Source organism: Hydra viridissima, unplaced genomic scaffold, assembly GCF_058129835.1.
Source record: "Hydra viridissima isolate aposymbiotic clone 2 unplaced genomic scaffold, HvirCarnegie_v1 scaffold_9, whole genome shotgun sequence".
Taxonomy (NCBI): domain Eukaryota; kingdom Metazoa; phylum Cnidaria; class Hydrozoa; order Anthoathecata; family Hydridae; genus Hydra; species Hydra viridissima.
In genome coordinates, this window is record NW_028324308.1 from 12,217,762 (window position 1) to 12,289,850 (window position 72,089).

Consider the following 72,089-nt stretch of genomic DNA (forward strand, 5'->3'; position numbering starts at 1 on the left):
AAACATCAAAAAAAAAAACATTCGGTGTTATTTCAAATCAACAACGACAACAACAACAACTCCAGCAATAAAGATTATAACAAGCCGCTAAAATTAGCTCAAAGATTGCTGACGCCCAAAATCCGGAAAAATTGACTTGTAATATTCGTTTTTTGTTTATCATTTGTTTATTTACTTAGCGAAAGAAATATGTGGATAAATAAACTTTACGAGCAGCACTTTTTTTACGAAACACGTAAAAAAACAACTATGCTAAATCTTAAAAGATGTAAGATCTTTCATAGCAGTATACTGCTACTGTTATCTTTGACAAAAAACGAAAATTAGGGATTGATAAATTGACCGTCAACCGATAAAACAACTGTTTTGTTTGGAACTATTAAACAAAACACGAGAGTTTATCAAAACAAATAAATAAACGAATAAATACGATTGCTTGCACATTTCATGTAGCTGGCAAACAAGTCTATTAGTCTTCTTATTATAGGAAGTGTATATTTAAAGAAAAAACCATGTAAATATGTCATATATGTTTTAATTTCTCCAAAGTCAATCTTTATTTTGCATTGTGTATAAATTTGTCTGCCAGAGTTTATTTCGCTTAAAACTCATTTGCTCAAGTAGTCATTAAAAGTTACAGTGTTGGATTCATTAAAAGTTACAGTTTCTGTGGGTTAAGGCTTAAGAATAATGCTGGAATAATGCTAAGGTATTCTAAGGTATTTAAGGTATGAGCATTTTGTAGCTGCTGAAAGTTTATTGTTGCGCATTTATGATGATGATGTTCAAATACATTTTTCATTTTTGCGTTAAAAATCTTTTAAGAAACTTTTTTAACCGTTTCCTAATAAAAAAAAAAAAAAAAAAGTTCTACAAAATCTTTCTTTTCAACCCATATCCATCTATTTATAAACTTTTTAGGTACAAAATCAGTTTATTATAAAAAATTATTTGGACACGGTAAGGTTTAACAAGCTTTTTGGAACCGGAATTGTTTTTTCAAATGTATACGCTGCATTTCGATCATAAAAGTGACAAAAAGTGCTGTTACCCTACTCCACATCAAAGCCAGTAAAAAGAAAAAAATTAAGAGTAGAGGTATTAAAAATTGACTTTGAAAGACTAATATTTTAACACTAAAGTCATCAAACTATTGCGGTTTAAGGATGACAAGCTCAGACGTATCTGTATCCGGTTTTGCCGGATTGTGCGCTGCCGCAAAAAAAATTTTTTGGGGCTCTTGTGAACCACTTGAGAAAGGAAATTCAAATAAGTCTTGCGATCAGTTACTGGAATGATAACAAACTTCATTTAAATTCAAACGAATAAAATTATATGCAAAACACTTTAAGTGAACGAGTGTGCGAGTAAGTGCGAGTCTCGCTGCCTAAATACGCTTACATTAAACTTCGATATCCTTTTTATTTTCAAACAGAATTTAAAACAATAGCGAGCAACCGAACAACAAGAAAATTACTTTTCATTAGTTGAAGTCAACATTTCTTTTGTGGGGGAAATATTGAATTTTTTATATTAAAATACTTTTATTAAAGGTATGGGCAAATATGTACCGGAGACATTTGAACTTATAAAGAAATATGAAAAAACACGTTTCTATGTGCATTTATTGTGCTAACAATGACAGATGCCATATATATTTTAAAAATAGAACAAGAGTTTTTTCATCTCATATCTAAGTCAATACAGCAGTATCAGTTGAGCTAATATCCGAAAATGAAATATCGTTCTTTCTTTTCTTTGTTATGTTGCTTTATGTCGTATAGATTCTTTTTCAAGCTGCGAAGTTTTTAAGCGTTTACTCATTTCGCAACCTAAGCATATAATTAAAATTTGCCACATCCTCCTTGCTTGAACATTTCAATAACATTATGTTTTATAGTATTTATTTATATACCTATAAATATATACTATGTCTATATACATATATATATATATATATATATATATATATATATATATATATATATATATATATATATATATATATATATATATAAGTATATACTATTTATATATTAGTATATATTCAAATGTATATATTTATCAACACATGAATATATAATATGCATATATTACAAACATATAAAAATATTACAAACATATAAATATAAAAAGTATTTTTTAGTACTCTAAGCTTACCAGTTAGCGTCAAAGTTCAAAATATTTATCGAAAGATGATTTTGTTGTTGTTAAGGTTACAAGTTGATTTTCACAAAAGAAATTAAAACTGAAAATCCTACGACTATTTTTTTCTTATTTTAATATTTTGTAAAACATTATTTTAATATTTATTTATTAAAACAATATTTCAATACAAATATGTTATTTACATGAGAGAGTAAAAGTATTTTTCTTTTAAAAAAAAAAAAGCGTAAGGAACGAAAATTGCTCTTTGATGATGACAAACGGCTCTCTGTAAAGTTAAGCGAGCGTCAATACGGATCATTGTTAAGCTCTTGGATTGTACAGGGTGACTTCTAATCCAAACATCATCATCATTTAGAGATTCAACTTTTTAAGAGGAGACAAAAGTTTAATGGTTTGTTTTGTGTTTTGTTTGCTTTCAAAACTTTAATCTTTTTGAACAAATATCGAAACGTCACTTAGTATTTGTTTTTAGTTTTTAAAAATCTGCATATTTTTATTTGTTTTGCCTAAAAAATTGACGATATGGCATTAAATCCCAAAACCCCCCTCCCCGCTAAAGCAAAAAGCTAAAAAGGTATTCGTAACAACAAAGAAAAAGTTTAAAAACTAGAAATAATTAGACATGATTTGTTTAACCATAACACGTAAGCTCTATAGTTGGAAAAATATTTGCTATTTGACGCCATGAGTCTTTAACCTAGATTTGCTGTTTTTGTAGTTATATATTTCACAAGATTTCAATCAAAAACAAGCGCGGCAATTTCACTTTCTGAGCGATTTTTTATTGACTTTATTAGTTTACTTATACTTGCCACTTATAAAATGTGTATCGGTTCCCTTGGAAACAATCATATTTGTTCAGACGGCAATATATCTTCTTATATACATATATGTGTAAATTTTTCTAAACGCTTATGATAGCAGTAAGGATATATTCACGTGACTCTTAAAAGACGGATGGGACATTTTTAGTACCTTAGAAGGCTTTACATTTACATGCCACGGACTCAAATTGTATCAATTGGATCTGCAACATTAGAATATCATTTTAAAAATGCTCTAATGCTGCAGATAAAATTAATGTAATATGAGTCTATAGCATTTAAAAGTAAAGCCTTCTTGGGTGTTAAAATACTTTATAATGCATCTATAAAGCATACATGTATATGTATATGCAAACTTATACAATCATATATATATTTAGTTGTACAAATATTTTGCTTTTTTGCGTGAAAAAACGTTATTAGTCTATTTTTTTAAAATTAGCACCAGGTAAATGTTGACCCAGAAAATCATAGCAAATCTCTGAATGTAACCTAACGTTATTTAAATAGCGGGAAAGTTAAATTTGAAGTCACGTGACTGTCGTTTCCATGTACATTAAAAACACGTAGTAAACACACTTGATTTTCTTTTCTGAAACTTTTCTCAGTTAGCAAATATTTTTCCCTCTTTTTACAGATCGAATTTCATCAAAATAAAAACAAAATAATTAAATGTTTCTACTTCGTTTTTTGCTTCAATAATTTTTTGGTTAAATTAAACAAAAAAAATCTCAAGAAAAAAATATATATATATATTTTTTTACAAAAAATAGAGAAATCTTGATCGCATTTCTTTTGAATCGTAATTCGCAAATTTACAAATTGTCTTCAATAAGGTCAAAAAAACTAGCGTTCAAAAATAATAATACTTTGATCGAAGCGTGAGAATGAACGCTTCCAGACTTTACTTGATCGATGCTCGAGAAAAACAAACATCAGAAAATAAATCTATGTAATAATTAAACTCTGAAGTTCTCTTTTCGTCCCTTACAGATTCCAGAGGTTCTTATTCAATATCCCTTACACAATCCAAGAGATTTTTTAATCAATTTTTAAAAAACTTTGATAACGCGATAAATCATATAACTGAAGAGTTTTTGCATTTTAACACCACATCACCAATAAAAATACGTAATCTTTTTTTCAAGCAAACAGTAATATTATCATGGTGTATATAATAGTGACCACTTTCTGAAGCCTTTGTAAATGAATTGTTCTATTGAAGTAGGATGCATATAATAGTGACCACTTTCTGAAGCTTTTGTAAATGAATTGTTCTATTGAAGTAGGAAGCAGCTAGTTAAATATACAAAACGTAAATTAAAAAGCCTTTGAATTGGTAAAGGGTGGCGCTATAATGTGGATCCCAATCGGCCTAAATGCTCTACTAAGCCATGTTTTGCCCGCCATTATACAAAGTTGAGAATTATATTCTTGTTATAGAATCCTTTTATCGTTCTTTAAAACTTCACTAAATGTCAAATGTAAATATATGTTTAACTGTTCTGCTGAAAAACATAAGGATGGTTGATTTTAGATTTAATAAAATACAATAGATCTAGAGACAAACGTTATTAAAAGCGAATAATAGTTCAGTTAATGGAAGATTTAGTGAGCCTTTGGTTATTTGAGTTGTCGAAAGAGTGATAAAAACGTCATGAGCGAGCGCACTGCGTTTCAGACAATTTCTTCCTCTTCGCCTGAAGTCTATATTTACTAGGCTAATAACTAAGAAAAAATAGTCAGTTTGAAGAAAAGCGAGTTTAGGTGTAGATTTTTTCTTTTCTTTCATTTTTTCCTTTCAAATACTTTTACAATGTGTTTGCGACATGCTTTCAACAATTTCCGAAATTCTCAAAACCTTTAAACAATTTTTTTGATAATTTTTTTGACTTTTGATCATTTTTCTCTCTGTAAAGAAAAACTACAATTTCGTGATATCAATCGTGATAAGATGGTCATTCGTTTCTAACTCTCAAAAAATGTTAGCGCTGTATCAAACTCTTGAGTGAAGTAAATAGAAGAAGTAGTAGAAGAACAAGAAGAAGAAGAAGAGGAAGAAAGAAGAAGAAGAAAAAAGAAGAAGAAGAAAAGAAAAAGAAAAGAATATTCGGACCCCTGCAATTTGAATTCACTGGGAATAGGCGCCTCAATGTCACTCTATATCTTGACATTTATGTAGCAAAAAAAATCGACACGACTTTATTCCTACCATTTTAAGCTGTTGATACTTGTTGGTCATTGTAAACAAATCATGTGTGCAATCCGTAGGATTTGCGTATCCTTTGATAACCCGCTTATGTTGGTAAAAGAGGAACAATATACAAGATAACACTTTAAGCATGTCACTTTAAATATGGCTACTACTTCAAGCAAGTCGCTTGAACAACGATTAGTTTCTTGCGAAACGGTCTTATGACTCTAAAACTTTTTTGGCAAAAATATATTTTTTCCATTACCAAAAAAAAAAGAGCAATTGAAGTTTGAAAAAATTTTTATGATCAGATACTATATTTGTAGTAAAACAGCGCATTGAAGCAGAAAAAATGATCTGTTGATTAAAAGTATTAGGTCAGCGTCCTGAGAACTTGCAGCGGTTTTAAAATAGCTCGACCAGCGGTTATGTGCAAAGGCCGTAGTTGTCTACTTTAAATGGCTATTATCTCTATTATCTCTGACACTTTTAAGGTTTTAAAAACAATAGCGTAATAAGATTACTAGTAGAATTAATGGAGTGAAAGAAAAATAATATAAGGCTTTGTTCATACTCACTTCAGACGTAAAATAGCGTTCAACTCTCTGGAGATCAGCAGCTAAACAATAGGTGTAAATGAATGGGTCTTTAAAAAGCAAATTGAAACGGAATTAAATTGAGATAAACTACCGCTGATTTTCGTTACTAGCTCAAGGAATACTTAAAAATTACCGCAGCAAAAAAAAGTGAAGCAATTATCTACCGCTGTTTATATATTCGATGCGCATCGGTGTTTTTAAATTCAAGTTTTATTCTTCTTTAATCGAATTGAATCGGCAAAATAACAAAGCGCTGGTTTTAACATTCCATTAGAGACCGCCGTTATATAGTTATATTTTGATTAAAAAAAACAAAAAACTCCAGTCTTATTACCTACATTTCTTATGTAAAATATCAAGTACAGCTTTTTCAACTCAAAAATCTCAACTAACTTTTAAATTGAAAGCAAAAATAAACGCACACCGATACCTCGACAAAATATGCTATGACAAAATAGCTCGGACAAAATAGAAATACTCACGACAAAATAGCTCGGACAAAATAGAAATACGACAAAATAGCTCGGAAAAAAACCTGTAACCAATTGCTAGTGTTTTTCAAAAACTTCTTAAATTGAAAGTTACTTTGAAAAGATCAGTCAGAATGCTGTTACATAGGTCTTTCCACTGGTGGAGCTAAAGCGTTATCTCTCATTATAGAAATGTTTATAAAAAAAGTTAATAGTCTTCAAAATATTCGAGTTGTACATAATAATGCTCCTCACCTGAAGTTTTGTACCCACTACGTACGTCGCGATTGAATTTAAAATGTTAACAGAGTTGTTGTGTAAAGACAACATTTGCGACAAAGAGGAAAGTGTATATCAAAACCTCTGTACAACATTTGATATGGTTAGTTATCGCTTTATCTACGGTCTTCATAGCAACAATTCCGTGGAACATGGTTGTCATCCGTTTTCAAACATTCTCCAGTTTCAAAAGGAACGAAATAGAATCGAAATCGACATTGCACGTTTTTGAAGGTGAAATACGTACAACCAAATTGGCTTCTTGGAACTCTTTCAATGAACAATATAAGCAAGCGCAAGTTTTTAATTTAAATTTTATTGAACCTAATTTGTCTTACGTCAAATATCTTCTTAAAATGTATAATAATCTCAATAGAGCATTTTTAAAGTAAATAATAAACTTGGAAAAAAGGAATATTTACAAAATCAATTTTCAGTTGTTAACAAGAAAAAATGTTTTTGCAGACAGTCTAGGGATATTTTGACCACTCGCAACGCTTATCACATGGTTTTCTTTTTCCCTTTTGATTGGATTCCAATCTCTCTCTGTCTCTCTCTCTAACACGCTTCTAATGAGATATAAGGTAGACCAAATCAAACAAAGAATATTTCAGCTTGAAATTTAAGCGCTGAAATTTTTCCATAAATTATAGATAACTATATAGATATTTATTAACTATTATCATTTTTTTCAGTTAAATAATAAAGGAGGAAACAAAAAAAAATCTTATTTTTATGATTGGAATTTTAGATGACGTAATCTTGAGTACTCTAAAGAACGTACCATAAGCATCATTCAAAACAACTACAAGCAAACATGGGAGATACGATTTTATGAAAGAATAAGAAGTACAAGCCTTCCGATGCAAATGGAAAAAACAGTACAGTAATTTATTATAATAAAGAACAGAGTGGGGAAGTTTTGATAAATACAGCATAGATATTCCGCTGAAAAATTAACGACTTGATCTTGATGTCATTTCTTCCTACCGTCGTAAAACAAAATCATACGCCATGATTTCGTTGATAAAACAACAGTTAACAAAAGAGTGAAAATGTTTTAGCACATTTTTACTGAGATGATAAAAAAAAAGTCAACCTCTCGCGTACACATAACTAATTTTCTGCAAAGCAAACTTTAGAGCTAAAAGTTGTCGTATCAGGTCTTAGACATAATTTTATAGTTAAACATCTTGTATTTAAGAATTTTGAAAATGAAATTTTTGCTAACTGTGCAGTACACAATCAAGGTATCATAATCAAAAAGTCAAACTATTAAATTTCGTTTTTGTGAGAAGATATTAATTACTAACTTTAGTTGCACGTCACGAAAGAAAGTCTGAATGTTTTTGACTGTCATAAAGATAGAGAAAAGTAAATAATTTGTCGCGGATTTTTTTGATCTTTGAAGTCAGACTTTTAAAAAAACAGCCGGTTGAATTAGGGCGTTCGGATTCATGCTAAGCTAGAGACTAGTTCTTGTCACTCTCAGAACTTTATGTTTTTTGACATAATAAGTTTTTAATGCTTTTCTAGTATTTCGCAGTTAAGCGCATTAAGCCGTAGTTTTGTTAAATTTTAGGTTTTTTAACGAAAGTTTAATGAATAAAAAAAAAACACGTCATTATGAAATGTGAGTCTTTAGTTGTATATTAAACTTAAGATCATGAATTTTCGTGTCAGCTTTTTCGGTGAAAGAATGCTGTTCTAAAGTTTCTCTAAACGAAAAATTTGCCTTTAGTAATAAAACAAGGAAAATTATTTCTAATCTTGTTTCAGAATAATTTATGCCATCTTTTCATGTAGTGATGTTAAGGTGTTACTCGATGCGTTCATAATTTTTTTATACTGAACCATTAAAACTTTCGTTGAAGAGGTGCAACAATTTGAAAATACTCACGATATCCAACGTAAACAACAATTGAAATTGCGATAATTTTATTGGTTCTTTTTTAGTTAATTAACCAAGTTAAAAGTTATTGACACAAGTGTGGAATAAAGTCACACCATTTCTTTGCTACACCAGTGCTAAAATCACACTGTCCATTTCTTTGCTACACCAGTGCTAAATTCTGGGTAGCGAGTATCTTTTTCAATGCCAACATATCTAAGAGAATCCGTGGGGCCGTACCTAGAATATAAAAAAAAAAGTATTCAATAACAGAAACGTTTTAGATAAAATTCATTTGCTATTTAGCCACTTACCTGTAATCGAAGAAAAGCTCCTCGCCAGTTACGATATTTCTTTTAGCAAATATACCAATACGATGATCACCATTTACCATCATTACTAGTTTTAAAAAAACAAAAATATTTATAAAAATATTTTTCGTATTTATAAAACTTATTAAACTGTTTTAGTTCATAATTTTAAAATCAAGAATTTATTCAGACTCTCAATAGATGTGAAACAAGTAGGTGATGAAAAGAATTTCACGAGTGTGAGAGGTTATAATGTAATTATAGAGGATAACAATATAAGATGTTCGCAGTTGTCGCTTTGCTTCAATAAGAAGATCAACCTTCCTGTCATACAGAAGCTGGGATCCAAAAGAAACCAACGCAAGACTATTGTGAGGAGGGAGAGCTAGAATAAAAAAGACGATCGATAAAAAAAAAAACAAAAAACGTACACAAGATGATTCACCAACTCTTCGCATAAGTGATTAAGCGTTAGAAGAAAGGTTAAATACAACTGGGAAAAGACGTAAACGCGAAGACCTGCCGCATAAATAAAAGATCAATAGGTTTCGTAACCGAAAAACAATCAAAACTATAAAAACTTGAAAAAATAAAGGAGAGACGGAATAGAGAGGGATTAGAGGGACTGATGAGTACGGTCGTCTCTTTAGAAGGAAAGAAGAAAAGAAGACGAAGTTTTTAAAGAGAAAGTTTTAAGAAGAATTTTAAAAAGAGAGAGAATTTTGTGATAAGAAAAGTACTTTGATGAATAAGCAGTTTTATAATAAGCAGTTGAATAAAAGAAGAAAAGAAGAAGATTTTAACATTTGTTAAAGAAGAATAATCAGAGGATTCAATTAAAGAAGAGATATTTGTAATAAAAAGAAGATATAAAAAAAGAAAAGTAATTGATATAAACATTGAACATTGCAAGAAGCGTAAGCGAATATTATTTCTATTATATAAAAGTTATAAATATAAGAGTGCTAACCATTACACACTAATAGAAGATTTGTTTAGTTTTTTTATTTTATAGAATATACTGAGGACGGCGAATATTAGTTTAGCCCTTTTAGATTAAACCTTGCCCATTCCTAACCAATGTATCCCAAAAACTCACTTTTTCCTGACCAAGTACTCCCCACACCACTAGCCTCGAACTCAACCTCCATATACCTTTTACACTCTACAACCCAAACCTCCCCTTACCCTTACTTTCACAAACATTAAATTAAATAACTTGAAAAATTAAAAACGCCACCTTCATAGATGAAACATTACCACAGGTTCTTACGAATAGATCTATCGAAAAAAAGAAGAGGGGAACTTCTCGTGCATTATAAAGTAGAAACAAACAATCAAGCTGATTAGGGAGAAAAACTTGTCGGAATCAAGTTTGTTCCCAGCGCAAACTAGCCAATGATAACAATTTGTCAAAAACTACAATTCACCACATTATTAAACATGATCTAGATGTCAGCATTCAAATGTCAGAAGAATAAGCTTTATGCAGAAGATAGTAGTCAAGAAGGACTCCGACGGGCAAAAATCCTAACCGCTCAGTAAGCGAAAGTCAATCCAAAGAATGTCGTTTTTAGTACCGAGAAGATTTTCATGATTGAGCAAAAATTCAACTCTTAAAATTGTGATCTGAGATTTGTGAATACAGGTGTAAAAATTAATCAACATTCTTTGTGATTGTCCTGCTGTAGATTAAAGAAATATTTAAAGACAAACAATATCTCGTCCAGCAAGATGGTGCAACCAATCACACGGCAAGGAGCAGCCAGACTATCTGCAGGCAGAGTTTCCATTATTTTCTTCCTCAGAAAGAATGACCAGCTGTATGTCCAGACATTAATCCCTGCAATTTTTTCTATGGGGCTGGTTTCAGACTGCTATAATCCGGGCATGGCAATACCTTGATCAAGATGTCATCGTATCGGCGTATGTTGACTCATTTTCAAGGAGACAGAATTTATTGATTAAAGAGAAATTTGGGTTGATGGAACACTTGCTATAATTTATTAATGCATTATGTTGTCCTTGTATTTTAAACAAAGGCTTGTTACTCCTAGTAATTCTCCTATAGCATATCGTTAGCTGTGTTATCATATGGTTAGCTGGTATAAACTGAATCATCCTATAAATATTCTTTTAACCGGAAAATATTATGTACTTTTAATTAAGAAAACTCTTAATTCAAATGCAAGCTTTCTTTATATAAATGTAAAGAGCTGCTAAATAGTAGTTACAAAGAGAAAAAAAAAAAAATACCTTTAGCATAACAGTTTGGATTAATAGAATGGTTAGCAAATCGAATCTTGTTGCCTTTTCTCGTTGCATCAACAACAAATTCTTAAAATCGTTTAGTTTCAGGAATTCAAAAATGCGATAGAATCTTTTTATAAATTTCAAAAAAAAAAAAAATTAATAGAAAACATTTTTTTTTATTTACTGTGTATACACACCATGGTTCAGATTAAACAAAAAGCTGCACATGGTTTTGTCATAAACTTTCCCTCTGCGTTCTGCTTCGTCTTGCGAAATTAGCTAAAATAAATTTTAATCTTAAAATCTTGTTAAATCACAATTAATTTAAAAATCTTTTTGAACTTCAAAAAAATAATTAATACCTCCCCACAATATTCACTTATTAACGAGTTTTTTGCAACGTCATTTTTTAAGTATATGCCCCAACCAGCTATGTCAGAAGGAGCCAACAATAAATTCTAAAAAAAACATTTTAGCAAGATTAATCATTCAACTTAAAATAATAACTGAAAATATTATAACAGAAAAATGATATAAAATATAAATATAACTTAAAATGTTTTAATAGAGAACTATTTTCATCAAGATCGAGAAAAAAACAATCGAACATTTGTTACCATCCTCCAGCTTCTTTGTAAACCCACATTCTTACAAGAAGATTCATAACTCTCAACTTCAAAATTGTCTAAATAACATGAAAAACAGGAGCTTTGACGCTAAATTGACACTAAGTTTTATAAAATTACAAGTATACTTTGAGGTTATATGCCTATTTTGAGGTTATTATAAATCAAAGATATAAAATACAAAGTTATGCTAAATGTTTACATTTATATTTAAATGCTTATATTGTAAATTAGTTAGCTATTTCTAAGTTGTTATTTTAATCAATAGTTAATCTATTACATTTGCATTTTTTAACTCAGTAAAATGGGATAAAAAAAAAAAAAATCTTAGTCTTTACCTGCACCACAAGTTTTGCATATATCAGGGTCACACTCTCTAACAGCCAAATAACATGGACAAGCTTTAGTACAACACTGTGCTTTACACCGACAACCAGGAAAACGATTTTGACCTGAAAAACCAAGATAGAAACTTGTCAAAAGATAAAATATAAGCATAAACATTTATTCATTTAGAAATAAATTTACCATTTTAAAAAGCAAGCTTTAAGGAGTTGTAAGAGAATTAGCTATAGGAGAATTTTTAAAGCAAACATATACAATGTACTCACAGTCCAAACTACACTGGCAATACTTTTCACAAAAATTATGATTAAAGATACAAGGACAAGAATCATTGCACGGCTGTCCAGGATGCTCACATGGGTAATAACCAATTAGCATAGAAGTAGAGTTTTCTAATTTAAAAAAAAATTCAACAAAAAACCTTAAGTTGAATTAAAATTCATAAATTTTAATTTCTTTTAAAATAGTAAAGAATGACCCCCCCAAAAAAAAAAATTGAAAACCTTTTTTCATTTGAACTTTTTTACAATGGTTTGCCCAAGATCTAATTAAACAATTTAAAAAAATAAATATGATCCAATTATTATCAATTAATCCAATTAATTATAAAATAAATATTTATTGTTATCTAAGAAAAATATGTAAAATTGGTTCTTGAGTTCAGAGTACTAAGTAAGGTGATTGTATATTTTACCTGATGGTTTGCTTTTTTTTCTTTCTTGGAGGAGTAATATCATTTGAAGGATTTTCATCTTTAGGCTCTAACATAGCATGATGATATACCTGTAAGAAAAAAATATTCAGTTTGCCTTTGTTACCTGTTTACAAAGCAGAAAAACAAGCCAGAAAAGCAACTACAGATTTGAAATTGAATTCACAGAAAATGCAATTTAAGCAAATAAAAACAGAGATTAAAAAACATTTTTTACCTGTTTGCATGTATGTGAATAACTTAATAGTTTAGCAATTGTACAGAAATTATTGGGAAAATTCTTGATGAGCACACGAAACATAGACAAATCAGATGAGGTCCATGGTTCATCTTTTGTATCTTCAATTGAATAGGTGGACATGACAGGCTGAAAAACAAAACTCACTTAGTAAAACAAGACAATTTAAAATAACAAGTAAAAATAATTATTTAAATTAAGAAAATTAATTGCTAATGCAATTATCAAAATACTAAATTTACTCATTTTACATATTTTACTATTTGTAATGGGGAAGTGTAATGGGGGAGTGTTGCAAGTAGCAGTGTAGTAATATCTATTAAACTATAATATTTTCTTGAGACTAGCTGAATTCAATACATTTCTGTATTTGTCAAACTAAGCTTTACATCTGTAAGTAATTTGATAAAAAAAGTATTTTAGTGTATTTAAGTTAAGTTGTTTGTAGGCCATTAAAGTTTAAAATTTATATTTAACATAATTAAATTTTGAACTTTTTAAGTAGGTAGGCATTTAAATTGTGTTTACATTAAAGGTGGCCAGCCACTTTGTTTATTCAAATTCCCTGACTTTTCCCTGACTTCTCCCTGACTTATTATATTTTTCCCTGAGTTACTTGAACTTTTTTTCCAGTTTAATATCATAGATTATTACAATAAAGGAAATAACTTATAAGCTACAAGTCAGAGTTTTTCTGTAGAGAAACCATTTATGTTATACGATCGCATTATATGCTTCAGCCTTAAAATTTGTAATAAACTTATAAAAAAACAATAACTACAAATCTAATAATAAAACATCACTAGTCTATATTGTCTTCAAATCAACTTTTTGAAAAATTTGAGTTGTTGATTGTTTTATATACCTTTTTCTACTGTATTAAAACTTAAGGTACTATACTGGGTCTGCTATCAATATATATAATAGATTTGCATATTACCAATTAGGGTTCAGAAAATTTTATAGAAACCTTTAAAAGAATTATCTTAAACTTTCAAAAGAATTAACACACACATACAAAAATGTTAAAAGTAAAGATTTTTAATATAAAAAAATGTTTTTTTTTTGTTTTTCAAAAATGATTTATTTTCAGGTTAAAAAATCATTTTTAAATTTAAGGAAGTAAAAATAGTTCAAATCTATAAAATCAAAAAAATGTAAATCTGTTCATTCCATTTTGTGTGAAAGCATTTTTATTTCAACTTCAATCTTGCGTATATCTTCCTGATGATGTTGGTTTAGCTTTGGTTTTTTAGCATTTAATTCCTTGATTTTCTGCACAGCTACTCTTTTGTCAATACTTTCTTTTTCTTCTTGCATCTGTTCTTCTCTCTTTCGTTTCAATAAATCTTTGTAATGTGAATGAGACATATTTACACTTTTAATCATTGATTTGGTTATTTCAACATTATTCAACACTCCACCAACATGGTGAATTCCATCATATACCTGTCTTTGGGCAACTACAGAGCTCTCATGTAAATTTTCTACAAGAACATCTGAATTGATAGAAAACTCACTTTCAACTTGTGCATTTCCATGTGAAAAAGTGAAGACAATTTTGGATACTTTAAATAAGGAACTAAAATTCTGGCTTATAAAAGGAATTAAAAAAAACATCCAACCTATCTTTTTAAACATTATAATTTGTAAACTGTAATCTGTGGATGCCTTTGGCAAGATCACATAAATCTTGATACTGAATATTGACCTTATCAGCTAATGTGGCATTAATCCATTTAGATTCATGAAGGATTGTGAGTAAATTAGTCATTCTGCTTTTTCCTATCTCAGAATTAGAGCAAAAAGTAATGGGGTTTAAAGTGGATATAGCTCTTGTAAGTTTATATTTTAAAGGACTTCTCTACCTCAGTTTATCAACCACTCTGATATAAAACTGAATACAATCACTTCGAAATTGTAACTTTTGATTTTCACTTACTTTTATTTTACAAAGAAGTAAAGAAGTTGCAATACCAAATTTTACTTCTTTTTCGTGACACTTATGCATGGTTAGGTCTATTTTCATTAGCTTAATAGATTTTGCCCCATCCAATACATCTTTTTTAATAAAGTTCTGCATGACAGATCTCATTAGTTTTTCTAGTTCTTGGTAAAGGAAAGGTGCTAATGGAGAATCTGACTGAAAAAGTCTTAAGAAAGGCTCTGCAATTGATACCAAATACTGAAAAAATGAAATTTTAGCAGGCATCAAAAGATCATTGACAACATCAGTAAAAATTTTTACAGTATAATTGTTTGGTAGTTTAGACTGTTTAACATACAACTTCACATTATGGTAAATATCTAAAGCTCTCTGACATACAGATACATTTTCAACCCATCTTGTTGAACAAAATTTGTTAGGAAACTTATCACTTCCACAAATTGATTGATAATCTGCCCTACGTGCAGGACTATCATGAAAAAGTTTATAAAAACTCCTGAGTACTCCATTAACATTCCAATTCACTTTTTTATGACCTGCTTGAAATGCACCATGTACAACATGTAGGCCACATGACCCCATTTCAAGAATAGATGTTTCAAATTTTTTACCGAGTTCATCATTGAGTATATAAACTTCCAATTTACATTTGGTCCATCCATAGATATTTGTAAAATTTTAGCTTGGAGATTTTCATTTAGGACATTTGTAAAACCTTTGTACAAATCATAAGCAGTTGCATCGCCAATAAAACACAGACGAAAAGTATCTTATAGTCACTTTGTTACGCATCACATCCCAATATCGAATGCAAATATCCATTTGGCCTTTTTGAACAACTTCATTTAAAGATTCATCAAAACATACAACAATGTGGGTAGAGTTAAAGAAAGCTTTTAAAACTAGATCATGAAAATACGGGGCAAGTCCGTGTGTAATGTTATAGGCCACTTTAGCTTTCCCAATAGTCATTTTTTTAGCAATATAACTGTCAGAAAACATACACTGAAACAGAAGTCCAATTTTGGAACATGATCTGTATGAAAAATGTTGCTGAGTTACGTATTGCGCCCAAAGTATTTCATTTTATTGTAAATAGAGAGAAAGGTGGTACTACTGTGCTGGAAGAAGTTGTTGAAATGATTGATACTAGTTGAGAAGATTTTAGAAATGAATCAGTAACTAATGAAGTTGATGAAGCAGATGCTTTTGATGCTGTATTTTTCTGTGACATATTACTGTTAAAATAATCTAGTACTTTTGGTTGACTTTTTAAAGATGTTTTTTAAATGCTTGCCACTTTCTTCATGGCTTCTAACTGCCATTATACCCATATTACTTAAAGGAAATGTTTTTCCACATACACTATACAAAGCCTTTGTTTTATCATCAGTTCTCTTTATCCAACCCCATAACGGATGGAGTTAATGATTGATCCAGTCATTGTCATAATAAGTTAGTTTAGACATTATCGTTACTATTTTTTAACTATTTACCTAGAAAAAATCTACACTACATAAACATACAGTTATAAAATATATTATATAGATATAATATATATATAATTCATATAGAAGCACACAGTTAAATAAATTGAATACAAAAATAATTTATTTTAAAAATAAGTTTCAAACTTTAGATAATAATATAATAGCAATCATATTTACTATTTTTATCAGAATTTAAGAGGGTTCTAACTACAATAACAAAAAAAATATTGAAATAAAATTAATTTTTCTTTCTTTCTATTATTCACCTCCCCAAGACCAAGGGGGCCATTTCAGTCAAGGAGGCTACTTATTTTTTTTAAATTTAATTTTCCCTGACTTTTGGCAGAAAAAAGTGAAAACCCCTGACTTTTCCCTGATTTCACTGACTAAAATGCTTTTCCCTGACTTTTCCCTGATTGCCCTGACTTTCAGTTGGCTGGCCACCCTACATTATGAGGCAAAAAAAAAGATCTAAATGAAATGTTTAATAAACACAACTATTGCATACTTGTATCTTACAATAATTAAACTTAATAATAATGTTAAAACCAAAAATTGAGATAGAGGTAGAATAGATGCTACTTTTCTGATCACTATGAATGTTAATACATGACCTTTTTATGCCATGAATTCCTCTTTGTTACAGCAGGCAACTTTATAAATTAATAAAAAAATAATATTTCATTTATCTTTTCTACAACCAAATAATTTTGCTCTTTATTTTCCTTATTGTATAATTTCTGTTTGTGTATATCTTGTGTACTTTCTGTTTTTTCTGCATCTGTTACAAAAATATTTTTTTTTAGACTAATACTCTATCAATGCGTGCACCTGTGTAAAAAAAAAGTTTTTGAAAAAATTGATCAGAACTAAAATTTTAAATTGTAGAAGCTTTTCTTCATAAATTATATTCTCTGCAAGTTTTCAAAACTTTTTTACAACTTCAGTTAATAAATTTGACTGGATTTTCTAGGTTTGTATATGTTTTCTTTTTTATTACAAATTAATTTTATGCTTTTTTTCATGAATATATAAAAAGTATTAAGAGTAAAAATAATTTACTAGCGCAACTTCTACTGGCATTTCTATTTTAACAACATTTTTCTTTCTCTTGAACTTCTTAGCTTTTGAATCATCATTTCGATCAGTTTCAGTATTACTTCCTTTTGGTTCTTTTGCAACTTCAATCTTTTCCTAAAAATAAGATGACAAGCAACTAATCAGTAAAATTCACCATGTGTATGAATAAAATAACTTCTAATTTTACAACTACCTTCAGCACAATTCAAATTTAATAAATCTCTCTGATTCTACTTTTATTAAAAAAATGAAGTCAGTAATTTATCCAAATCTTTAATTTTAAACACGGCATTTGGATGATCATTTTATAGGCAGGAAAGTAACATTTAAACAATGTTATTTAAAATGACTTGGGAGGCTGTGGTAAAATGATGAGCAGGGAGGCTGTCATAAAAATTAAAATTGATCACTTATCAAATTTACCAATTAAGATGTGTGTACCAAATACTATTTTTAACTTTTTTTTTGTGAAGTTTCAGTTAACAATGAAAAAGAAGAAAAATTATTGAAGAAAAACTTTAAAAAAAGCAGTCTCCACAGTTTTGCATGCCACTGTTAGGACTCTCAGGCCATGTTGATCATAAACAAGCATTGTTGGATATGCTCTGATCACTTTGAAAGTTTATCAAGTAGAAGGCCTAATACAATCAAACTCATTTTGAATTATTACTCATAACATCATTAAGTAAATTTGACTTTATTAGAGTTTCTTGTGACTTTTTTTCATTACTCCAAAAGTGGTAGGAAAACAAATGTCTAACTTATCAGATTTACTTAAAAACCAAAACTAGCTTCTACTTAATGATAGCAACATTATTGGTGAATATGTAGCCAAGTTATTGGAACAGTTTCAGAAAACATACATTTTGCAGTAAACAGGCTTCTCATAGTAAATATCTAATAGGCTTGATCAAATTTCTTTCACATAAAGACAATTGATATTGAAAGGAAAATATTGGTATAAACAAACTGTGACACAGTAATTGAACTGTAATAACAAAGTAGCCAACAGTAAGCCAGGCTACTACTGTTTATATAGTTCAATCATTTAGGCTATTAACACAGCTTTAATATGGTCTTCTTTGTACTTGGCCCTGTATAAATTTTTTAAAAACATTTATTTTCTTTACTTGAATTGTTTCTGAGTTAAATTTGATATTCCAGAATTTGTTTAAATATCATCAGTGCTGAGCCTTGTGCTTGTAAATCAGATATATTTTTCCAAGCTTTTGTTTTTACTGGTATATTTTTACTGTTTCTAGCTTTTTGCCAAATGCTCACAGGTGACTTAATAAGTTTTGTTGGCTGATTTGAAAATAACAACCTTTGTGAATAGTGTCAATTGTTTAGCTTTTTTTTTTTATCTGAAGTAAAGAATAGTATTAAATTGTAAGAAGTTATATTAAGGTCTTTATATATGCCATGAGATAGAAGGTTCTAGAAATTATCCTGAAACTTTTTACATAACCCAATAAAAATAAATTTGATGCATTTTTAGCTGTGTATTAGCATTTATTAATTATTAATTGGAACTTAACTCTCATTTATCATTAGATTAGTATTTATACTGTTAGTATTAAAAGAGATTTTCATACACAGAGAATACATTGAATAATTATCATGTCATTTACAGATATCTTAAATTTTAGAAGGGAGCACTTAACATCAACAGATAAAACTATGCATTTAATAAATTTTAAAAAAGCACTTTTACTAGTTAACCTTGAAATCATTTTATCTCCCTAAAATAAGTACTTAGAATTTTTACCAAATGCATAAAACAACTTTCACTGCAAGGTTCAACATCTTGAATGTCCATTAATTGCTAAACAGAAACAAAAAAGCTCAAAAATTTATGAAGAGCACACAATAATTTTTTTTTTAAAAAAATCTACGGAAAATGATTGTTACATTGATTGCTATGAAATCTGTATTTGCTATTTAAATATTTGTGAAAAATGTTAAAGTGCAATAAATAAATAAACTACCTTTCTTTGAACTTTAACTGGACCAGGACGCACTGCTGAAATGTACAATACAGATGTAAATTCATTAAAATTTTATATATTCAGTTAGTCTAATGATAAAATAATAATATTTTGAACAACATTTAATCTAAAACTAAATCCTTTTAGTAGTAAAAATACTTCAGTTTTAAATAATAAATATAAGAACATGTTTTTTACAAACATGTTTTGGATGATAAACTATTTTCCAGAATTGAAAAAGTATGATCAAAAACTTTTTAAAAAACATTGAATTTAGGTAAAAAGACTTATTTAGATCATGAAGACCTGCAAAATTGTAATGTGGTAAACAAATCTAAAAAAAACTTCATGTAACACAGATAATACATTCGTGTATAAAAACTACTTATTGAACATAAAAAATGATTAGATTCATTAAATGCTATTTACTAGTTAATATTGTATGTTGAAAGCTTAAATGCTGACAGAGCAAGTATAAATATGAGCAAGTTTACAGGTTTTAACATATACATAAAAGGTATACATACCTTATTAAGATATGTTTAATTTTTTGTCTACCTTAATAAAATTAATAAAAAATATACACTGACATGATAAAAGAAGCAACAAAACATAGCAGGCTTAAAAATCTGTTTGAGGCACTGTTTTCTGTACTAATTGATTCAAAGATTGTCTTATTGGTTACTACAGAAGATAATGAAATAACAAATTAAAACAAGCACCAAAAAGAAATATTAAAAAAAAGAAAAAAAAAAAAGAGAACAAGGTTATTTCTTTTTAAATTGAATTCATCTAAAAAATTTTAACAAGTAAATATTCTTTATATTTATAAGACAATAATAACAACTTTCTGAAAATAAACCAGACATAGTTAGAATTTATTAGAGAAATAGTGATGTAATAATATTGCTCAGTGAGATGAAAAATATATACAAGAAAATAAGAATATATGCTAAGAATATCATGAGAATATCAATATAGTAGAATTTTGAGTATCAAAGATTTAATCTAGATACAACATTCAACAGAATAATCTGAAGACATATTTCTTATTCTGAAACCTGTAGTTTGTATTTTTGTGGATTTCTATCTGATCTCATGTTAATTTTTTCATAATTAAATTTGATTGGATAAATTAGCTTGCAATGACCAGTAATTTCATGACAAATGAATTCTAATGGTTCATTAGTAATATTCAAAGCACTAAAAAGATGCTTACCATGAAGAAAACAGTCATACTTATAGCATCTGCGACAGAACAATGTATGAAAGGAGTGCATTGTTCTCTCCCTTGTTGTAGAGATAACATCTGGACTAAATTGAAAAGATGAAAGAGAAAATTAACCACAACTTTATAACTATTAATTTAAAATTAATATAACAAAATTTTTTAGTATAAAACTTAGTATTTTATTGGAGCAATACTTTTTACATTTAACTTGATATAATTAACAATCTTCCTTTAATCTTTGAAATTTCTTCTTCTGAACAATAACATTAATAAAAAAAAACAAATATTTTTCTGGTGCTTTTGTTTTGTTTTTTGCTAGGAATATCTTTTTGGTATTGCAATTGTTGGTGTTAAAACCTTTTTCCTTTAAAACATAAAAAGCTTCTATCTTGCATTTATTTTGAAAGATTATTTCTTAACAATAACACTTGAATTAATTTTCCTCAAAATTATATTTTATCAGAATGATAACATAATAAATTAAGAAAAACACCAATAATATAATTATTGTAGTTTTTCCTCATTTCTTATGATACCATTCTGATAAAATTATGATTATCTAATAAAAAGATAAAAACCAAAACATTTACTGAAATAGTTTACATTTGCTTAATATGCAATACTTTTGTTGTAACAATCAAAACTTGTGCTGTGTAAAAGTTTGAATGCTTACCCATCAATATTTGGAGTACATTCAGCAGGTGGCTCACAACTTTCTTTTTCTTTTAGAAGCATATATCTTAACATTTTGAAAATTGAGAAATTTTATATTCAAATTTTGATTAAAAAAAAACATGCAAGGATGTTATGAAAAATATTTCATTAATGACAAACCTTTGTTTGACTTCTTTTGCAGTCACACCTTGCTCTGCAAAGTAAAGTGCTATTGTATCAAACAGTAACTCACTAGGCTCTGTTGAAGAAAAGTTTAAGTTGTTTGATGGTTTTCCAGCAGTAGAAGAATTTGCTGCAAGATCTAAAACAAAAAGCTAAAGTTATATAAATTTCCTAAATAAACATCTTAAATACAAAATATCTTAGATAACAAGTATCTTAAATAACTGTGTTAAAAACTGTGTTAACCTTACCATCAGAAAACCTTTCTGTACAATTAGAAAGCTCATCACTTTTATATTCATCTTGATAAGAAACACCAGCATTTATTAGTTCCAAAAACAGCTCATCATCCATAATGCTATCTGAAAATATAATGAGGCCTTACTTTATTTTTGAAAGCCAGAAGAAAAAAAATTAAATAAAATTTAAAACCTTAAAGTTTTTTATTTCACACATAACTGTTTTTGTTAACTCATTAACAGTATTGCTGTTGACAGGGAGGAGGCAGATTTCAACAAAGATACCTTTCAACAAGCTCTTTTTATGGAAAATCAAATAATTTTTAAAATCAAAATATATTTAAAATTGTGACATTGAGAGTTAAAACTCATATATCTGCTCATTTTTATTTGTCAGTTTTATAAGTTCAAGTTGGTTTTTATGGTGAGTGCAAATGATTGTTGAAGACAATCATATTTAGGTAAATCTGCTAAAATTTATATTATTTTATTCATGATTTTTGTCAATTTTAATTGAATGCAAAATACTCTTGAGCTTGAGCTTGATTTAACAAAATGTTTTAGAATTTCAAAAACAATTTGAAGGATTTTTAAAATTGAAAATAACAGAATCACCACAGTTGTCTGAGCACAGCGATTGCACTATTGGGAGAAAAATAGGTAGCAGCCAGTTTCTACTAAAGAAAGTTAGTTAATCAGCATTTGCAGAAAAATAAATGCAGCCATTCCATTTTTGTTTATATCTCCACAGACTAATTCTATATTTTACAATCAAATTCTATTTGTAGCACCTACTATCTTTGGACTATCAAACTAAATTGTTATCTTAGGACTAGCAAACTAAATTGTCTGAGTAGCAGTGAAACATCTGCCACATTATTTGTGAATTGTTTAGAACACAATAAAAACTACATGAAATGCTACTCAAAGGATCCAACTTTACTATTAATAGATCATGACAGGTCTCATTTACTTTTGATCTAATTTAACTTAGACCAAATTAACCATTTAACCAAAATTTTTTAATTCACTATATGACAAAAACTTTGAAACTTATGTTCATCATGCTATTCTTATTCCCAAGTTTAGCCAACACACGCAAAAAATTATTTTATATGCGCCATAAAGTTTATTGTGTATAAAACTATATTCATTTTATTCATAAATTAAATTTAACAGACCTAAACTCGAAGAAGTGTGAACTTTGCCATCATAGTTCTTAATCAGCTCTTCAATAAACTGTCCATCTTGATCAATAACATCTTCTCCCATGTAAGGAATATTATGTAGAACTGTTTCATCATCAACCTGAATTAAAAGTTTTTAATGATACACAATCAGCATTTCGTTAAATTTTAATGATTTTAGAATGATTTTTTATAAACTGTTAAAATAAAATTTATATATATATATATATATATATATATATATATATATATATATATATATATATATATATATATATATATATATAAATTTTATATGGCTCACTAATTTTACTAAATAGACTTGGGTTGCTTCTTAGAATTATTTGTGAAAAAATCTTACAATAAAGTTTTGCTGAAGAGGAGCCCATGAAATCATAGTTGGCAAAGCTGGTGGTGAGTAAAGCGTTTGTAATGTAACATTTTGAGATGGGTAATTAAAACCACTTTGGACAGTAGCCTAAAATAGTTTTAACATAATAAAGTAAAATAATTAACTTCAACTATTATTTTTTATCATACCTATATTATTTATCATACCTACATTAAGATCAAGAGTTACCTTTCTAAACTTAATTGTTAAACCTTATGGTATTTACAACTATCATACTTCAGGTTTGTAACCCTACTATTGAATTTTGGGGTCAACTTACTACAGCTTTACATTATTAAAAAGATTGCTACAACTTTATCTAGAATTTCTTAGGAGAGATTTATACACCTTTGATTGGGGCCAAGTTAACTTATACTGCAATAAGAAACAGGAAGTGATTTTAATTTCAATTTCAAACTTTATTACTGTTTTTAAAACTGATAAAACTTTGTTTACAAAAAATTTAACTAGAAAAAATTTAACTAGAAACAATTTACCTTCCTTGTTGTAGCTTCTGTAACAACAGCAAGAGGAATAGAAGCCAAGGGTTGTCTTTTCTTATCTATAAGCTTTAATCGTTTTTCCAAAAGGCTCAGTAAATCTTTTCGACTGCTTTTGTAGATAGACTTTTAAAAGACCGATACCTTTACAGTAACTAATACTACCACAAACTTTACATTTCAAAATTAATATATATATAACCACAAAATTATCAGATTTAGAATAAATTTAGATTAAAAGTATAATTGCATGTTTTGTATGTGTGCAAGTGTGTGACTGTATATACACATTAAAATTTTAAATTCTTTTAAATCCTGGTTATGAAAACGATCTTAGTTAAAATGTTTTTAACAAAATCATCCCACATTAATCCATTTCAATTTTTAATATATACTCTTAACAGTTAAAATGTGTATATACATATAAAAATGTCTTTGAAGTGTTAACATATCAACAGTTTACTGAAGAACAGAAGAACTTATTTCTCTAAGGAAAAGTTTAAGTTTCCAATTTCAACAAAGGAAAAAAATAATTTCTAAAGCATTTAAGCTGATGTAAGAGGTGGCATAAAAATAGAAAGCCAAAAAAAGTTCATTGTAAGTTGAAATAGAGAACCTATTTGACATAACCAAATCAGGCAGAAAGTGGTTGTGTCAAGAAGACTAAAAAATCTAGAGGTAAAATCTGTTATGTAACCAACTGCTTTTAAATCCTCAATCTAAAAGCTAAACACTTTACAAGCTACAAACTAAAACTGCTTTAAAATCCTCAATCTAAAAGCTAAACACTTTACAAGCTAGACTAAATGCAGCTTTATTCAAATTTGGTATATTAAAATGTAAAAGCAGATCATCAAAAAATATTTTCAATAAACTAGAAAGCTTGTTAAATGAATTTGATGCATTGAAAAATTTGAAAATGATCACATTACACAATAGCAGTGAATTGATGTTTTTGTGAAACTACAAAACACAAAAATCAGCAGAGGATAAATCATAAAACATTTCTGATAGAATCATTAAGACTTTTTGATTGGACTTTTTGAACCCAACTACATCAAGAACTCCCACTCTCAAGTATAAATTTATAGATAACATGGTAAAATGTATTAGAACTTACTAAAATCAAATGGAAATTGTTTTAAACTTTTAAATTGTGCAGAGTATTCAATTTCTTTAAAGAAAATATCAATACCCACTTATTAAACAGTATACGTTATACAGCTCTTAATTCTTACTTTCTCATTTCTAAATTGAGAATGGCACTAGATCTACCATGCTGTTTCATCTCAAATGGATGGAAAACCAGGTAAGAGGCCTGGTTTTCAAACAAAATGTTTAAAAAAATCTCATCTTTGACATTTAGTTTAAAAAACAAATACCAAAGTTATTCAATGCAATTTCTAACAAATCCATTATAGATATTTCACATACTAATATTTGTACCAAAAGAGAAAAAATGAAAAAATATCTAACCCTTTATTTTATTTTAACTAATGCATTTTGATTTTTCTTTATAACTTAATTGTTAATAAAAAAATGTTTTTAGAAATTTTGGAAATTAAACCTTTGTGCAGGTCACTTTTAAAATTACATAAAATGTAAGTTTATTTAAATTATATATATTTATACATACATACATACATACATACATACATACATACATACATACATACATACATACATACATACATACATACATACATACATACACTTAAGTTATGGTAACTAATAACAAAATATTTAAATAAATAAAACCTTTGCTTCTTCAGTTTTATTTTGTTTTCGTCTCCTGCATATACGAATGTATTCAAATTGAATTACTTTCTTAAAATGATTAATCTTCTCAATGTAACCAGGTGTTAAATGCCTTTTTTTAACATCAATATCGTCTTGCATCATACTAAGCTTAGGTAAGCAATAACAACTATTTTATTACCACACATATTGAAATATTGTTAATATTTCCAAAAGAAGTAACTATTTGTAGCCACTATTTGTAGCTATATATTATGAATAATTACTTCTTTGAAGATCCTACATATATCATATGCATGATTAAATATACTTAATTATGTATGTTTATATATTGTTAATGTAAGTATAAATGATAAGTGATCACGATAATATTTGATGTACTTTAATACACTTGATGTGTGTGTGTCTGTGTGCATATATACTATCAATAATAATTATGTAAAATACTTCATGTGTGTATATTGATAATACTAATATATAGATATATAACAAACAAATGTGTATGGATTTGTTAATAATACTTAAGCAACTTGAAATGCTAAAATAGCTTTATTGAGCATATTATAAGGATGCAGCAAATGTGAAGTACAGTGTTAAAAAAAATACCCTAATATTTATGTTTTACATATTCTTTCATTCTATTGAAAATCTTAATAAATCTTAAAATAATTTAATGAACAACAACATCCAATAAATTGTTTGATTATATTTTGTAATTCTCTTTTGTTATACAGCTGATAATAAAAGCAAATCAAAAATTAATACTACTAAGCAAAAATTATATTTTAAAGAACTTATAGAATCATTTTTTTACTAGCTTTTTACCAAACACTTCAAAAATGATTAAATTAGATAATTATTGAAAAAAAACTTAAATCACTAATATGTAATACATGGGCTGATAATAAATATTATTACAATATTTAATATTCAAATACCTAGAAGTCTAACTTTAACATTATGTGGTATAAACACAAACAAATTAACAAAATCTATATAGATATATTTACATTTGAAAGATCTAATGACATACACAAACTATCACTCATTTCAATAGTTGATGATTCAAGCATTTCTATTAATGGAGTTGCATTATTTGAAGCACAACTTAAATCAATTGATGAAGAAGAAAGCCTTGACTCAGATATATCACTGAAAACAACTTTTTCATCAAGCAGCAAATGGTCTTTAGAATGTGATAGACAATCAAGAGCTTGTTCAAGGAGTTGTAGTGTTACTGTATCATGCTTTTTTAATGCTAATGATTTATGACAACTTTCTACAGCACTCTTAAAATTTCTCTTTAAAAAATAACATAAAGCAATAGATGCATAAGTACTTGAACATTTTGGATTTAACAACAGAGATTTCTGATAAAACATAATTCCTTCATCAAATTTTTTTAATTTACGTGAGACATGACCAAGATTATTAAAAAGGGGTTCTATTATGTCTGATGCATTACAATCGATTTTCTCAATTTTTTCTAAAGAGGTTAACAAATATATCTCAGCTTGCTTATACTCTCCATTTTCATATCCTAGCACTCCTAGCTCAATTCTAATATGTAAATCATCAGGTGATATTGCAAGTGCTTCTTTATAAAATTTGCTAGCAAAGATAAAGTTATTTGAAAGAGAATATTCCAAGCCCAAGTACAAGTATGGCAGATGAGATCCTGGCATTAATTTGGATGCACTAAAATAAGCAGAAATAGCTTGATCACGCTCTCCTTCACTGGCATAACTATGCGCAAATCCCAGCCATGCTGGACCGAAATTCATATCTAATGTAGTAGCCTTACTGAAATACTTTCTAGCAGGTTCATTTTTTTTAACTAGTAAGTAATATGATCCTACAGCAAACCATGACACTGCTTTACTGGGATAACTATTAACTAGTTTATTTGCAATATGATAAAGCTCATTCTTCATCTTAAACTCAACTAAGCATGAAATGTATAAAGGCAAACATGATTCATGCAAAGGATCAGCTTTATAAACAAAAGACGCTAACTGAAAAGCCTCTTTGTAATGATAGCTGTTAAAATACTTTTCAGCATTGCATACAATGTAATCTAAATTATCTTTGAGTAACTCCAAATGTAATGGAAGCTGTTCATTAACTCTCAATGAAAACTTATTAATTTTGCACCCATAAACAACTTTGAGCAATTTTTCTTCTTCAGCACTACATTGTTGAGAAAAAGGAAGAGTTTGAAGGAACAAGCATTCTTCTGAAGTATTCATGATATTGTGGGAAACAAGATAGTTAAATGCTTCAAAACAATAGACATCATGTTGAAGTGCATCTTTATAGCATTTAATGGCAAGTACCTTATTTTCAAAACTTTCATGTATCATTCCTTTGAGAAGGGCTATCGAACTTTCAAGTTTTCTATTACTACCATGAATAGAAAAAACTGATGAGTTCCCACTACTACTATTGTTTCTCTCAACAGATGAGTTACAAGTACCCCCATTCAGACTTTTGTAATCTAACTTATCATTCGTTTCCGACTCCAATGTTTCTAGGGCTGATTTAAAGTCTTTTTCTTCATATAGACACCGAGCTGCTAAGTATTTAGCTGTTGAATTCTTTAAAATAAGACCATTTGTTTTAAGGAGATGGACGGCTCTAGAAAACTGTTTTGTTAAAAAAAACGCATGAGCAAGCCAGAGACAATCTTGAGGCTCTTTTTTTGATAATGTATATACCTTATCAGCCCAAAACAAGGCTGTATTGTACATATGCTGATCAATATATTGACGAACAAGATTTCTCAACTGCGACAGATCAAAAATCGCGCCATCTTCTTCCGACATTATTTTTTGAATTTCCTGCGAAACCTAAATGTCGAGACCGAAAGTTTCGAAATGCATGTTACGAACTCTGACTTTTTTTTCAAGGTCTGTGACTTAACTATACGTTCTTGAATTTCTAACATACAAATACTATTTTATGGTGTCATTCTCTCTTTTTGTTTTTTTATCCATGTAGTATGTGGAGGTCATCTCTGAGTAATTATATCTATATAATAATATCATGTTTTACACACACACACACGCGTGTGTATGTAAATAAAGCAAGGTGTGTATAAACACACAAAAGATACTTAATTAACAAAAAAGCAACAATAATTAAGCAGTCATTAATTTTCTTGAAAAGTAGTAAATCTAATGGAAAATTCGGAACAAGTGCATATAACTATCAACAAAGAAATAAGTTATTTGATAAAAAAAAGTGCAGCTCTTTTCTCTGTCTCTCTCTTACTCTCTCTCTCACACTCTCTCTCACTCTCTCTCACTCTCTGTCTTTCTCTCTCTCTCTCTCACTCTCTCTCTCTCTCTCTGTCTTCCTCTGTCTCTCTGTCTCTCTGTCTCTCTCTCTCTCTCTGTCTCTCCCTGAAAAAATAATAGCAGTAATTTAAAATCAAAAAATTAATACCAGTATAAATAAAAAATTGTTTAACAATAAATTTCATATATCAGGCGTTACCATCAACAACGTATGATATTTGTATTATAAAAACAATTTTGTTTTTAGGAATCTGTCCAATAGAATCCACTGTGTCTAGGTAAATCGCGAGGATCTGATATTTTAGAAAAAATGCAAAAGTTTTTTTGAAGTTGATTACTAATTTCCGTAGTATCAGACAACACTGTACTAACTTCGATCTTTCTTCAGGACCAATGCCTACCAACTCGGCTAAAAATCCATATATTTAAGTGTAATTGTCTGTGTATTGAATCATGGGATGTCTTGCGGGACCATATTCTAAACATAATATTATGATATATATATAAAAACAATAATAATAATAATAATAATAATAATAATAATAATAATAATAATAATAATAATAATAATAATAATAATAATAATAATAATAATAATAATAATAATAATAATAATAATAATAATAATAATAATAATAATAGTAATAATAATAATAATGATAATAATAATAATAATAATGATAATAATAATAATAATAATAATAATAATAATAATAATAATAATAATAATAATAATAATAATAATAATAATAATAATAATAATAATAATAATAATAATAATAATAATAATAATAATAATAATAATAATTTTATATATACACTTACAATATTAAATAAGCCAATCTTTTGTTCAGCCATCAACTGTGTAAACAAGCATCGAAAGAATGATGGAAATAGTACCTTTTTTAGTTTTCCAAAGAACCAAAATAAGTAAGTGATTAACAATCAGATCAAATTTGTTAAGAAACTAGTATATCCAAATTTTAAAGAGACTTATAAAACACTGTCTAACTTATATTTTAAAATGTTAAATATAAATACATAACATGATGCAGATAATCCTACCAAATCAATTACGTTTAATCTATATTTTTTAAATTATATTTAGATGCAAACATTGGGTTCGTAAATGTCGTTGATCTCGATAGAAAATCTTTCGAAGAACTTAATCTTAATTATTTCATTTGCTGTGAACAAATATTTTTTTATAATTTGATTCTTCCCAATACTATCTTGCCAATAATAATTGTGGTAAAAGCGCACTGTTAATTGCTGTAACAACAATTTTTAATTTTCCTAATCAACCATCTTTCTTAAATTTAAAGAGAAAACAACCAAGAATCAGACTCCATTTACAAGATAAAATTAACAATAAAGTTGAATTTATTGGAAGCAATGAAGTTGAAACTATTAGTACAAGTAATGTAACAGCTGTCAAAACCTCTTTTAGTTATAAGCATTTGTTATCTCAAATAAAGATTTGTCGACTCAAAAGTTAGAGAACCTAAAGTTAAAGCAAATACTCTTAATAAAGTGTGATGATTCAATAGAACATATCATCAATTTATCTAAAAGGTTTTTAACAAACACACACCTGCAATTTTTTGAAAATCAATTACGTATAAATAACCGTGTTAAAAAAAGGAAAACGTTGTTCTGTTAAAGATAAACTTTTAGCTTTGAGGATTATTTATCGCAGTCTACAAGATTTCAAAAGCTAAGAAGAGTTTTTTCATTACCTGCTAGAAGCAAAATCTTTTGGGAGCCTAGAACCTGGATTTTCCAATAAGGTTATGGCTTTACTAAAAGTTTACTTCAAGTCGACTTGTATTATCCATTTAATGTTAATTTTATTTTTTAAGTATTTAAAAAAAAAAAACAACAGATTTCTTAAAAAAAGTTTTTTTTTCTCAGTATCATCAGCTACTTATTTAGTATCTAAATAGGGAATATATATTTAAACTAATAAGAAACGAATAAAGTGATATGTGATTAAAAAAAATTAATGCAAAAGCTGTGTTACAATTACATCCATATCATTACAAAAGTATATTAAAGAATGATTAATGCAAAAGTTAATATATTTCATTAAGTTGCGTTTTATTAAGATTATTTGGTCCCGCAAGACATCCCCAATGCTATGAGCCTAAAATTACACTATTTTATTGGGAGTTGGCAGGCATTGCTAAGGACCACTGACGCACAGCTGTGTTAAAAAAACAGTAATACACTGTTATCATGAAATCCGATATTGCCAACCTAGCTGACCCGAGAATGCCACTTATATGGGGTGATAATTTTGAAATCTTTTAGGTCTGCGGGATAAAAATGACTTTGAAGTTACAAAAATGGAAACAAATTTACTTTATTTTTTGACGTAGCAAAACTGCTATAAAATCCATACCATTAATCATAGACCAATAAAATTTGGTGGCATTGAAGCCTATGCCACCAAATTTTATTGGTCTATGATTAATGGTATGGATTTTATAGCAGTTTTTTGGTTTCGGGAGTCAAAACTGTTATTCTTAATTGAACACTACTTACAGCATATGCACCTTTTTCTATATAAAACCTTATATGACAGTGCTATTAGTGCCTCAAAAGTATTCTTTTAACTAAACCACTACCTTTGAAGTTAGTAGAGAAATTTTCACAGATTTTTTGATGAAAATTCTAAAAAATCTTGTCGTTTTTTACTCTAGTATATTTGTGCTTATTCTACACATAAATTTTGCCCTGAGGATTTGTGAGCAAAGTAAAGAAATGTTTTGAAAACCTTTTGCATGTGATCTTTAACTGGTCAACATGTATTATGTGCTGAAAAACCCATTTCATACATAAAAACAGCTAAAAATGCCAAGAATTTCCTTAGTGCTTTGTTTTCAAAATCATTATCAAATGTACAAATTGTAAAGTTCAATAAATTTACAGTAACAGTGAATTACTTTCTAAAATTTATTCAATTCTTTTTTATTCTTGTAATATCTTTACACTCTTTAACTTATTTGACATGAAATTTAAAGCGCCCCATATAAGTGGCATTCTCGGGTCAGCTAGGTTGGCAATATCGGATTTCATGATAACAGTGAATAACTAAAAAAACAGACTTAATTTATTAACTGGAATTGCTCAAGAAATTAGTAAAAGAAATATTTGTGAAAACTAATTTATTTGTTTCTATGAGAGATTCCACAGAGCGATTTTACAAAGCGATTCCATAGAGTGGTTCCACAAAACGTCCATAAACCGAAAATTCTTTAGACGTTATTTTAAGTGTTCAAAAAAAATAAGTAAATAAAAAAAAGAGTAGTATCTGTATGAGTTGCTTTTAGTAATAAAAAATGATAACTATGTGTGTTTAAATATTTATTTATACCGTTTATTTTCTATTTATGTAAATAAGAACTTTACTGCTAGAGTGGGCTGTGAAAAGTATTACAACTTATAAAGATATAAATGATATTGTTGATTATTCACCTACCATGGTTACAAATGCTCTGAAGTTTGAAACAAAAACGTAAAACAAGGGCACTGGGACATTTTAGCATAGATCTTGTTATACATAAGGGCCTCTAAATCCTCAAAGCATAAAAACTTTAGACATTATACTAGCTTATGCATCAGTACTATGATTCAGTAGTATATTAATATTATTGTTATCATAATAGTCAATATTGTTTATGTAAAAATAAGCTATTTATTACCTAATTCTTTACTATTATAATGACGAATGTTCATAAACCTAATATTAATTTATGTTTAATTGATACTAATTATTCAAACTTAATCTAATGAGAAATAATTATTTTGATACAATTTTACAGTTATATCTATTAATTAGAAGCATATTTCTTACTTTATCTGTGTAAATAAAGCTGAACACACTTTCAGTGCGTTGAAGAAGGTAAAAAATTTTCACCGTTCACTACGTTACAAGAGTATTTAAATGGGCTGGCAATTCTCAATATAAACTCTTGCGTGCAGACTAGGTTTTTCATCAGCCATTACCACAATTGCTGCGACAAATGTCAGAAAAGCATTTCTGTAATTGAAGTTGTCTGAACATTTATTGCGATAAATGTAAGAAAGCCATTTCTGGAATAAAATTTGATGTTTATTGGAGTCATTGTTTTTATTTTTTCTCATTAACGATGTAGGTGGGAAGTTGTAACTACGCGACATACAAAAGGCCTCAAAATACTAAAGCGGCTCGGATCTCACCCAGCCTCTGTAAGGGTCTGCTAAATACTAATCTGTCTTTTTACTGCAAACTCCGTTTTTGAATTTTGAATGTACCTAAGAAATATTTAATGACTGTTTACTTTTGAACAATAAATACTTATGAGTTTGAGAAGTTTATTATTTTAGAAGCTGAAAATGTTTTACTAAACTTAAAATGAATTAAAATAAATTATTATTTTAAAATAAATTATTTTTTTAAGGCTTTAACAATATGACTAAAAGGAAAGATTTTTCTTTTGCAAAAATAAGATAATACACTTTATTTCTAAATACTTATAAATTAATTTTACTGAACACAGCTGTATGTTGACAGCTGTACATATTTTACTGAACACAGCTGTATGTTGACAGCTGTACATATTTTACTGAACACAGCTGTATGTTGACAGCTGTACATATTTTACTGAACACAGCTGTATGTTGTATGTTGACAGCTGTACATATTTATGCCACTTGCGATTAAAATTGACTAGATACTCAATAACTATGTTTATCTCAAGTGATATTTTGACAAATAAAAGTATGTATTTAATAAAAGAATTTTATTTCGTATAAAGCGACACTTTATATAAGAAACAGAAACAGAAAAGTGACAGCCATTATGGAAACTTATATACAAGATATAAATATGAAAAATCTATCAAAACTTAAGAAAAATATTTACAATAACGATAATAGGGTGCTACAGAATGAGCTTACAGAAAATGATTAAAGAACTTTTTTTTTAAAGAAAATCTTTGAAATTTAACAAGAAATAAAATAGGCTTATTTACAAGAATACAAAAGTAAATAAACAGAACTGAACTAAATCAGAAAATGGTTAGATTTCTCAAAATAAAATAAGGAAATATATAGTTTAAAAACGAAGTGTACAAAAATGCATATAAATACTTTAAACACTAACTTCACATTCTAGTACAGGGGAGACAGTAGTAAAACTAGGTCATAAAACTTCAAATGAAAGCTTTTTTAACGAAATTTAAACCATACGAAAAAAAAAATTAAGCCGAAAATATCGAAAACGTTTTTACTCACTCAAGCACTTTAACAACGTTAAAATAAAACTGCCGTATAAAAAAATATGCACAAATCTGAAAGCCCTTGCGTGTAATCGCAATACTTAGAGGACTTTAGGATGCAGCTCAGTTGTAAATTTAACCCGATATTTGAATAAATTAAATATTTTTAACACAGAAATGCTGTTTACTTAAAATATGATTTTAATGAACGTTTTTATTTGCTTGTTTTTTTATTGTTAAAAAAAGAGAAATTATTTTTTTGTCTATAGTTCTAAGAAAACCCTCATCAAATTACTTTTATAGCTATGTATTCTTTAGCAACCTTTTTATGCTTAAGCAGCATCATTGATCTTTACAAGAAAGAGTAAGATCTTCACACAAAAAGTGCCCTAGAGCTGAGTAATAATAAAAAGTTGAGCGCTAAACAACGTTTTTTGTGTGTGTGTGTTTAAAACTAAAAGAGAGAAAACGCGGAATACAAAAACTTTTAGGCGTTTTATTCAAGATGCGTGGTTGTGCAACACTACATCGTTGCATTTCTGGTTGACAGGACAGCGCACTTTGTATTACTACATCGGAGTGCATATTTTTTGGAGAGCTGTTGAAATGTTAAGCTCAATTAGTGACCTTGTATCTACCTTTCCAAAACGATACTTTTCCTTTGCTGGCCCTCGATTTACCTTTGTTAAAAGAATCACGTGTGCTACGCAGTTCTTTTAATTTCTTCTTGATTTCATTGCGATGCTCGCTGTTTAAAACACCCAGCTCCTAAAAAAAAGTAACGAAAATTGTAAAATGTATTCATTGTATTTCCACAAACTTTAATTGGCTTTTTAGAACCCTTTGACACTTGCAACAGAACTACTAGGAAGGGCCGATTCTGGCTCATTAACCATATGTGAACCATTATTTTTTTATTTGGTGCAGGAAACCAGCACGCCATATCATATCATTTAATTTTTTTTTTTTTTCTTCATATATAATTCGTGACGTAATGAATAGAAAAAGTGAAATTTTAAATATTTTTAAATTTTTCATGTTGTGACGTCAATTTTCTTTTCATGTATTTTTTTGTAATTTTTTTAAGTTTGATTCAATTTTTTTCAAGTTATCGTGAATTTTTATTATGCGTACGTGCGCTTAGTTTATGCGTAAAAATAGACCTGACCAAGCAGAAAATAAAAGCTTCCAGATTGACCCACTTGGGCGTCCCCAGAGTTTAATGTAACGACTAGCCTCCTCCCAGTAGAAACACTAGGCATAGAGTCAGCTTCTCCCAAATTTCTATAAAACGAGATGGTGGTTGTTGAAGCAATTGAAGCATTGGATTGGTATAATAATCCTGACGAATTGTTGTTGAACGAGCTTATTTTAGAACCATTCCACGAGGATAAGTAAAAATCTTCCAATCCAGATGATGAAAAAATGCACTTGCTGTCGTTATCATACCCAACAAAGTGAGTGTAGTTGCTTGCATTATAGGGTGTCCAAGGACTGATTACAGTACCATTTCCAGGAGGTTAATTTCCATCGTAAATTTTTAATCTGGATTCCCACCAGTTTCTAGATGCTCCAATGATGTGTGCTTTATTATATTTTAAATAAACACCATTACCCTTACCTGCAGAGTTTAGAAGCACATACTCGTTTCCGTAAGTTGTGCTTAAATATCTAAATGTTCTTGAGTACAATACCTCCCGCTTGCAATGCGCTATCAACAGAAGAGATGATTCTAACAGCTCGATGATACTTTTTACTCAGCATCAATCTTTTCTCCTTCTTAAAATCAATCTCTTTTTGTATCTTGGATATTTTTTGAAGACAGTAATTATGTCCTTCATCCACAGGAGCGCATTGAAGAACTGGGTATAGATTTTTTTTTTATTAATGTCGCACGAATTATATTTCATTTTATAAAAATAAAGAAATTTTATTTCATTTTAGAAATTTGATAAAGCAAAGACTCTCCCTTTTTTTACAATGACATCATCTTTGCTATTGTTGTGAATTTCCATGACAATATTATTCTTAGACTCTGCAATGATCATATCATGATTAAAATAATCCAGCTTTGCTTTTATTCCCTCCCTTAACGTAACTAATGCTGCTCCACTATAAATATTTATCCCTATGATTGGATAAATCTTTCAGTGCTCAAGTTTGTTTAGTTTTATATCTTTTTTAGAGAAAATCTCAAACACTCCTTTTGAAAAAACAGGATGGAACTCTAAATTATCATACCTTAAAGAGTTTTTTTTTAGAATCTCTAAAAAGTTAATATGATTTTGAAAAGCATGACTGTTCTGTCTAAACATCTTTCGATGATTCATATCAATTCCCTTTCCCCTTGAAAATTTATGAAGTGCTGAATTATTTCTTAACATTTTATAATGTAAAGAAATTTTTAACTCAAAGAATTAAATTCAAAAAAGGAATGCTAGAAAAAGGAGAATTGGGTCCTAGCAATAAACCAGATCCAACCGATTCATAACCTCTTCAGCTTCTAATAAACAATCCATCTCCACCTACAGAATCACTCTTCACCCAAGGTTTCAAAAACAAACCTGATCCTGCTGCCGCCATTTTCATTCATCTTTCATTCTTTTTCACATACACTACTCCTCTACCTGCAATTTTATCAACCATAGCAGAACCAGCAGACAAACTGATTCCTGCCAACAATCCAGTTGCTAATGATGGAATGACACTCGATACAAGAGTTTTACCAATAGCACCAATTAAAGGAAGAAGAGCTCCTACAAATCCTCCTTCTACTTTTGAGTTGTGCATAATCTGTCTTTTACTCAATTTTATTTCTACTCCAGTTCCGCTTTTAAACACATCTAAAATCTTGTTCAACTGAGCTTTTGTCACTGCGAGCACGTGCTCTCCGTATAGATCCTGATTTGAAAGTCTTACTGTTGTTGCTCCATGTGACTGAACCGCCTTTTTTATCTTTTCAGCCTCTCTTTGTGGAATATTCACTTTAATATTTTTGAATAGATTTTTTATATAAACGAAAATAAAAAATTATAAAGAATTTTAACAGTAATTCTTTTCAAGAACTTTACTTTGAAAAAGAATTGTTTGAAATAATATCATACAAAATGGAGGATATCCTTTCTCTGATGTGAAATCTTATGATAATATCCTCTCCTCTAAATTCATCAACCTCCCTTTTTGATCTAAAATTCGTGTCTCCATGCTAGAAATTTTATTTACCACTATCAGCAAGTATATCAAATGAAGAGGTTTTTCAACAATTTTACATCCTGAAGGAACTTCTGCATAAAAATCAACCTGATATTTTGTTCCTTTATCATCACTGGGTTTGGCAAATTTCAAAGTAGCTCTCAACGTACTCAAGTTTGTACCACTCACCACTTGTCCAGAATGTATTTTGGATTTTTTGCCGTTTCACCTTGAAGATAGTCATTTAATTCCTGAATTTCATAACTTCCTTCTGGGATTTTTATGATATATCTATTTGATCTTCCATCTGGACTGTAATCAAAAACATTGTTTGTATTGTCAATGTTTGGAAAGCTGTGATAAGTCTCTAACCCCACTAAAGCTATCTCATAATTTTTGTTTGCATCAAGTTTGATTGGTTTTTCAAAGTAGGTTTTAATTCTACTACTTTTTGAAGTTGCTAATAAATAAAATCCTGACATTTTTATATTGTAAGATTTTTTCTTTCTTAAGCGCTAAGCCATTACAAGTCTGGAATATAAAAAGTGTCAAATCTGCTTCTATATTTTCCATTATCTTTTTTAGAGGATAAATCAATCACTGCAAATCCGAGAGGCTCTGACCAACACTGTTTGCAAAACCTTTTAAACTCTTCTTTTTTCATGTCACTCGAAACATGGTCTCTATAAATATGAATCACATTCTTAGAATCTTGAGGAAACTGCAAGTCGTCGAATATCATCAAATTGTTTTTATTCGCATCAAGATCTTGAGGATCTGGCACATCTTCAGACGTCTCAAAAAACTGACACTCGATGTTGGTTTTGTTACTCCTTTTTTTTAAATTTCCTTGATGATGAAATCAGTACTTACATCTAATTTTTCAATCTCATTTTGAACTTTGAGCAGTTCAAGAATGACATCTTTTGGCAATTTTCTCTCGAACGATCGCTTCAGAATTTTATACTCTGGCTGAAAAAGAGATTTTCCAAAAACTTGCAAGTTGTTATAATCCAACCATCCTGGTCTCAAAAGCAAATTCAATAGCAAGGTTGTTTTTCCACATCCAGACTTTTCCAACAATTACACCTTGTATACTTTTAGGTAATAACTCATTATTATTTCTTTTACTTTTATTTATATTCCATGACAAATCAATGATTTTTTTTACAAAATTTTTATTACAAAAAGAAATTTTTTTATTTATAAAATAAAATGTACTGCGTCAAATGTAAAAAAAGAACTGAAACGATAAACTTAAGAAATTCTATAAGCAAAAACAATAAAAATATGCTCAAAGGAACTTGCACCGTCTGCGGAACTACAAAAAACAAATTCATCTCAGCTAAAAAAGGAGGAGATTTGGTCAACACAATCAACTCTGTCACTAACAAACTCAAACTACCGTGGGCAAAATTCCCTGGAGAGATGCATCTCTTTTGTCCAATTTCAATAAAAGGCTCACTTCTACTGATGCATATAAAGATTGAAGCAAGCCTGTTGACAGGGTGGATAATGCAGCCTACCATCACGACCTTGCTTACAAGTATTTTACAGATAAAAAAAAAGAGAAATGAAGCTGATAATATGATGATAGAAGAGATGGATCCAAAAAAGAATCCAACACAGCATGAAAAAATAGAACAAGGAATTATAAAACCTATCATATCCTCTAAAACAAAGTTTGGGTTAAGCTCTTTAGAGCACCCATATGGTACAGGTGCAAAAAAAAACTACCAACAATCAATGAAAAAGAAAAAAATGAAGAAGTAAAATGGACTGATCAACTTGCAAACGAAATTTATTAACCAGTTATTCATCATTTCAGAAGAAAATTTATTGTAAATGATATAGATGAAATATGGGCTGCTCATTTAGTTGACATGCAATCTTTTTCAAAATTCAATAACAGTATAAAATACTTACTCATGGTTATAGATGTATTTTCAAAGTACGGATGGATTGTACTATTAAAAAGTAAAACTGATTTTGATGTATCTAGTGCTTTAAGTAAATTCTTTAAAGAAAGAAGGTGCACTAAAATGTGGGTGGATAAAGGAAAAGAATTTTATAATAAGCATGTAAAAGTGTTGGGCATACAGTTATACTCAACTGAAAATGAAGAAAAAAGTTGTGTAGTTGAACGATAGAATAGAACGATGAAAGAAAAAATGTTCAAGTACTTTTCAGCTAATAATACTAAAAAATATATAGACATTTTAGATGAAATAGTAAACAACTACAACAACACTAAACACTCTTCAATTAAAATGACTCCAGTTGAAGCTAGCGATAAAAAGAATAAGAATATTGTCTTGTTTAATTTAATTCATATGGGTTCAAAGAACCTGAATGGAGATGTACAAACAGAAAGACCTAACCCAAAATTTTCTATTGGTGACAAAATTAGGATAACTAAAAAGAAGTCAAATGTTGAAAAAGGATACACCCCAAGATGGACTGAGGAGGTTTTTACTGTACCAAAAATTCAGTACACATACCCACCCACATAAAATAACAGACAATAACGGTGAAGAAATGCAAGTTACTTTTTATGAACAGGAAATGCAAAAAACTAATCAAGAAATATTTAGAATTGAAAAAGTTATTTGTAAACAAAAGAACAAATCATTAGTAAAGTGGTATGGGTATCCAGATTCATTCAACTCATGGGTTGATAATAAAGAGCTGATAAGATTGCAAAAATAGATGCCCAAGTGGGTCAATCCAGAAGTTTTTATCTACTGCTTGGTCAGGTCTATTTTTACGCATAAACTAGGTGCACATACATATAATAAAAATTCACGATAACTTGAAAAAAATTGAATCAAACTTAAAAAAATTACAAAAAAATACATGAAAAAAAAATGACGTCACGACATAAAAAAATTTAAAAAATATAAAATTTTACTTTTTCTATTCATTATGTCACGAATTATATATGAAGAAAAAAAATCATTAAATGATATGATAAGGTGTGCTGGTTTCCTGCACGAAATAAAAAAATAATGGTTCACTTATGGTTAATGAGCCAGAATCGGCCTTTCCTAGTAGTAACAGACAGCTGTTGATTGCTCATCATTTAAATTTATTCTGAAACAAGTTCATTATTAGTATTTTAATCTCAAATAATTAGCCTAAATATTAGCCTGAAAGTACATATAATCAGCTTAATAACGCCCTCATAAACTTCCAATTTATATCAAACTCTTCATTTATTATCATTAAGAACAACTGCTGGAAAACATTACAGATAATAAAGATCAAAAGAGTAAATTCATTTAAATATGTAAAAACAACTAAGAACATTCAAACAGCTCAGAAAAAAAAAAGTTGTAATAACTCTGATACATACTAAAGGAGAACAAAGCACTACAGTTATCTCACATATATGCATCAATCAAAATTGAGACTTTTTTACTGTTAAAGTTTTTACATGTAATCTTATATTACATAAGATAAATATTAGCGGGTGATGATTCTTCCGCTGACTTTTGCAAGCTTTTTTTGTAAAACTGCATCCGAATGTTTTTTCTTAAAGAAAAATGTTTGAAAGGAAAAATATTCTTACTTTTAGTAAGCTTCCTTTAAGAGCAAGAAAAGCTTGCCCGTCTACATTGTGTTGTTTAAAACTGTTGACGTACTGGGATAGGTTCATCTCAACCAAATATAAACCAACCTGATGTAATTAAAGAGAGACTTTAAGTTACTTCTACAATTTCCTTTTACTTTGAAGAACGACCAGAAAATAAAAAAGAAAAATAAGATAATATTTTTCTAAAAAACTTTAAATCAAACCTGTCCAACATCCCACTCAAATGGATCCTTTCTGGAACCATGCGGTAGTGATTCATCTTCATGTTTAACTAAAATTTTGAAGCAGAATCATTTAAAATTATTTCAACAATCAGCAATTATAAACTTTTACTTGACTAAATAAAATAAATCAACTAATTCAAAGGAGACAAAGATAAACATGAAGCAACAAAAAAGCTTTTTATTTTGACTCACAGTCTAAACCACCATCTACATCAATAGCTCTTTCGTTAATCTTTGAAGAAATGGTTACTTTCAAATCCTCCTTAAAAAGAGATGAGACTGCATTACTCTAAGTAAACATGCAGTTAAATTTTAATCTAAAGCTTAAATAGCATCTATTGAAATCAAATTTAGAACAAATTAACCCACTTTTTCTGTAAGCTCTACTGACATTGACATTTCTAAAAAGAAAAAAAACATCAGTTCACTAGAGATTTTTAGAAATTTGAGTACAATTATATTAAATTACAAATTTTAGATTTTCTCAAATTTATATAAATTTATAACTTTAAAAAACTTATAACTAATAAATTTATAAAATTTACAACAAGTAATAAATAGCTTTAAATCAACCTTTATCAGCAAATGGTACTACTTCTTCATCAGTAGCTGAGTCATTTGCTCTTTCTGGTTCATTTGCATCATTATGAGTTGCATTAGTTATTGATTCTTTACTTTCTATCAAGACATCTGAGTGAGGAGAGAGTTTATTACTACTTTGAGGTGATAAGTTTAAACTGCTTTGAGATAGCCCTTTCTTGCCCTTTTTGAAGACTTTGGGAATATGAAAGGCAAATTTATTTGATTTGATTTTCTCTGGCTTTTCAGCAAGATGAGAAAGATCAGGGGTAGAAGTAGCATGAAAATGTTGTTTTAAACCATTCTGTATTTGAGAACCAGTTGGTACCTTACTTATGATTTCTATATCCTTTTTAGTAAATAAAAAAATGAACAAATTACTAATACACCGTATTAGCTTTCAGTAAACTTTAATAAACTGTTTATTAGAATTAAAAAAACATGATGAAAAAAAAAAAATGATAATGAAATATAATGAAAGTAATTACAGAAAAAAAGTTATAACTTCTCTTTTTCAATTATTATTAAGAAAAATAAAAAGATTAAATCTTAATTATCAAGAAGAAAAGATTAAAACTTTTAATATTAGAAATAAAAAGTAAAATTAATACCTGAGGTTCATCTACATCAGATGCTAATAACCATTGAATTCCTTGGGACGGTTTTGAGCCATTTTGTATATGAGAATCAGCTGATACTTTTTCTTTAAATTCTATATCCTTTTTAATAATAAAAAAAAAAAAAAAAAAAAAATTATGAACGAATTGCTAATTCAACATATTAGCTTTCAGTAAACTTTAATAAACTTTGTCAAGTAGAAATTAAAAAACATGATTAAAATTAAAAAGGTAATATAATATAATAAAAGTTATTATACAAAAAAAAAACAACTATGGTATAATTTTTCTTTTCCAATTTTAAGAAAAAAGGTTAAAACTTCTAATGTTAGAAACATCAAAAACCTGAGATTCATCTACTTTAGATGCTAATAACCCTTGAATTCCTCGAGATGGTTTTCTTTTTGCGTTGCTAGCAGTTCTCTTATCATGCAAATATTTTATATCAAGTAAAGATGTTTTTGGTATTACTGAAAAACTGTAACTTCTCAACAAATTATCTTGTGTATTTTTTTTAGCTGTGCTTTCTATAAAAACATTCATACAATAACTGATAATTAAAACTATTAGGTGATTAGAATTATAGGAAATTTATTACAAAAAAAAAAAAAAGCAGACATACCTAGGCTAATATTTTCATTATCAAGGACTGACTCATTGAAATCAATATCTTCAACTATCATAGATTTTCGCAAGTATGATGTATCCAATTTAACACTAGGTCTACGATTATTTGAAGAATCTAAGAAATCAACTTTGTCAGAAGCATTGGTTGCAGAGTCCACTTCATCATCTGAAAAACTATTTTCTGACCAATTTTTTGACTCAGCAGGAACCAACTTCTTTTTTGGTGAGCGGTCAATAATCTAGCATCACAATGTAAACTTATGTTGTATAGGGGTCTATCACTGCTAATACAATTTTCAAACTTATTCTTTCAGTTACACTGTAAAAATCTTTTTTTCTTTTCTCTTAATCTTAAAAGTGTTTACTTTAATTTTATGGCAACAAACAAAAAACCTTTATTCAATATAAATACCAAATTTACCTCCATCAACTTTGAACATTCATAATAACTATTTTTTAACTTTATAAATTAAATCTAGTTACTAGAAAGATTTTCTTTAAGGTAAAAACTAATAAAAAAAACAAGTTTATTGGGAACAAGCACCTACCATTGCAGCAATTTCATCAGCTTTTTCATCAGTATTTATTTGCTTCCATTCACTATCTGAAGTGTTAATCATATGGTTATTTGTTGTAGACAAGAATGACATTTCATCTTCAACATCTTCTGCAATAATCAAAAACTGTCCTTCATCATTACAACCAGCATCAACATTATCTTCAGGCAGAGAGTCAAAATTTTCTGGTAAAATAATTAATTGAGTTGAATCATCAGTTGATGTTTCATAAGATTTATGCAATGATAAAGATGCAGCACCCATATTATCTTTTTTTACATTTTTAGAGCCATCCTCATTTTCTACAACTTTCATAGATACTTGTTGCTTATCTAAGATATCAATTTTATTTATAATATGTTGTGAAATTTTCAATCCTTGTGTTGAGTTTATCTCATCTGAATTAATTTCTTTTTCAATTAAAACAAAATCATCAACACCAAAATCTTCTTTCTTTTCAGTTACCACTTGTTGATCAACTTCATGTTTTTTTAAAACCATAATTGGAGGAACCTCATTAGCTGCATGAAACTTGTTTTGATTCATGTTACTTTTTGAAATAATCTAAATAAAAAAACAAAAAAACTTTCACTTCAAAACAAGTCTAAATTCTTCAAAGTTACAACTAAAAAATCTAAAAAAATAAACCTCTCTTATATTCCTTGATTCTAATACTTCTTCTTCCAATACCTCAATTTTACTGGAATAACAAAATTGCTCAAATTTAGACATCAAATACAACAAAAAAAGAGGTTGATTAACTTGATGCTAAATACATTTCAACAGATACTTACTTATTTTGTATAGTAGATAAATCTTCAAGTTCTCTAATCTTTACTTTGAGCTCATTTATTTCAGTTATTTGTTTTGTATTTTTAAACTTCAAATCATCCAATTCATTTTTTAAGGTATCAACTAAAGTGACAGCTGCCTCGTAATCTTGGAGCTGCTGCTTAAAATTTTTAACTTTCTCTTTCGCTTTTTGGTGATTATTTTCATAGATTGCTACACTTTTCTCCAGTGTTTGATGTTTATCAAAAAGTTCTTGATACTTTGCATTGTAAAACTTTTCAAATTTTTCTGACTGAAAAAAATTTTTAAGTTGAATACATTTTTCCTCTCTGATATTTGAAACTAGAAAAAGTGCAGCTTTATGATTATAAATACTAAATTAAGACTGATTAAGAATCCAAAGATTAATAATTGTGAAACCTGTTCATTATAGTTACTTTCTTTTTCTAAAAACAAAGCCCTCTCAGCCTCTAATTCAGTTTTTAACTTTTCAACAAGTTCTGTGAGGTTCTGCTTATCTTTTTCAGATTGATCAAGTTCCATCTGCTTCTTGTTTACCTCATTTTGAAGAGAAGCTGTGACTTCTGCTGAACTTTTTAACTGAGCAACATTTTCATCTATTTTTAACTGTAGCTTTAAAAATAAAAAAATTTAAAAGTCATGATAGCAGAAATCAGATAATGCCAGTCAACAAAAAAAGTTACATAAGAGATACCTCAACAATCTCTTTATCTCTGTTTATAGATGAGAGTTGCAGTAAGCTTTCTTCTGAAGCACTTAATCTTTCATTTGCTTCCTTAAGATTTCGTTGCAGTTCCTCAACTTTATCATTCTTTGTACCTTTCTTTTGAAGAGGAGAAAAAAAGAAAAGAAAAAAAAAGGTGATCAATCATTAAAGATATTCATGATTTGGACATAAATATTTTACAATAAGCTCACTTATTGAGATTGCTGGGGTTGAATATGCAACACACAAAAAAAATTCAGAACCAAACCTTTAGTTTGATTTCATTTTTAAGCTTCCTGCCGCCACTGATAAAGGGTGACTAGAAATTTTTTTAAAATTGTAAAACAAGCTAAATATCATTAGTTTTAACTTCTAGTATAAAAAAACTAGGCAGAAAATTGTTCTTTTAAAAAACCACACTGAGCTAAAGGCTTAGTTTATTGTGTATATTGTGATTTCACTAACTGTTCAAAAAAATGTTAAATATAAAAAAATAAAAAATCAACTTGTAAATTGATACCTAATTACTGCAGTGGATGGAAAAAAAAAAATCATTTTGGTTCTTTATTGTTAAGATTACAAAAAAAATCTTGTTAAAGTATTTAATGTGAACATAACTAATTTTTAAATTCAAATTCAAGTTATGGAGTAAGAAAAATGAAATTTTTAATTGCATAAAAACAGAAAGGTATTTTATATACTAATAATTACAAAAAACATGCTGTCCAATATAAATTAAAATTTTATGTTATTTATTTTATATATTGTTTTATTACATTTATTGCAAAAATGCTATGATAGTATTGTATGCATGCTAAATTGTAAACTATGAACCCTGAACAAATTTTCAAAAAAAAAAATTTCTTTTATCTTGGGTACAAAAGTCATTAAATGTTTTACTGAGCAAAAGAGAAACAACTTGGTAATGAAACGTTGAGAGTAACTAATTATGTGGGTATTAAGGGTTAAAGTGTTTTTCCAAGATTCTTGATAATGAAGTAATTACAGCATTTAAAAATTGGAAGAGATCTGCATACAACTCAATTATATTGAGGTACATAGTAGGTAAGTATGTATCTTTTTAAGTGCATAACAATGTTTTTAGTTCAAAATAAAAGCTGGGATTTTCATCTTTAGTTTTGAAATGGTTTACCTTTTTTCTCTAAAGTTATTGTAGAAGATTAATGATTGTGTAATAATAATAATTTGGTTTCAAACTTAACATCACAACAAGAACAGTGAAAATAACAGTGAAAATGACCTCAGTCGCAGCAGCCAGTTTTTCCTTGGTTTCTTTAAGTTCATGCTCTGCTGCATATGCCCTCTCTTCAGCCTGTTTTTAAAATGGTACAATCAAAACAAAACATTTGGTAGAAAAAATTGGCTTCACTAACACTATTATTTTTTTTTTACTAAAAAAGTAAAGAAAAGTGGAGAAAAGTAAACAAAATCGTTTTTTGATAACAATCTCATGAAATATAAATTTTCTAATTAATAACAACAATTTTTAAAAAAAGGTGATAACCTTAAGCAGTTCTTGTTTGATCTCGTCAACAATACTTTCAGCAGTGATAGCTCGTTTTTCAACTTCCTCCATTTGTTGAATGACATTATTCATATCTTGAATAAAGTGCTAAAAGATAATAGTGAAACATCTTTAAGACAAAACATAACAGTATTTATAAGTTATACACAATGAAAAAAGTCATGATCTAAAAAGTTGCATGCTAAAGGATAATTTTGTTAAGAACATTGTTACATTGTTACATTACAAATTTTCCTTGAGGTTGTTTGCTACATTAGTAACAAAATATTCTTTTTAAACTTACAAAGTAAATATTGAAATTCATTTAATATTTACAAACTGGAATCAAAAATTTTTAATCTTAGGTCTAATAAGCATTTACAAACAATTTGCAATTTTTGTATCATTTAACAATTATCTTTTGTATTATTTATCAATATCTTTTGTATTATTTACAATTATCTTTTGTATCATTTATCAGTTATCTTTTGTATTATTTTATTTTTGACAACAAAAAAATCAATAATAACTTGGTGCAGTTCTTTTATATTTACACATTAAAAAGTTTTATAGGCATTGAATAAAAGTTTTTTTTTTTTTTTTTATTAACTCTATGATTTTTTTTGAATGAAAACAAGAAAAAAGAAATTTTATTTGCATAACAGATTTCAGATGAAAGTCCTGAGCAACTATTTGAACAACTTTTATTTGTATATTCTCAAGTATTTGAACACAATTTTTTAAAATAAAATAAGAAAGTAATAAAAGAAAAAAAAAACAATAACAACCAAAGATGTCTTAACTCAATTTACAAGTCATTTCTTTTTAAAAGAATGATCACTTTAGATTTTCATTTCTTTTTTAAAAGCATTACCAGATTTTCTTAACAAAAAAAAAAAAGAAAAAAAAAAGTGAAACAAGAAACAAAAAAAAAAAGATTTTTTGGAAGGTTTGACTTTTCTTACACCTTTTCAAAAGAAAAAAAATTTCTTACCTTTTCAAAATAAGCTGTTAAAACTAACCACATTTTTATTAAGCAAATATTAAAAAGAAAACTGTGCAAAATTTAACTGTTGACTTATCATAAAAAACTTTTTATTTACTAACACACACCATCATGTTAATGGACTATATTATCATGCTAATGAACCATAAGCAATGGAAAAATTAACAAAATTTGTGTCACTATTCTTTGCATGTTTACTATCTACACAACTCATTTAAGTGAGAAAAAGTTTTTTGAATTAGGCAATTATTTACTCAATTTTTATGCAAACTTAATACCAATATGGTTTTAAAGTCATATTTACTTTGCACAAATAATTCAGAGCAAGATGTGCCATTAAAACTCCAACAAAGTGATAAGCTGATGATAATGTTAAAAATGATAAATATGTAACTATATTTTAAAACAGTAAAAAAAAACAAAAAAAAAAAAAACATGAAATCCTTTTTCAATCTTTGATTATATTTCTCATATGATAAAAATGATCAGATTTTTGTTTAATTTAGATTAACAATCATTTTACAATACTCTTATAATACATTTTTCTAATCTCCATATGCTTTAGCAAAAAATGCATAAATAAGAATTACAAAAGTTAAATATTTAAATACAAATAAAGAAACCAATAAACTTTAAGAGTTTTATTTTAACAATTGAAATTTCTGAAATTTCACCAACAAGCAACAACTTTTTTTCATTAAAAGTGAAGATAAACAATAAAAATTACTTTTCTTAAATCAAATTTCAAAAAGCAGCATCACCTTTTTTATTTTTTTATTATTCAATTTTGATAAACGTTTTTTTTTTTCAAATAGACTTTGCAACTTTCTATTCATAGTTAATCAGTTGATGTTAGACAATCAAAATAAAAATACCTGTATTTCAGGGTTATCTGCCAATGGTGAACCAGGAGCAAAGTTTGTTCGGCGAGACTTGTCACGCCCCATCAGAAATCTGAATTCAATTGTAAGTAAAAATGATTGCTAATTACACTTTCTTTTTACACTGAAGTAAGTTTTCACAAAGAAGTTCCCTTTATATAAATGAGCATAAGTAAGAAACATTCTAACATTTTTTATAATTATTCTTATATTTCCCTAAACTTCATTTAAAATATATAGAACAGCAAAAAGTGATAAAAAGGTGGTCACTGATAATTAACTCGTAATAACCCAGCACAAATTTTTTTAAATATCATCAGATTAACAAATGACAATAAATTCAACAAATTAATACGAACTATTCTACCTTACTGTTCCACTGGTATTTTTCAGTGTTTGTGCAGCAAACTGCTGGGTAACACCCACCAATGAAATACCATTAACTTCTAAGATTTGATCATTCACTTGAATTCTATCAGACAAAAAATTTTTTGGAGATTTGTTTGAATTTTTACTTTAAAATTGAAAAATTGCAATATACCAGCAGCTGTTTCACAAAAATTATTAGTTCAAATTTTATCAGAAATATTTTTCAGTGTGGGAGAATAATGGATGATAACTTTTTTATCTTGCATTATGATAAACTTATAAGTTATTTTTATCATTAACTGAGTAGTAATTTGAGATCATTAAAAAATTATTTTATAAAAAGCTATACTTTTTTTTTTTTTTTTAATATATAGTATAGTATTTAAATATATAGTTTTTTTAAATATATATAAAATATATAATTTTATACCAAAACTATCAACTATTAACTTGGTAAGTTATTGATTTTTGTCACAAATACTTTTTGTAATAAAACTAGCAAACTTACAGTCATGTATAAGTCATGTATATACAGTCATGTACTTGGTTTATAAAACTAAAAAAATTGAAGATTAAAGAACTAAAAACAGTAACAAACCGGCCATCTTTTTGTGAAGCTCCATTTTCAGTGAGAGTTTTAACAAAAATCCCCAGCTTTTCTACTCCAGTTTCAGTGCCAACTCCCAAGCCGATAATACTCAATCCCAATCCTTTTCCATCTGAAAAAATATTAATATTATAATGTTAATTTTTTTTTTATTACTAATGTTGCTTTATGCAATATATTTGTTGGTTTAAATTTTTAATGAGTACTTGTAATATCTCTGGACACATATTCCATTTTTACTTAAGTTACTTGTCTTAGTAAAGACAAAAATTCTTCAATCATAGTAAACATTTTTTGGCCAAAAAAACCTTTTTAAAATAAAAAAAAAAACAAACTATAAAATAGAAACCACTCAATATATACCTCAAAAGGGCAGTTTAAGACTGTTTTGAGTGTATAAAAACTTTGTTTTACATACAAATATAGTGAATAATATATCAATGGGGACGTAAAATAAAATGAAATTCTTTAGAGAAATGTTCTTTGACAATTTTTTAGGACAGTAAGTCCTGAAATCCAGTTTTTTATTCTGGATAATATCAATTATTAAATTGAAAATTGCTAATAATAAATTTTAAGTTATTGCTAAGTAATTAATTTTACTAAATGATAGTTAATTGATCATTATTTACTTATAAAATATATGGTGCTTAGGTATTAATTAAAAGCACAAGATAAGTAACTTTGTAAAATAATCTGTTATTGTTGGAAAACCACAAATAATTGTCAAGAAGTTTACTTTACAAACCTTTCTGCAAATCAACTGAAAAGACATCCATTTTGTCGACACGCTTTTCCAATTCCCATTCAGCAGACGATGCAATAGGATCAATTTCTGCATTAGCCCGATCATATTCTGCGGCCCCATAAGTGAGAATTGAGTCAATTAAATTTTCATCACGGAATAAAACCTAAAAATAAATGTGAAATAGTTTGATCAAAACCACAATGCAGAGTAACATAAAAAACATTTTTTTTATAAAATGAAACTTTTACAAAAAATTCTACACAAGTGATCTTTTAAAAAATAGAAGTGATCTTTTAAAAAATGAAATGAGTCTTACTGAGAAAATATAAGCTTTAAATTTGGCAGTTATAAATATGGATGGTTCATACAGGAAGACTGTGAGTAATAGTTCATTTTAGAATTATACAGTTTCAATTTTGAGGGGTTTGGGTTATTGAATAGGATTTATGCAATATATTGTCAAATGATAGACCTGATGATTTTTTATCTGTTGCATTTTTTTTTTCTTTTAACTAGATCTTTTCAGTTCTACTGAATTGTTGCAATTAAATTTGTCTTTACAACCAATGGATCAGTATTGCATTTATGATCAGCGTAATAATGTTTGCAACAACTACAATTAACAAGATATTAATACCAGCAGCAACTAATTGTTTCATATACTACCATAAAATGAAAAGTAAATCCTAACTTTTATCAATGAAAACTAAAACTCATCTCATTTATTTGTGACAATGGTTTTAGAACTGTAGTTAACTCTTGCAGAGGAGATTATTTTGGAAAGAGAGGAAGGGGGGGTTATAGCTAAAAAAAGATGAGAATATGAAGACAAAAATATCAGTAGAATTGGATTGGGTTCATGTTAAAATTAGTGATTTGAACTTCATTAACAAAAAAAAAAAAAAAGGAAAAAGAAATTATACATAATAGAAACTTACATTTTTTTTGGGCCCACTTTTTAAATGTGTTGACAAACTTGATTTTGCAGGTGGTGGAGGTAGAATAATCTTTTCAACCTCATTATCAGAAGTTTCATCTTCTGTATCAGTGGTTTGATTGCTACAAATAGAATCACTTGCTGAATCAGCTAAATTAAGTGACACATCTAAATCAATGTTCTCATGATGAACTTCTGCAACCTCAAGATCATCAATATTTTCTTCTACAGTTTTTTCAGATTTATGTAAATTTGGTTTATCTGAAATATTTGAAATATTTTCCAGTGAAGAACGTAACTTGCTAAAAGGTTTTTTTTTAAATGAGTTTAAATTCAAATAGTTTAGAGGACCATCTGTTAATTCAGTTTCACTGCTCTCAGAATCTGTTAATGCTTCATTACTTTGGTCATCATTAGTTGAATTAATCAAATTTTTATTGTGATCAAACTTCAAAGGCAAATCTTCTGATGGTACTTCATTACTTATAAACTCATCAAACCTTTCAACTGCACTTTTTCTTATATTTAGGATTTCAGAGCTTGATGCATGAGAACAGTCATTACTTAAAAGTTGCTTTGTTTTACTAGTGGAATTATCTTCTTTAAAACCTTGATCATACTGAACAGTCTCAGAGTTAACAGAATTCCAAGATAACTTATTGTCTTTTGGTAGATTTTCTATAACTTCATGCTGATCCAATTTATTTGTAAGATTAGATACTTTAGCCTCAGGTATTTTTTCATCTTCTGTTAGCATGTCATCTAAACGCTCTTTTAGAGATTTTCTTTTAGTAGTAATTAACTGATTGACTGAATGTTCTTTTTCAATTCTTTTCAAACGATCAAGTTGCACTATATTTTCTATTGGAAGCTCATATTTTTTGGAACTTGCTTCTTTTGTGACATTTATTTCATTAAACGAATTAGCTCTTTGATCTTCATCTTGTAAAACAGGTGCAAGAATAGAATTGACATCAATTATACTAGCTCCAATTGGAAGAGTCCCATTTTCATGCTCAGTATTATCAAAACTACTATCTTGAATTGTATTATTAGATGTAGATGCATTACCTATTAATATTTTATCTAAGTCTAATTTACTTCTTAAAAGAGGTTGCTTGTTGTTTACAAGAGACTCAAAACTTGAGTTACGAGTCAACTTTATTTCTTTTTGCTTGTAAATTTCAGAATAAGGCCTTTCATTTCGCTTATTTGGTGCTGTCCTTAATTGAACATTGTTTGATTGATTGGATTTGTCAAAAATTGAGCGTAATTTTCCAACATCAACAATGTGTTCTGTTTTTTCAGTGTTATTTTCTGCAATAAGCGATGAATGATTGTTACTGCCTGTACTTAAACTTTTTTCTAGAAGAGGTTTACAGTTGTTAGGGGACACCACTATTTGTCTTCCAGTATCATTTAATTTCAAAGACACTCCGTCGTTTTCATCAGTACTTTTACTTGGTCCATCTGACTTACTATTAGAGTTAGCGATGTTTCCTTTTGGTTTAAGTGAATGAAGTAAATTTTTATACTGAAAATTATTACTGCTTAAACCACCGCTACTATTATTAGATCCTGTTCTTGGATTGCTCCTCAACAATCTATCGTTATCTTTCAATGAGTCTTGATACAAGTCGTTAGCCATATCTTCCTTTAAAAACATTAACAGCTTTTTAAAAATGCCATATGCATCACTTATTAAATAGACCGAAAGCATCCGTAAAAGATATGAACAGCAGCCATATTTTCATGGAATGTTTTGGTGCCATTGAAAGTGGAATGGGGTGAGGAGAGAAATACTTCAAACTCTTCCTGGGTGACTAAACCTTCGCTAATACTTACACAAAAACGAAAAAATAAATTGGAATTATTAGATTTAAAAGAATCATTTAGTTAGGACGGATTTAATAAGCTTCTTTACTTAATAGAGCTTTACTTTGTCCAATTAAAATACACTTTTCCATGGTAGTTCACAATTTGATTCTGTATTTATAAATGAAAAAAAAGGATTTAAAAAAATTATATATTCAGAACTATACAATTATACTCTTTTGGATTTAATGAAAAAATATATTTTTTTTAATATCACTAAACTTCTGTAATATTAACTGTAAAAATAACTAGCGAGTTTTTTCAAATTGTTTTAATATAATCTTGTGCGCCGTGTATTTCGCTTTCATTCTATTAAGATTAATAACATCAAAGACATTTTGATGGAAAAAAGCTACATAAAAGACAGATTCTTGCAAAAAAAAACCATTAAGGTTAAAGTGTACTGCTCTTCTGATTTATAATGCTTGTGCTAATCAAATAAATTTGAACTGTTTGAAATAAAAAAGACTCGCACCAGTAAACAGTAGGGTTATGACATTTTTTATTTTAAGAGCTGTCAACACGGCGTGCAGTTATAAAATACCTCACGTAATATTTATAATCTTGCTGTAGATCCTTTTGTCTAAACTATCTCTGGAGTCAAGTAACTAATCATCCTTCGTCTGAACTGTCTCTGGAGTTTAGCAACCATTTTTGTGACCAGATTTGTCTGCTTTGGTGTCAGAAATAATCATTTTGACACTATTTCATGTATTGAATTCATCCATTTGGTCTTACAGTGCAATAAAAATATTCTTGTGACAATTCTTCTGACAGACCACCTGTATTCTTTACTGTCATTTTTTAACCCGTCAATTCAAGCAGAATTCCTTTTGTATTATTAAAGAGATGAAATAAATTTTTTCAAACTCATTTGGTCACTTTTTATATTTTTCAAACAAACTTCATAGCTCGAAAACCTTTGCCAAAACTTACTGTTTTGAATTAAAAGCAAATTTTCTTTTTTCGTCACTCGCCCTTTAACTTTATTGTACAGTCCCAAAATCACAAACTTATTTACTTGTTTTGATCATATTCTTGATCTGTATTTTGATACCGTTTCACACTTTCAATGTTTTTTCCGTTTTAAATCCTGAAAATACAACACAAATCCTTTAAATATTTTTTTATGCACGAAATATACTTAAAAAAAAAAAGGAGCTAAGTCCTTAAAAATTGACTAGTTTCAAAAAAGGACAAGGTGTGCATTTTGCAATCAAAATTAGTTTTTAGCAGAAGTATTCAGCAACACTTTAAAATCTGTCTTTATTAATGCTTATCACTTATGCACTTTGAATTTCGAATAAAAATTAAACTCGCTTTAAACGAGAAATAATTGCTCTGAGGGATTTGAGTTTTGCTCTGAGTTTTAAAACTAATACATTTTTAAATTGAAGTAGGTAAATATTCAGGTAGAAGAAGTTTGAAATAATAGATCTTTTGTTGATGATTTTTCTATTGCACAGTGAACTTGATTTTTTCATGTGCAATTTTAGATTATTAACAAAACGAAAATTCCAAAAAATTATAAAAAATTATAAAAAATCATAAAAAATCATAAAAAATTGCCTCACTTCGGATTTTCGAATTTTTTTTGAAAACTGAACTCTGTGAATTTTGTTGAAAAGAAGATTTGAAAGTATATTTATTTAGCAATTTAGTGAAATAAGGCAGATTGGGAACGAAATCTGTACTTGAAAGAATTTTGGCTGCGGTTTTAATAATTTGTTTCCTTTGAAAAGGATTTGAAAAGCTTCAGTTGCTTGACAAGTATTTAGTCTTATATAGTGACCGGCAGATTCGTGTTTGGGCACCCCGAATCTTTTTATAATACCCATGATATCTATATAATACCCATGAAAAAACCCAAATCTCACTATGAATATACTTTAAGAAAAAAAAGAAAAAATTCAATATTTTAACTATTTTTTAGTAAAATCATCTAAAAAATAGAGAATCATGAAATAACTATAAATTATTTTAAAATCATATCTGTATAAATTATCAAATTATATCTGTATTGATGATATGTATTTAGATTTGGTTTTGGATATTTAATACATAAACCCGAATCTAAGCTTAAACCCAAATCCTACTACAAATCTTAGCATTATTTTACATTAATTTGATTTGATGTGATTTTTAACAAGTAAGTTTTAATTACTACTCTGTAGTGCTTATTATTTCAAAATTAGTAATATAAAGTATTTTCTTGCTTACTGCTATATTTTTGTCTTTCTTGTTTGTTTTCTTAAAAAAAAAACAAAAAAAAAACAGAATCTTTATTAGATTTGGGATTTATAAATTTGGATTTGGGTTCGAGAATTTTGGGTTCGAGATTTGGTATTATGGATAAGGGTCTCTGGATATGTTTACCTATCGAGCGCAAAACCCGAATCCGAATATTTAGGTTTTGGCATTCGTTTTTTTTTCTTTTTTTTTTGCTTATCCATTACACTTTAAGAAAATGTCTGTTAAAAAATAAAAAGATTTTATTTTAAAAGATAACGAAGATTAGCATAGAAGAAATGCAACCCATGCATACGACAAATAAATTCATCGCCGTACAAAATAAAGTTTCAATATAAAGTTAGTATTTAGTCCACCTCAACTATTAAACAACTGCTATAATAATAAATTATTTTTTTCCCACAAATAAATTTGTAAATACATATTGGTTCTGGTGCTGCTTTTGTGAATTAAGTATCCTTGTTCTGTAATGATAAGGGATCAATAATTCCCTTAGATATAGCAGCAGTTTTAAAACAAATTTTTTGTTGTTGAAGGACTGCAAATTAATTTTTTTTTTTTTTAAGATTGACATAAGTTTAGCAGAAAATATTTTTATGCGATAAAAAGCATATATTTTTAGTTTAATAGTATTTTACGTTAATAAAAGAAAAGAAAAACTATTTTCTTACTTCAGGTTCTGTTACTGACATCATTTTAAGAAGAATTATCTAAAATCGCACGCTCTAATTGTTTTAAGCGGTAAAGCTATTCTCAGCGTTCCACGATGATTCTTTCCGACAAAATGAACAAAGGAAATTACGGACGTTAAGGACGAATTTTGTTATTATTTCATCTCAACTGGGGCCAATGCTATAAACAATTCGAAGTTTTTTTCGAGAAAAAAAATCTTTCGTAAAAACGCAATTTTTTAAGTAAATTATTTTTACGTAAAAAAATTCGAAAACTCGAAGAATTTATCGCTGTTTGTATTTTTTTCGGCCATTGCTATAAAGCATAAAACGTATACGTCACTAAAATTCACGACCTTTTTTAATCCGTAATATATAGTTGTAATATAATAGTAATTTTTATTGTAACTTTTATTTAGTAGGCCTACTTAATAAATTTTATTAGTCATTAAATATGCTGTGCTGTCTATTCTATTTTTATGAATATTTTTACATTCTAGTGTTTGGTGTTTAAAAAACTGTGTAAAATTAAAGTAGGAAATGGATTTAATTTTTTCGGATGAAGATTTAGATTTCGAAGTTGCAGAAAATGAGCTTCGTCACCGATTGCCTCGAGAGGTTGTTGTTTAAAACATCACTTAAAATTACTAAACTTTTATGTTTTTTTTAATGATTTTTTATCGAACAAAATCAGAAATCATACGAAATAGGCGCAGAAATTATATTTTTGTTTTGTTTTTCAATATCATTTTAGTTTAATGATTGCTTTTTTAACGAAGATGTTTCTGACAACGTTTTTCGAGAGCAGTATCGAGTCCCAAGAGCTGTATTAGATTTTTTAGAAACTAGGCTTAAAGATGATTTGCAACATTATACTAAGCGAAATAAAAGCATTTCAGTACGTTTCCAGATAATGATATTTCTTCATTTTATTGGCACAAATGTTTTTTTTCATGTTCTTAGAGACTGTCATGGAATCTCTACCAACACAATTTATCGTATTATACACAGTGTAGGAGAAGCTATTTTCAATGTTAGTGTATTAAGTTAATAAAACTATTGGAAGTATATAATATATATATATATATATATATATATATATATATATATATATATATATATATATATATATATATATATATATATATATATATAACATACTAAGCTTTCCAAGAAGAACCTCTTTGTTTTCTCTGATCTTTATTGCTTGTAACATTTTAAGTTCTTTAGACAGCATTTTATTTTGTTGTGTATTTGTGTATTATTTTGTTGTGTATTTGTGTATATGGCATATTTATCGACTATTTATACTTTTCTTTAGTCAAACTATGAAAAATTTGTTTAACCAAAATTACTATCGAAAACCTTCATAAATAAGTATGGAAGTTTAAATTCATGCATGCATTGTTAACGAAGCACAACAAGGAACTGAATAATCGATTAAATGCAGATTTTAAGTAATTAGTTTATTATGAAATTACAAAAATCCTTTTCAGTTTTATCTATAAAATATCTAGATAAAAACACAAACAAAGAATGCTCAATGATTTTGAAGCGCTAACGTTGTTCCAAGAATGGCCGCTAAAAATCACGAAGAAAATATCTACAATTGAGATAAAAAATCTATCTGAAGTTTTTTTTCAAAAAAACGCATTTTTTATCTGAAAAGGCGATTCCCTGGTTCGTTTATAGCATTGGATTTAATAGCGAAGTTTTTATCTTAAAAACGGAATTTTTTGAATGTTTATAGCAATGGACTTTTTTTTTCTTCGCTTTTTACGGTAAAAACTTCGTGTTTTACGGAAAAAACTTCGTTTTTTATGTTTATAGCATTGGCCCCTGTATGAAGTAAAAATTAATATTCGAAAGCGCGCCTTAAATGTAAAACTACCTAACTTAGATTATTGTTTCATCTTTTCAAGAAAAGCCTATTATTAAATTAATCTTAATTTTATTTATTATTACAATTCTTTTTTACTTATATAACTGTATGAATTCTTTAACATCAAAAATATAAATTGAGATATCTATTTCATATACTCAAAATTTAAGTTGCTTATGTCCAGGCTTCCAGAAGGAAGCTAGAAGTTAATGTATTAGGACAGTTTGAAAAACATTAAAAGTTAAGAAAACAAAGTTACTAATAATTACTACTAGCATCAACTAGGTACGTGTGTAAAAATTTCAAACCATTTATTTATTCAAGTTTTATATATGGTTCGAAAGAGCTCTGAATTTGTAATAAAATGGTGAAAACTTTATGAAAAAAGAATAATTACATAAAAAGTTATGCTCATTTAAGTAACATTATTTTTATGAAGCATTGCTTAAGAAAAATGCAACTTTCGTATAAAATTCGCGTTCGGCTAACGGCAGCTTTGTAATAGAATCATTGTTAATTTGCGCATGATTAGGGATGGCAAAATCCCGGACATTCTCAATCCCGGGATTTCGGGATTGAGATATTTTTCCCCGGGAAATCCCGGGATTAATTAGGAGAAACATGTGAAGAACAAATTTTTAAGTACTCATTAAACACTGAAAATTAATTAATTTATTGATAATACAATTAAATTATGAATAAACTAATCATTTTTCATTTTTTAGTTAAGTAAAATAGTTAATTTACTAATTAACCTAAGTGATTTAAATTATAAAATAATGCTTTAAAAAGATAACACAATATAAGTAAAAATAATATGAATATAAATGTGTATACATGAACTATATTCATTTTTGAAAGTACCACCTTAAAAAAATTAAAGCGTCAATCATTTCGTCGTTTAATCGCGTTCGATTTTTTGAGCATAAAAACCCAGCCGCTGAGAATGCTCGTTCAGACTCCACACTTGTTGGCCGTATAGATAGCATATAATCATATGCTTTTTGAAGGTGATTACCTCTTGAAGCACCACTTTCAAATAACAACATTTCTCTTTGAATTTTAGAAGTTATACTTTCTACCCTTATCGGTAGTGTTTGAGTTGCTGCCAGTCCTTTTTCCATAACTTCATTTAATTCTTCACTAACAGTTTTGATTTTATTTTCACACTCCTTGCTTGATAAAGCCTCGCTCAATTGAGCATCACTATCACTATTCACGTCTGCTGATGTAATTATATTTGCCGAGCTTAGACGCTTTATCAGGTTTATTATAATTTTTTTATTTTGGGAACTTGTATTTGGTACAAAAACATCTGGAATTTTCGATGAAGTAACCTGGCCATTATGAAGATAATAAATTGTGCTGCTTAATGGTGTTCTCCTCTCTTTTATTCGGTGACTCAAAGCGGCATACAATTGTTTTCCAATTTCGGATTGTTGTTGTTTTATTTTGGACAACATAAACTCTAATGCAATTTCAGCTGTAATTAAAGTTGCGTCTCGTCGACAAAGTGCCTCCACAGTTGCTTTAACGGGAGTCAAAAGTACCGCTAAATCTGAGACGGTTTGATATTCGTTTTCGTTCATCTTAATTGAATCATCAAAGTTGGAATCCAATTCTAAATCTAGAAATGCCTTTTTAACACAATATTTTAACTTGTCAAATCTTTCAAGCATAAGCAACAAACTGCTCCATCGGGTTTTGCAATCCATGATTAAATGGATGACCTTTCCAAACTCAATTTTTACGTACTTTTGTAAATAATTTTCATTTTTTGTTGGGGACCTTTTAAACATTTTTACAATTTTCCTGACTTTGGTTATGATAGGTCCAATAATTTGATGTTTAATTGCAACCTCAGATGTTTCATTAATTAACAATGAATTGTTCGAATCTCGAGTACAATCTTCCTCTTCATAAACATGGTCACTTTTATAATTATCATCTTCATCTTCATCATTGTTGTTTTCTAAATTTTCAAAAACAGTGTTCTCATCATCTAAACTTTCATCAACTTCCAAGTGACTGGCGTCTTTTTTGTAAAGAACTGATATAACTGCCAGTTGTAGAGCGTGGGCAAAGCATAATTGTTGATCAATTTTTAGAATTTTTCCAAGTTTCTTCATAACGCTTGCACCATCAGTTGTAATACCAATGATATCATCCTCAAGGTTTATTTTAAAGCTGTGGAGTCTTTCTTTTAGAAGTGAAACGCACTTTTCTGCTGGCATAGACCCTAAAATGCGAATCAAACCTAAGTTCCAATAGCTTTTCAACTCATGTACATTCACATTCATATATCTGCTTTTTCCAAAAGAAGTCCACTCATCAAGTGTTAAGGAAAATTTAGAACCTCTTGATATTTGATCAATTATTTCCTTTATAACTTCCTTTTTAATCTGCTCGTAGTAATCTAACACCATTTTTCTGATAGTATTACGTGATTTAGAGACATTTTTATATCCTCGTGCAACTAACCCGGCTCGTATATCAATGGAATTACAAATTGTACTAAATGATATACCATCTTTTGCTGCCATACGTGCCAACACTTCAGACAGATTTTCCTCTTTTTTCAATGTTGTTGAAAAAAAGTTCGAGATTTTCAGCTTTTTATTTTGAGGTTCTTCTTTTAAATCTTTCGAATTTGAAGCTCTCGTAGATAAACTTGGTGCTTGCGATTGCAATTTTACTTTAAGTTTATGTTTAGACAGTTCTTTATCAGATCAATAATTCTAACTGAATTTGTTACTGTGAAAATGATTATCACTTTGAATAACTGCAAAAAAAGCTTATTTATTTAAAAAACTTTCTGTATTTTGAAAACTTCATTAATTTAAACCATTGTTGAAAAATTTTTGAGAATCACGCATAGATTTCGTCGCATAAGAATTGTAGGGTTCTATCTAATTTTTGTTGTTGTGAGAATTTAACTTTCAATTTTTCTTAATTAATATGCTTTTATTCCTGTCATTTTTTACAATTTAAACTATGACTCTTTTTTTATTTATGTTTCATAATTAAACCGATAGTATTATTTATAAATATTTTAAATTTTTTGTTTTTTATTATTAGAAATTGTTGATTAAAACTTTTATAAATAAATTCTTATAATATGAAAAAAAGCAGATAGAACTTTTTAATTCTACGACAATTTGGAATTAAAATGAAGCCGATAATTCGAAATTAAATTAAATCATTGCAAAGAGAATACAGCTATGAAACAAATATTTTACCAAAGATTATATTTACTAGACACTTTATAATGTACAAATAAGTTAATAACTTAATCCCTATTTATCTTTATTTTTCTTTTATTACATTCCCGAAATCCCGGGAAATTTTTGTGAAAAATCCCGGGATTACGGGATCAAAAATTTGCACGGAATCCCGGGATTTCGGGATCCCGGGATTGCCATCCCTACGCATGATTTTGCATTGTGAAATGTGCAAAACGATAAAAACGTAACTAAAAAAGTTTCGAATTAAAGAAACAAAGTATTTTTAATGATTAAAACGTAATAGTAAAATTTATAATAAAATTTTATAAAACATGCATAAAAAAATATCGCGTTTTTTTGCAATATTTACAATAATTATATATATATATATATATATATATATATATATATATATATATTTATGGAGGTGATCTTTAAAAACATTAAAAGCCTCAGCTTTTTCGTCTTATTTTTATTGTTACTAATCAATTTCAATGAAAGATAAATATATAAATAACAGTTCTAATATACTGAATTCTCTACAGTTAAAAACCGCCCCTCCCCCTAACACTATGTAATGGAAGTGGAAATACATACCTCCACTGTGTGGAACAATAGGGTATGTGGTCATGAATATTTTTTGATGAAATTTGGCAGGGACATAGAAAATAGATCTATACAGTTGCCTGTAAAATTTTAAATATGTACCAACATGCCTTCAATATTAATGCACCTCCGAAACAGAAACGAAATTTTAAAACCGAATGAAAATCTCTGGTAACTGTAAAAAAAACAACAGAATTTATAACAAAAAGTAACAGTAACAATAGCAGAAACAGTTTTATAAAGTGTAACAGTCACAGTAACGCTAAAAGCGGTGGAAATGGTACCTCCACTGGGTCGAAAAATACGGTATGTGGTCATGAATATTTTTTAATGAAATTTGGCAGGCACATAGAAAATAGATCTACACAGTTGACTGGAAAATTTCAAATATGTACCTTCAATATCAATGCAGTGCCAGAAAAGGAACACAATTTTAAATAGCAATAAAAAAAACTGAAAAATTTATTACACGTAAAAAAAACCATAATTTATTCAACATAAAACATTCTACTTTTTTAATAAAGTCTAAGCTGATATAAAATTCTAAAAAAAAAAAGACAAATAAATACATCATTACCACACCGACTTCATGCAAGCTGTGAAAAAAAAGGTCACAGTTTTTGTCTTTAAAATCGGTGCCGTAAAAACCCAGATACGCACGTACCTACATCAACCTATGAAGCTGTGATGTTGTAATATCAACTTTGGTGAAGACCAACAAGATGAAGACAATAACGATGCGGGGGAGAGCGGAGCATTAGGAAATCGACAGTGAGCGAATATTCAAAAAAGCTGGCCAAAAGTCAAAAAATGAAAATCATTATTTTGAAATTATTACTTTGTAATAACGTAAACAACGGCCTAATGATTTTTGTTCCTTAAGAGAAAATTTCATAAATTTTATAAGTAGCTATATCCACACAGTCAAACGTATGTTTTTGAAAATGTATTATGTGATACATAAATAACGAAAAAACTCCATAAGATTCTTATAAAAAGCGAAATTATGTGCTCAAAAGCCTTGTTTACAAAAAAGTTATTTATTATTAGTAAAGGAAAAGTTATGGATGATGCTCCTCAAGGTATATATATAATTTTTTAGTAAAACTTTTTCTTGCTTAAAGTTTATGTGAAAGGAGATGTCAAAAATTGGCATAAAAAGATTTGTTTTTTTCCTTGAGCGTAAGTTTCAAGTAACGAGAAAGTTGTGAACCTGAAAGATTTTCGCTATTTTTTGGATGTTGTTCATAAAGGCCCATTGATTCATGTAAAAAAGAATCTTTTTTTGCATATTTCTTCTTAAAGTTTTTTTTTTTTTTTACCCAAAATGGCGGATTTTTTTCCAAAATAATCAGTGAAGTTGTATATAGACTTAGATATAAGTCGGACTTTTCATATGAATCAGTAGAATTGCATAAAATTTTTAGGATATTCAATTTTTAAGGATATTATATTTTTACATTTATAAATTCTTTGTATATATTTTTACACTCCTCCTGAGCCTTAAAATAATATTCTATAAGTTGTGTGTAAGAAGACAGATTTATTTCCAGGTTTCAGCAGATGCAAGGGAAAAAACTAAAGAAAGTCTTGATAAAATTAAAATAAAATGGAAAGGCAGTAACCGAACAAAAATTTTTCGAAAAGACACGAGTCGTGGTTGAAAGTCTCAATAATTATTGCAGACATCTTAAGTTTCTCTCTATTAAAGTTTTCAAATATTTTATCTGTATTAAACAACCAAACTTTTTCAAATTGTTCAAGATCTAAAAGAAGGGGGAAAAAATGCTCGAGTGCAATTGGTCAATCTTTTTAATATTTGATTAAGCAAGTTAACGAACAAAGTTTGAAAAAATATATTCCATATTCAGTTTATCCGAGTAAGTACTTGTAACCGAGATGAGTCTTCGGGCATTTGGAGAAGGCCAGGCTGAAAGTAGGGTAATTTGACCTTTATCTGGCCGCGTCCTCTGGCCGATTTTCAGGAGCCCAGCTTTAATGCAATAGCTAATTGGTGTTTAATGAAATAAAATATGATATTTTAAGTTTTTAATTTTTAAATGTGCAGTTAAGGAAATATATAGATACGCTGATGCTTTGAAAACATACTGGAAATATTTGATTTATTTTTTGCCTCCGTAAACTCGATGTTTGATATTTTCAAAGTTTTGATACCGTGGTGTGGCCAAACAATGTCCAATGCTTTAAGAAAGTCCTAATTTAAGAAATGACAAATTTCGTATATATAAAAGTAACATTTGCGGAAAATAACTTTGCTGTTTTAACTAGATATCTAGTTAGATAAAATAACTAAATTTTCTTCTCTAAATGTTTATTTTATACATAAGAAATTTGCCATTTCTTAAATTAGGACTTTCTTAAAGCATAGGACTTTGTTTGGTCACACCACGGTAATTACATTCAAATATTATCGCGTTTGTAAATCGCTTAAATTGAAAGTAATGTTAGAATATAATGTTATTAAAACTGTATATGTAATTATGATAGTTTTGAATAATGTTCATAAATTCTATTTATTTTTGAATTTCTATATATAAAATTGTAATATATATCTTCTACCGAATGTCCTATTTCTGGCCGACGATTATTTCTAATTCTGGCCATAAGTAAATTTATGTTTACAATGTTTTTAAAAATATAAAACATATATAACTTTCAAAATGACACATGTTTATAGATATGTGTGTGTTTGTGTGTGTAATTTTAAAAACTATGTTATGCGCATAATTTATTTTAATGATCAAGTATATAGTTATGTAATTATTATGTGTTATATGTACATGTGTCAGTTTGTATAGACACAAATGTATATATACTGCATTATATTATGTATATAACCTATATAATGTTTAAAAATAATGCAAACTTTTTTGTATTCTTTATAAACATAGTATTATTTATAACTATAAGTTTTATTTTAAGTAGATTAATAACATTTTTATAACATTTCATTACAAATACCATTTTATGGACAAAGTTCTATATATAGGCCTTGATACATGAACATGGTCTTGATTAAATGCTTTCTTACATAATGTTTTAATTTTGTTGTATTATAATGAATGTTATAGGTAAACATCTACATATATTATGGCTATATGCACTTATATGCAAGTACATTTGTTAAATTTTAATAACTATCTTATAGTTTAATCTTTATGTTTTTTTATAGAACTCTGAAATTTTTTATTAGAATGGAAAAAATTAAGAAAATTAAAATAAGAAATAATTTACAAAGTTCTAAAAAAAAAAAATGAAGAACTCCATAAAAGTAAACATGGAAAACACTGTTTATGGAGCGGTGCAGCTATGATATTAGCTACTGAAGCTGTAAAAAATGGATTTTCATAGTGTGCAGTATGTAAGGCCTTTTTGGGGTTCCAAGATGTTCTCTGCAGGTTAGACTTTCTGGAAAAACAGTATTGGAAGCCAAGCCTGGATATCACACCCTTTTAAATGATGAAGAAGAAAATAAAATAGTTGACTTTGCATGCAATCGTGCAGCATTAAGAATAGGATTTTGCTGATCTTAGTTTTTTAAAAAATGCTGAAAACTTTGCTGCAAAGCATAATTAATCATTCAAAAATGGAATACCTTCTGAAAAATGGTGGCATGGGATGTGCAAAAGGCACAAACAGATAGCTTTCATCAACCAGAGGTTACAGCTGTTGTATGTCAGTGAATGCTTGTAAAGTTTCAACATCTATCGTTAAAAATGTATTAATGGAAAATAATTTAATTAGTAAACCAAAGAACATATGGAATATGGATGAGGGTGGAATCCAGTTTGATAATCGCCCTGGGAAAATAATTACTAAAATAGGAGTAAAATAACTACATAGTCATACATCAGGTAAGTGGGAAACAATCACTGTTATAGCTTGTGTCAATGCAATTAGTAACTCTTTCACCACATTTTATAGTAAAAGGAAAAACAAATAGGTCACTCAACAGCTTTCAAATTGAAAATGCACCAGAAGGAAGCACATGGAGTGTTTCTGATAGTGGTTGGACTAAGCAGGGAATTGCATTTCTCTGGTTTTCCAAATCATTTCTTCCAAATATTGGTTCTGACAGACCTAAATTACTTATTTTAGATGGCCATAACGCACTTAACTTTGTAGAGTTATTAGATGTAGCTGTAGCAAACAAAATACATATTTTTGAATTGCCAGCTCACACTTCTAACTGGCTTCAGCCTTGTGATCAATCAGTATTTTGCCCACTCAAGAAAACTTACAGAAAAGCATGTGAAAATTTGATTAGTAATTTTCCTGGGACACTAGTTTCAAGAGTAAGTTTTTGTGGATTGATGAAATTGTTGAAAAGTTTAGGCAACCTACCTCAAGTATCTCATGACTATTGTGAAACAGCAGAATGCAATATTGATCAATTGAATCAATTAATTGAAGCAGATGTTGACTTTTCTATTTCAACATCTTTAGCAACAAAGCATTCTCTAATATTAAATTTTGACCATACATATGCTATTCCTAATCCATCCCCAGTAAAAAATATAGTTACAGATTGAAATGTTGCATTGAACGAAATAGAAATAACAGGTTCAAGTATCTATCAAAATTTTCCATTTAAAAATTTCCAGGAGATCCACATTCTAATGTTTTAACAAATCCCACTCAAATCATTAAAAAACGAAAGCAGCATTGAAACCAAAGTATTTTTTGCTTACATCTCAAGAAGCACTGGATAACAAACACGAAGATGTTAAAAAAAAAAAACAATCAAAGAAAAAAAAAAAGAGAAGAAAATGTTATGTTAAAGAGAAAAAACAGGAGGAAAGAAACACTTTCAAACAGAAAAAAGAAAAAAAAAAGATATGAACATTTTATTTTTTTTTGTTTTTATTTTATTGTTTTTATTTTAACTTAAATATTGGTGTTCTAGGTTCTTGCTTCTGTAATGTTTTTTCTTTCAGTTGAATTTTTTTCTGCTTAAAAACATGTAATTTTTAAAAGAAATTATGCCTAAATCTAATCGATGGCCAGAATTAGGTAAGAAGCGGCCAGAATTAAGTCTCAGCGGCCAGAAATAAGTCTTTCAGCTTGCATTTGAAAAACTGATGCTTAAACACATATCAAGCTTGATTTTGTAAAAATATTTTCTGAATTATATCCATTCCTAAATATTCATATTTGTATGCTAGTTAATTTATTCATGTAACAATACATGAATTTTTATTTTTAAACAATAAGCACGATGTGGCCAGATATAGGTCAGTTTACCCTATAGTTGAAAATGTATTTTCGCTGATTTTTTTTAAAATACCGCCATTTCTGATCTGTCATATTAAATATCACAACTAATGTGAAATTCGGATTCAAAAAATGTTATTCACAAATTTTTGTGTTTCACTGGCATTTTTCTACTTTTCGCCAGGTTTTTCAAAATTCCTCTGACTGGGGGACGACAGGAAACATGAGGGAAGAAAATCTATTACTTGGGAGAAGAAAAAATAGAAAGGAGCCAAAAATTGGCGATTTTTAAATTTTAAATTTAAAAACACCAAAATTAAAATTACTGGTAACTAATACAACTATATCTACTAAAATAGTAAAGAAAAGCTTAGAATTGTTACTCAAAATGCAATTTTTTCAAGAATAGTGAGATAAATCCAACCATCCTAAAATCACATTATGTTAAGTATACTAGAATACAAAATGATTGACGGTAAATTGTCTACATAACTGTGATCTCTAACTAATTCATTCTTGGCTTGCAATTTTTGCAATTTGACTTTCAAGCAAGTTAATAGCCTTGGAAGTGCTTTTTCAAAAGCTGTAAAATCTGTGATATAAAAACTTGAGTGTAATGCGATACATTCCTGGATAGAAAGTAATTAGCCTTGCCTTCATATAAGATATGGCAGATGAGAGGTGAGAAGGCTAAAAATTGTAGGCTGAAGCTTTGTGTTAAGAAAAAACTATCCAAAAGTAGGTGCAAAATAATTTCAGGTCTTACAGTTGATTTACCATTTGTTATTTATAACAATTTAAAAATTTCTTAAAGAGATTTTAGAACTGACAAAAGGAGTATTTTAAGAAGAAAAAGAAGGGCTTTATCCGACTCTAATGAAAAAGTGTTATTTCAACACAATCAAAAAATTGATTCCTTCTTTTTTTTCCTCGTAAATTTTGCACAGCGATCTAGAAGTGAGCAAAATTGCTAAAAACGATAATTAAGGCTTTTCATTTTTTTACTAAAAATCTGAATTACATTATTTAATAGAGAATTTTTTACTTCTATTTTAAATTACTCATAGCAAGGATAGACGTTCCTGAATTTTGCTTTTTGAATGTTACTAGTTTTTTTTTATAAACTAAGACACATAGAAGTTGAAGAAGTTTTTATCTTTTGGGCTTTTATGGTAACCGATTTTTTTATTGCATTTAGTTCAGTACTACATTTAAGAATATTACATATTTATATATTACATTAAAGTAAACAGGACATAAAAAGTTCCAAATCTTTTAATCCGCATTTTGCCACTATTGGAATAAATTTTGGATTTGATTAGACTTCCATTTTTTTCAATGAAAACCTGTAAATATGGATGGAGCATTGACAAGTACTGATCAGGTGTTCCCTAGTCATAGCGTTCCAAGCCCTTACATTTTATGACTAGAGAGACCTGAGAGTTGACCTTTTTATATGTTTTTTTTTTTTTTTTTACCAATAAATTAAACTTCAAGACAATTCAGATATTTTGATCACTTCTCTTGTAGGTAAACCCGTGTGGATCAAATTTAACACTTCAGTTTTTTTTGTTTCCATTTTGAAACTTTTTAAATCAAAACTATTTTTGTTTACTTTGTTATCAAAACTACATTGCTAGGCATCAATAAAACAAAAAAAAAAAACACAATAATTCCGATCAATTTAAATTACGCAACTTTTTAAAATATTAGTCTGTGAATAGCTGCCGCACCCTTTAGGTCTTTGCGAATCAAGTAAAAAAACAATCTTTCTTTAAATTGATAACATGTACTATTAAATTACATTAAAAAGCCTTGCTTGGTTTTCAATTATTAAGCCCGTCTTGGTTTTCAATTATTTTCTAAAAAAGTTTTTTATTGTACTCTATCATGCAGCTGATCAATCTTTGGACTCTTAATGTCAGATTGACCTTTAGTATCTGATTTGGTGATGGTGAAAACCGCTTGTTCATTGGACAACTCTAAAGGTATATTTTTGTGGCAAACAACATCTTATAGGTGATGAACAACAGCATAGACTTTAGGTGCAACACTTCTGTTTGGTAATGCAAGACAAGATGTTTTTGTGGTGTCTGTAAAGAGGAGAAACTTCAGCTTAGATTTATTTTGTCTAACAAATCATAAATGTAAATTATGTTACAATTATGATAAATATTTCGCAACCTTTCGTACTAAAATTTGGATTATACTGGTTGTTCAGAAAAAATTTCAACAAAAAACTTTCGACTTCCTTGTAGTGAGTGCTTGCTCATCATAAAAACACCAATGCGCCAAGTTTACGAACGATAACCATTCTAGTGCAAATATTTTGGATAAAAAGATGTTACAGTAAGACAAAAAAATTACAACCATTTAATTATAGCGTGCATGTTAAGGGTCTGCGTATCGTTATCATTCCGATATGATAACGGAAAAAAAGTGTCATCGGGTTGATGAGAGTTCCGGTATATACCGAGATTTAAACTAACTACAATACCGATTAAAATTTTTTTGCCGATTTTTTGTCGTAATTATTCCGATGACTTTTTTTCCGCTATCATATCGGAATGATAGCAATACGGAACTTAAACGATACGCAGACCCTTAGTGCATATCACCATAAATAATCTTAATTTAGACTTAATGCTATATTTTTAAAGTATAAATAGCTTGAGAATATAAGTAAAGAATAAACTTCTTTGATAAAATCAAATGTAAATGAAAAAGCGGTAATAATTTTAAAAATATTTGATATGATGGGTATTATTCTGTGATTACCATCGGATCATCATCCGGTAGACAAAAATTCATCTTTTCGTGATACCGAAATACGGTTTTTCAAGTCATAGTCTTTACATATGTAAAATAATGACTCTTTCTCAGCATTATTTGAAAACAAAATTTTGTTGAAGCATTTCACGTTATGTAACATACATAAAGAGATATACCGAACATAAACTATTACATCAAAAATAGCCTTCACGTGTTCCTTGCATAAATAGTAGATGTTTACTCCGTAGATTCGATTTAAGACTGGTCAAGGAGGAGCTCACAAAAGAATCTTTTGTAGGATTTTCAGAACATGTTTCTGATCAACTGTTATAACAAAATGAAGCTCTCTGATACATACATGTCCTTTTAAAAGTTTGACAGCTATTATCAGTCTTCCTGGGAATGTATCAAGTAAAACTTCAAAAAGTAATCGATACCTTTTCTTTTGATTAAACTTAAGGAAAATAATTAACTTTTAAGCTGGATTTAGTTGGAGGCAAACAAAATTAATAGATTTTCAATTGTCTTGTCCGCATTAATTTTTGTAGCCGGAAATAGTCTTGAGATCCGTTTAACCAAATAACTGAAACTTTAAGGATAGTATGACGTTATTTTCATTCTGTTTTGTAATTTTAATCAACTGTGTTTTCGTTTGCTGAGAGACATTCGATTTTCTTTTGACTAAACGCGGATTTAATTGGGGACAAATTAATTCATCATATTTAAAACTAAAAATCAGATTGGGTATCAAACTGTTGTTTTATTGAAAACTTGCTATCTATAGAGTGTTGGAAACTAGGTTTCCGACAGAAGAACACGAAAACTTGTTCATTTTATCAATCTAACCCACGTTTATCAAAAACTCAGAAACCAAATATAGCTTGTAAAACATTTAGCAAAGGTGGGAGAACTGTCATTAATCAAATTTTGCAGGGACTTAAAAACTTAAAATATCTTTTTCTAATCCTTTCAATTATAAAGTTTTCAGATTCTTACCAATGAGAGAAAGGTAAATATTCTACTCAAAAACTTAGAAAACATTGAAGTATTTTTTTAATATATATATATTTATATTGCAGCTTTGAATATCTGGACTTTTCAGTCCACCATCAGCTTTAAGTAATCTGCAAAAGAAAAAAGAATAGAATAAAAAAAAAGAATTACAGATATGTAAACTTACTGATAATCAGTTAACAAAATCTTAAGTTAGCACCAATCGCATTAAGTAATATTTAGAAAGAGTTGTAACTATATATTAAAAGAGAAATATGCAAAAAAATACCCTTTTATTAACTGTGCTGTTATTTCAAATTTTAACCAGTCAAAACTTTGGTGCCAACAACCATCTCCTCGTTACAAGCACTCAAAACAGTCACCAAAAAACTTTCTCCAGACTCAAATTTTGCTCGAACATCATCACCCACATCACCATCTGGAACCTTCAAATCCTCCTTGGTTGTACCATCATCATCCATTAAATTCAAATAACCATCATCAGAAATGTCAACAACCTTAGATTTAAAAAAAATAAATAACAAAAACCAAATATCTAAAAGTATCTTAGAAGTAAGTTCTGAAAAGAAAACAAACTTATTATAAAACCATTAAAACTTACAGACCTGAAAATCTTTTCTATTTGTGACAGGAACTGACATATTATGTGTTGAGGGACACAAATCCTCATACTTTTTCTGAGTAAAAATATCCAAAGCAACTAAGTGCACCTTGGCATGACCATGCTTGCCAGTTTTTGATGTTGACATTTCCACTATTTTGCATGGCCTATCTGAAAGAAATAAAACAAACCATAGAGACAAAAACAACTTTGGAACCAAAATATTTGATGGTTTTTAACTGTTCTTCATAAACTTTCATAAACTTCATCTATTAAACTAAGGAAAAAAAGTATTTAAGATTATGCTACAAGTGCGAATTTAAAAAATTTTCTTTGATTATGATACCTTGGACTTAAACCACTCTTTACTAAATGGATTGAGCACCTATTCTCACATTTGTTGTGGATCTAGTACCTTTCCTATTCCTATCACTGATCATTCTCCTGCAGCTATTCCATTACAGCAAATGGTAAAGCCTAAACAGTACTTGTTGGATTACTTTCATAAACTATTAGACAAGTAGTATCAAGATTCTAATGAGGGGTTTCAGGTTTAAAAACATAAAATTCTTGCTGAAAGTTATCATCTTTCCATTCTATTGAAAACCTTAAAAAACTGATTTTGCTTTACTGGAACCCCACAACTTCCTCATAACTCTCTCTCTTTTGTTTTTTACTTCTCTATAGATTGGAATGTATTAGAGTTCTTTATCCATGTATTATATTAGTGCTGTTTGAAATGAACTTTTTTTTAGATAAAAGTTTTCTTTTTATCAATTTCATCATTAAAATCAAAAACAACAACACAACAGCAAAAAACAACTTTAAATGGAGGTACAAATGATTTCTTTTT

The 72,089-nt window shown here is 28.4% G+C and overlaps 5 protein-coding genes and 2 long non-coding RNA genes across 10 annotated transcripts in view; 1 reads left to right on the forward strand and 6 right to left on the reverse strand.

The window, feature by feature from the left end:
• Positions 1–586: 586 nt before the first annotated feature.
• Positions 587–7,810, forward strand: LOC149884098 (uncharacterized). Its single transcript, XR_016455356.1, has 2 exons — positions 587–728; positions 7,287–7,810. It is a non-coding gene; the product is annotated as an uncharacterized LOC149884098 (long non-coding RNA).
• Positions 7,811–8,159: 349 nt separating this feature from the next.
• Positions 8,160–25,781, reverse strand: LOC145186193 (histone-lysine N-methyltransferase EZH2-like). Its single transcript, XM_090097001.1, has 22 exons — positions 25,561–25,781; positions 23,800–23,928; positions 23,273–23,389; positions 22,906–23,032; positions 21,737–21,847; positions 21,483–21,624; positions 21,322–21,387; positions 20,637–20,731; positions 19,418–19,452; positions 19,198–19,254; positions 17,412–17,543; positions 12,891–13,040; positions 12,656–12,744; positions 12,465–12,505; positions 12,228–12,353; positions 11,955–12,068; positions 11,608–11,675; positions 11,353–11,448; positions 11,188–11,269; positions 10,994–11,074; positions 8,741–8,825; positions 8,160–8,666 (listed from the first exon to the last, which is right to left on the reverse strand). Exons 1-22 carry the CDS (start codon positions 25,702–25,704, stop codon positions 8,570–8,572), a joined length of 2,184 nt encoding a protein of 727 aa, XP_089953127.1. The 5' UTR covers positions 25,705–25,781; the 3' UTR covers positions 8,160–8,569.
• Positions 14,245–16,157, reverse strand: LOC149884099 (uncharacterized). Its single transcript, XM_090097002.1, has one exon. The coding sequence runs from the start codon at positions 15,439–15,441 to the stop codon at positions 14,776–14,778; it is 666 nt and encodes a 221-aa protein (XP_089953128.1). The 5' UTR covers positions 15,442–16,157; the 3' UTR covers positions 14,245–14,775.
• A 470-nt stretch (positions 25,782–26,251) lies between the features above and the next one.
• Positions 26,252–28,586, reverse strand: LOC145185642 (cell division cycle protein 16 homolog). Its single transcript, XM_080061605.2, has one exon. The coding sequence runs from the start codon at positions 28,383–28,385 to the stop codon at positions 26,553–26,555; it is 1,833 nt and encodes a 610-aa protein (XP_079917731.2). The 5' UTR covers positions 28,386–28,586; the 3' UTR covers positions 26,252–26,552.
• A 111-nt stretch (positions 28,587–28,697) lies between these two features.
• Positions 28,698–30,323, reverse strand: LOC149884100 (uncharacterized). Its single transcript, XR_016455357.1, has 2 exons — positions 29,685–30,323; positions 28,698–29,337 (listed from the first exon to the last, which is right to left on the reverse strand). It is a non-coding gene; the product is annotated as an uncharacterized LOC149884100 (long non-coding RNA).
• A 3,308-nt stretch (positions 30,324–33,631) lies between these two features.
• LOC145185253 (uncharacterized) lies at positions 33,632–52,966 on the reverse strand. 4 transcript variants are annotated; one of them, XM_090097004.1, is made up of 22 exons: positions 51,108–52,966; positions 50,170–50,332; positions 49,413–49,533; positions 48,813–48,917; positions 48,440–48,518; positions 46,559–46,666; positions 46,295–46,366; positions 45,302–45,352; positions 45,022–45,150; positions 44,727–44,939; positions 44,309–44,598; positions 44,163–44,214; positions 43,506–44,078; positions 42,953–43,196; positions 42,676–42,857; positions 42,325–42,432; positions 41,708–42,062; positions 41,504–41,535; positions 41,327–41,396; positions 41,114–41,181; positions 40,887–40,994; positions 33,632–34,891 (listed from the first exon to the last, which is right to left on the reverse strand). In XM_090097004.1, the coding sequence occupies exons 1-22, from the start codon at positions 52,824–52,826 to the stop codon at positions 34,739–34,741; spliced, it is 4,995 nt and encodes a 1,664-aa protein (XP_089953130.1). In that variant the 5' UTR covers positions 52,827–52,966; the 3' UTR covers positions 33,632–34,738. The 4 variants fall into 4 exon arrangements, with proteins under 4 accessions (XP_089953130.1, XP_089953132.1, XP_089953133.1 ...); XM_090097003.1 differs by having other exon boundaries at positions 34,602–34,891; positions 41,327–41,393; positions 51,108–52,919; XM_090097006.1 differs by lacking the exon at positions 45,302–45,352.
• Positions 52,967–70,667: 17,701 nt separating this feature from the next.
• Positions 70,668–72,089, reverse strand: part of LOC145185539 (eukaryotic translation initiation factor 5A-like) — a 3,389-nt gene continuing 1,967 nt past the window's right edge. The window contains exons 3-5 of the mRNA XM_080061472.2: positions 71,241–71,407; positions 70,904–71,132; positions 70,668–70,745 (exon numbers count right to left, since the gene is read on the reverse strand). Coding sequence (XP_079917598.1) covers positions 70,935–71,132; positions 71,241–71,407 — 365 coding nt within the window. The 3' untranslated portion in view covers positions 70,668–70,745; positions 70,904–70,934. The remainder of the gene's footprint in view (positions 70,746–70,903; positions 71,133–71,240; positions 71,408–72,089) is intronic.

What these genes read in the sequence shown, in the direction of transcription:
- LOC149884099 (XM_090097002.1), bottom strand. Translation starts at nt 15,441, where the DNA reads ATGGGGTCATGTGGCCTACATGTTGTACATGGTGCATTTCAAGCAGGT.
- LOC145186193 (XM_090097001.1), bottom strand. Translation starts at nt 25,704, where the DNA reads ATGATGCAAGACGATATTGATGTTAAAAAAAGGCATTTAACACCTGGT. An exon ending in ATTCACATACATGCAAACAG is followed by an intron (nt 12,745 to 12,890) that starts GTAAAAAATGTT and finishes TTTTTCTTACAG; the next exon opens with GTATATCATCATGCTATGTT. An exon ending in TACAAAGAAGCTGGAGGATG is followed by an intron (nt 11,449 to 11,607) that starts GTAACAAATGTT and finishes TGTTTTTTTTAG; the next exon opens with AATTTATTGTTGGCTCCTTC.
- LOC145185642 (XM_080061605.2), bottom strand. Translation starts at nt 28,385, where the DNA reads ATGTCGGAAGAAGATGGCGCGATTTTTGATCTGTCGCAGTTGAGAAAT.
- LOC145185253 (XM_090097004.1), bottom strand. Translation starts at nt 52,826, where the DNA reads ATGCTTTCGGTCTATTTAATAAGTGATGCATATGGCATTTTTAAAAAG. An exon ending in AAAGTGGGCCCAAAAAAAAT is followed by an intron (nt 50,333 to 51,107) that starts GTAAGTTTCTAT and finishes ATTTATTTTTAG; the next exon opens with GTTTTATTCCGTGATGAAAA. An exon ending in GAGATAAAGAGATTGTTGAG is followed by an intron (nt 44,940 to 45,021) that starts GTATCTCTTATG and finishes TTATTTTTAAAG; the next exon opens with CTACAGTTAAAAATAGATGA.